The 72,089-nt window shown below is 37.4% G+C and overlaps 1 protein-coding gene, 1 long non-coding RNA gene and 2 pseudogenes across 2 annotated transcripts; 3 read left to right on the top strand and 1 right to left on the bottom strand.

Annotated features, from left to right (window-relative positions):
* The first annotated feature begins 14,148 nt into the window (after window positions 1-14,148).
* LOC111490183 lies at window positions 14,149-14,978 on the top strand (annotated as a pseudogene).
* Window positions 14,979-40,775: 25,797 nt separating this feature from the next.
* Window positions 40,776-65,559, top strand: LOC111490322. Its single transcript, XR_002719535.1, has 4 exons — window positions 40,776-40,788; window positions 44,539-44,834; window positions 62,703-62,709; window positions 65,549-65,559. It is a non-coding gene; the product is annotated as an uncharacterized LOC111490322 (long non-coding RNA).
* Window positions 41,863-44,225, bottom strand: LOC111490080 (40S ribosomal protein S4-3). The gene is made up of 5 exons (XM_023138553.1): window positions 44,110-44,225; window positions 43,455-43,532; window positions 43,170-43,350; window positions 42,776-42,873; window positions 41,863-42,463 (listed from the first exon to the last, which is right to left on the bottom strand). The coding sequence occupies exons 1-5, from the start codon at window positions 44,110-44,112 to the stop codon at window positions 42,029-42,031; spliced, it is 795 nt and encodes a 264-aa protein (XP_022994321.1). The 5' UTR covers window positions 44,113-44,225; the 3' UTR covers window positions 41,863-42,028.
* Window positions 57,249-57,367, top strand: LOC111494294 (annotated as a pseudogene).
* Window positions 65,560-72,089: the final 6,530 nt, after the last annotated feature.

Here is a 72,089-nt window from a genome sequence, read left to right as displayed (position 1 = left end):
GTAAGACTAATTTGATCAAAATATTGCACTAAGAAATGAAGGGGAGAATTGAGAAACAAAATTTTAAAGTTGCTGAAAGACTTAACAAAGGACGGAGGGAAATTATTTTTCAACCTAGTGACTCAATTTGGACACATTTTCGAAAGGAGCGATCTATCTCAAAGGAAGACAAAGTTACATCCAAGAGGAATGACCCTTATCAATTTTGAGAGAATTAATAACAATGCCTATAAAAACGCTGATTTGAGTTCTTTTGATGTAGGTGATGACTGATTTGAGGACACATTCTTTTGAAGGGGTGGAAGAGATAAGAATTCATTTCATGTGTTATAAGCTTATTCGATTGAGGAAAGACCATTTGGAGCTTCAGACATATTTGCTCAAAGACCATTTGGAGCTTCAGACATATTTGCACTTTTGAAGTAGCGGATGAAGTTGCAAGTATCATTTCATGGGTTGTTAGAAAACTCTATTTATTATTTTTTAATTTCATAAAATTTGTAATGGTCAAATTCACTCCATTTTTTTTTGTGGATATTTGAGCAATCAAAATTAAATCACGACCACTAACTTTTTCTCTGGTAGACTATAAATACCACAAATTATTAGGTAAAAATCATATATGTCATTAATGAAATTGATATCTCGTTGAGACGTTCTCCTTAGAAACTGATTGCATCTTAGCGATTCAATCAAGTCCTGATAAAGTTCAATGGTGGAATGACTCACTTCTAAATCTTCGATCTTACGAGTAATCTAATTCTAGTCTTATCTTTCGGTTGATCAAAATTTTGTATAATGAGGGATTAATTTCTTTGATTCAAGGTTCTTGCTTCAACAAAAGTTTGATTCTAGGTTCTTGCTTCAACAAAAGTTTGATTCTAGGTTCTTGCTTCAACAAAAGTTTGATTCAAAGTTCTTGCTTCAACAAAAGTTTGGATCGTTGAGCTGAGTATTAGGATGGTGTATCACCGAAGAGATGAATGGAGTGCTTTATCAAAATTTAGAGATTAGGGTTTAAAAAGGAAATTTTAAGTTAAAAATGGCAAAATAGTCATTTTATTTTTATTTTTTTACCAAATTTCTTCTATTTTTAATTAATTAAAGAGAAAAAAAATCTCAACATCTACGCTTAATATTTTGACATCTAACCATTGGATCATTCCCAAATTTTAATAGGACTCTCACAAAAACCTAAGTTGATGTTGGTAAAGTCATATATTCTTCCTGGTTTGAATTTATTCTCTAAAACCCAATTAATTATTAATTTTTAATAATAATTTTCATTATTTTTATTACATTTTAATAGGAAAAATCCAAGATTATTAGTATAATATATAACAATAAGTTGTAAGCCTATTGTGTCGATGTCTGCCCTTTAGAAATAAGAATCTTCAATCAAATCATAATCAACATTAATGAGAATTTACCTTTCTAAATATCTATCTTTGTGCACGAAAGTTGTTGGCCAGCAGCGCTCAACTGTTCTTAACATACAAGAGGATCATGTTCAAGTAATAACCTAATGGGTCTATAGTACATGGATAAGGTTGGGTGTCTTATTTTTGGTAACACTATTGATATGTCTCACTTGTAATTGTTACAGACGATTTGGTCTAAATCGTTTAGGTAGACATGTGAATGGAGGTATACTAAAAAATGGGTTTGTGTAAGAATTCACCTTATAAATCAATTAATTGAGAAGATTAATATTTCACAAGATCACCATATGCGACTCGATCTTAATATTGAGTGAGTTATGAACTTTTTCTTGTGAGGGTTTGTCCTATGATTTGTATGATTTGTATGGGTGATAATGAGTTTTATAGCTGATTGAATATGTCTATCAATTTGGGGACTTGACCAAAAACATAATTTTACGAGATTGAACTCACTACTTTAGATATAGGAAAAGTAGATGAGTAATTCTCTTAAATGTTGACTTCAAGATTTTAATAGTAAAGCTCACCATCTCATTGGCTCGAAGGGGACTTTACTAGAGTACAATAGACTTTTGATCTAACTATAATTATTAACAACTCATGAATGATTGACTTGCTTGTAATGATTATATCAATGGACACAACTTATTCTACCATGTATAATAGTTTACTATAAATCCACAGTGGAGCGTGTGGTTAATGAATGAAAATTGGTTAATTAAAAAGCTTAATTAATTAACTTTGTATAACTAAAGCTTATAATCTATAGGTTCACATATTAACACTAAAAATAATCGATTTGAGAGAAAAGTTGGTTCAAATTAATATTTAATAGGTTAGATATATTAAATATAAAAATAAAAAAATATATTTAATTTAAAGAGTTTAAATTAATTTTTAATATTTAAATATATCCCACCTAACTCAGAAAAATAGAAAAATATATTGATGGCATTTGATACCTTAAATATTAAAATAATCAATATATATTAAATATATTAAATAAAAATATATATTTGAAATTTGAATGAAATTCTAATTAATTAAATAGAGATTAAGAATATGATATTATATTCTAAATATATTTGATATTCAAATATATTATTTGATGAAGCTTCTCTAAAAATCTCTTTAAAAAATACTATTAAGTTCAAATAGAGAAGGAATCTCACCATTTCTCCTACTTTCTCTAAAATTTTATTTCTCCAATTCTTTTGAATTATTTATTTATTTATTTATTTATTTATTAAGAGATTGTCAAGCAAGAAAATTCAACTAGACTTTATGTAACCTCGGGCCTAATAGATACGCAAAGCTCAAGATAGCCCCAAAATCTTGGAAAAAAAAATAAAATAAAATAAAGTAAAAAATTAAAAAGAAAGTAGGTCAAAGTAAACCGGATCAAAATGGTCCCTTAGGGTTTGAAGAAAAAATAAGAAGACAAAAAAAGGAGAATGTTTCAATCGAATGTTCACAACAATTCTTCCTCGGACTTGGAAGGTTACTTGTAGGCTGTTGAATCGGTCATTTGCATCCAGAACCAAGGACGAGCATTATGGGTCTTCGGTCACTTTTTTTCCTTAAACCCGAGAGTAATCTTGAGAGTTGGAGTTTAATTTTTTGTTATTTTTCTCGGAGAAGGATTTCTAAGAAGTTCAGAGAAGAAACTCGGTAAATAAGTACTCATATGAATCAAGAGACATCAATCATACAATATATTTCAATGAATATGCGAAGAAAATGCGGTTGAAATTATCAAAAGATATTTCAATTCATGCCACATTGAATAATTTCAATTCATGCCACATGGAAGAAAAATGAAGTTTATCGTTATAAATTTTGGGTGGATTACAATTTAAGAGTTATTGTATTTCATTAATGTATTTTAAGACATTTTATTTACTTTAGATTACATTTACATCATGGTTAATTATGGTCATAAAGTATGAATGTTACAACTCTTGGAATGTCTTTAATAGTTTCATTCGGAAGCTAAATGAAGGCATGTATGTTGTATTTGTAAGTAAACTTGAAAATATAGTAAAATGAGCATTTGTACTTTTTTTAGCCAATGACTAAGTTTCTTTGCAATTCTATGTAGTTTAGATTGTATGTAGAATCATTCAAGCTCGACATGATCAATCTTGCTTGTGGAGTGATTCAAATCTCAAGTGTTCTTGCATTGAGATATTTGATAAAAAAGAATCATTCAAGCTAGACATGATCGATCTTGCTTGTGGAGTGATTTGAATCTCAAACAATGTTCTTGCCTTGAGATATTTCGATCAACAAGGTAATCTGAATCTTACTCCCCTTGTAGTGATTTCCACATATCAAGTGTTGTTATCGTCGTTGGTCTTTCCACTGTTCGTGACGTTTGGCTCACATTGAAGACTATGTTTAGCCATCATTCGAAACCTGTGAACTAAGACTCAAGGATGACTAAATTATGAAACCTAACTTGTTGTTGAATATGTCCATACCTTCAAAACAATACGTGACAAGCTTCATGTCATTGGCAGACTTGTTGAGAACATTGATAAAGTGCATTGGATACTTTTATGGACTCGACATTGATTTTTGAACTTTTTCTACTGCTCAGATGGCTCTCACCCCTCTCACATGTTTTGTAGATTTAGTCTCTAAAACTAAAATTTTTGAGTTAATTCAACTCTCCGTTAAGCATTTTGACTCCATTTCTGCGACATTCACAACCACTAATTGTAGTCACACCCATGGAAGTCACCCTACTTCTCGTAGCAACCAGCGAGATTGTTCTCATTCCCAAGATAACAACTTTTCCAATTGAGGATGAACCCACTCGGGTCAGGGTCGTCGATTATCTTGCTGCCAAAATATTGCACTGAGGGCCATTATGTTGACCGTTTCAACCAACGATATGCTCGGACTGACTCTGCTCATGCTCACCTTGTCGAAGCTTGAAGCACATCATATTCTATTGGTGGATTCGAGATTACTAATTGGTTTTTGGACATTGGGGCTTTGGCCCATATGAAGACCGATCCATCTATTTTGGATCAGTCCAAAAATTACACGGGTAAGGACTTTGTGATCATAGGAAATGATGTCTCTCTATTCATTACTCACACTGGTAATCTTTCTCATATTCCAAATATCCATTTATTAGATGTATTGGTTGTCACTCATCTTATTAAAAGTATTTTTTTTTTAGTTACATTTACTAAAAAAAAAATTTCCTGCCTAGAATCGTCAAAAAGGGAGAGTGTTGAAAACCGGTAGGGGATGAACGACTTTATGCACTGAAGTGCAACAACTCTGCCTTTATTTCTATTCTTAAAAATAAATCTCTTTGCTTAGTATGATTTATGGCATGCTTACTTGGGTCAATCAGGATTATTATGTCATTCTTTTTAAATAAAAAAAAACATTTCTCTTACGTCTTTATTGTCTTATTCCCACAACGAACATAGGTCGTCTCATGTGTTAAATCTTATTAATTGTGATCTTTAGGGTTCTTCCCCTTCAAATCCAACTCGAGTTTTTTTTACTATGTTATTTTTATTCATGATTATTCCCAATTCATTTGGATAAACTCTTAAAAATTTAAATAATTTTTTTGATATTTTACTTCAATTTCAAAAATTTGTGGAAAACCAACATTCTGCTTGTGTTAAGGTTTTTGAAAGCGCCGGAGGTGCTTCAAATCAACCCACTTTCTGAATGTGGGGTCAACAAGCACTTCTTCTCACAACATTCCTGACATTTGATTAAAACCCTCATTTTCATCCCTTTGGTTGTAGTGTTTATTCTTGTTTGCGTGTTATATATATGTGCCTAACAAACTTTCTTGTAGCACTCCTTGCATTTTCTTGAGTTATAGTCCCTATCATAAAGGGTTTCGTTATCTTGATCCCACCACTACTAGGCTGTACATCACCCGACACTCTGAATTTGATGGAACTTACTTTCCTGATATCCCTAGCTCCCAAGCCTAACCTCTTTCCTCTCTTCGTATTTTAAATTTCTTGGAACTACGTCTTTATCATATTGATTCATCCTCCTACCCCTTCTTTACCGAAAATTCCTTGATCCAGCTTCTCTACTGAACTTGTTGTTGATTCCTCTTCTTCTTTGGGCTATCATCCTATGACATAGCTAAAGCTGATAGTTTCAAGACTCGTCATCCAAAAAATATTGAGGTTGTGAGTTCATCTAGATTTCTTTCTGCTCTTTCTACATCCACCGAGTAAAGAGGATTCAAATTTGTTGATAGGAATTCTTCTTGACTTGCTGCTATAGATGAAGAAATTTGAGATTTACAACAAAATGACACTTGGATTTTGTTTCCTCGCCCGACCAACACCAATATCTTGGGCTCTAAATGGGTATTTCGCACTAAATATTTGCTTAATGGATTCTTCAAGCATTTCAAGCCTAACTTTATCTATTTTCTTATTTACGTTGATAACATTATTATTATTATTATTATTGGCAACAACTCATCTCTTCGTGAGAGTTTTACTCACAAGTTTCATTCTGAGTTTACTACCAAGAATTTGGGTTCTCCAAGTTACTTTTTTGTTCTTGAAGCTCACCCATTCTTGATGGTCTCTTTATTAGTCAGTTAAAATATATTTGAGATATTCTTATTCGTGCTCAATTGCTCGATAGCAAATTAGTCCACACCCCATGATTATTTCTTAATACCTGACTGCTAATGGTTCTCCTTTCTATGATGTTACTCCCTATCGATCTCTTGTTGGCACCCTTCAAGACTTGACTATTACGCGCCCATATGTCACCATCTTGTTGTCAAGCGTATTCTTCACAATGTTAAAGGCACACTTTACTCTAGCCTATGTTTCGCCCATCCATTTTTCCTAGTTCACTAGTGGCTTATTCAAATCTTACCACCCTTTTATATGCGGTGGTTTTAGCAGGTCCGCTTTCTAAAAATATTATTTTCAAATATGCACAACATTATAATAATGCTTTCTGCACACTCTTCCAAAAGCAAGACGTGAACTTGGTGTTTCAGTTCGTAGTATCGAATAATTAGAGTTGGACCACTTGTCTACTGAGTACTTTGTCTTATTTGGGATGAAATAGGCAGACTTGATTAACTTCTCGAAGATGACCATATAACGGTGAAGCCTCTCGTAGTCTTTGGCAACCCTGAAATAAATTCTATAGTAATGTCTTCCCATTTCCCATGGGAAACACTTAGTGGTTGCAAGAATCCTAATGGGTGTTGCCTTCGTACCTTAATCTTTTTTATAGGTCAAACATCGACTTACGTATTCATTCAGTTATATCATGTTTCATTCATTACCACCTGTAACAAGACGTCAAATCATAGTACATCTTGGTACTTCCTAGGCTGAGTAAATGGTGAGTCATGGGCCTCCATGAGCAGCCTTTCAATAATTCTTATTTCAAGACCTTATTAACCTTATTGACCGTTATTCATTAAATGCTATCTTCAGTTAATTTGTTTGTAGATTTTAAATTTAAAAGTCATTGGTAAAGGAGAAGACTAAATTGTTGAAAATGAAAGACTAAGATTTATTTTAGGAAACTATTAGATACATCATTTCTTTCTATTGCAAAGGAGAGAAGAGAAAAAAGAAAAAATAGAGAGAAGTAATAGAAGATGGGTTTTTTCAAATAAACAAAGTGTTCTTTATCTTCTTCAATCGTTAGTATGTGTGAGATTTATTTCATAAATTAGTGAGTTTTCTTTAACAAATTGGTATCAGAGTCAATGGCGTATATGACGGATCAAATGCCTCTACCACGACTAACGAAGACAAACTACAAGAATTAGAGCATTCAAATGAAAGCTCTTCTCGACTCTCAAGATGCATGGGAGGTGATCGAAGAAGGTTTTGAAGAACCAAAAAATACCACAGGTTATACGGCGACACAAAACAAAGCGTTAAAAGAGGTGCGATCAAAGGATAAGGCGACATTAAACATGTTGTTCCGAGTCGTTGACGAGTCAGACTTTGAGAAGATTGTCAGTGCAATACTTCAAAATAAACGTGAGACACTTTAGGAAAAGTGTTCAAAGGAATCGACCGAGTCAAGCAAGTGTGTCTCCAAACTCTTCGTGGCGAGTTGGAGAGCATGAAGATGAAGGAGTCAGAAAGTGTATCTGACTACATCATGCGTGTACAGACCGTGGTAAACCAACTCAACCGAAACGGAGAAGTGTTAGCCGAGATGCGGGTTGTGGAGAACATTTTGAGGCCATTAACCAACTTTGAGAATGTTGTATGTGCGATAGAAGAGTAAAAGGACCTAGCAACGTTCACAGTCGATGAGCTCACTGGTTCTCTAGAGGCACACGAGCAACGTAAGAAAAAGAAGGAGGAAACACTCGATCAAGCACTTCAAACCAAGGCGTCAATAAAAGATGAAAAGGTACTCTACTCTCAAAATTTTCAAGGTAGAAGGGACAGTCACGAAGGATACTATAAGGAGAAGGGACAGTCGAGCCAAGTAAATTGATGTGGCAGAGAACGCAATCAAGGAAGAGGCGGCCGATCAACTTATTCCAACATTCACTACTACAAATGTCACAAATATGGTCACTATGCAAATTATTGTAACTCCGACAAATGTTACAATTGTGGCAGAGTGGGGCATTTTGCAAAAGATTGTCGAGCCGATAAAAAGGTGGAAGAAACAATCAACCTAGCCTTGGATGACGCAACAAACGAAGGTCTTCTCTTGATGGCTTAAAATGAAGATCTGAAAGCGAAAGAACATGGCGGTGCGGAAGACGATGGCGGTGGTCATGAGATGGTGGAAGCCATTGGAAATGAGGGGGATACACAACGAATTTGGCGAAATCGCGATATTAGAGACGAGAAAATCGAAGAAAGATTCTGGATTGAATAGGCGATTAGGAACGGTGCCGATGCGAGTTTTGGAATTAAGGGACATGGCAGCAAAGAGCAAAGAGGGAAGGAGAGAGAGAGCATTCAGAAAGGAGAAAAACGAAGGTGAAAGAGAAGAAAAGATGAACACATAGCTGAAGAAGGAGAAACTAATGAACGAAAAGGAAGAACAATTGGATAACAGAGAACTTGAGCTTGAAGAGAGAGAGCTTCAATGGCGGTAAAGGAAATTTGAGGAAGAAAAAAGAAAGAGGTTATTGGATGAATCTGGTAGGGTTATTGAAGATTTGGAGAGAAAAGTCGAAAATGAAGGAGAAAGTAGAGATTGAAAAGGAAAAGAAAGCTTTACAAATGGAATTGAAAAATTAGAGAAAGAAGTGGCTAAGCTGAGTGAGAGTTTTTCTATCTCAAACACGAGAAGGAAGAGAATGGGAAGGTAATTTCTGAGCTTGTGAAGAGAATTGAAGAAGGTGTGGAGAAAGAGAACGACCTATTAATTGAGGTTGATGGTTTAGTGGAAGAGTTAGCGAGGGAGGAGAAAGATGTATAGATGTTAACTCAACAAAGAGATTCACTTGATGTGAATCTGAATCGAGTCCAGGAGGCAGTGAGTTTATGAGGCATGATTAAGATAATCACTTGTGATAAAGCTTAAATGGAGGAGGCAAAAGTGGAAGTGGAAAATGTCGTTGTGGACTTAGGGAGGGAATTGAGTAAATTGAAAGAAGTTATAACGTCTTTGACTAAGTCAAATGAGGTTGAGAACGGGAGAAATTAGGAGTTTTGTCTCAAATAGGCTGTCTTCGAGAAGCTCTAAATGGAGTTTCTTTAGAGAGGGATAAGCTTAGTTTGTTGCTCGAGTACAAGGAGAGGAAATTGAAGAAGCATATCTGAGCTAGAGAAAACGAAAACCGCGCAGGTGGAATCGTTGAATGTAGCATTACATTAAATGCTATTTTTAGTTAATTTGTTAGTAGATTTTAAATTTAAAATTAAGTCCGAAAATAAAAAGGCCAAATTGTTACCATCAAAGACCAATATTTATTTTAGGAAATGGTTGGTTTTATGGATAAGGAAATAGTGTCAGTCTTATGGATCTAATTAATTTTATGAGAGAACTAAATACTTATAAATACATCATTTCTTTTGAAAAATAGTAATAGAAGATGGGGTTTTTAAGATAAACAAAGTGTTTTTTTGTCTCTTTTATCTTTAGTATGTGTGAGATTTATTTCACAAATTAGTGAGTTTTTTTTTACACAAACATGAGTTCTTTCCTTGAGCCTCTATTATACGCCTTCTTCGTGGATATTGGACTATAAACCGTGCCAACTTTGCCATTATGTCTTTGATTATGTCTTTCTTCTTAAGGCAATATCTATTATGTTAGCTTTTCGTGGATGGTAAAGGATCTCTATGTCATAATCCTTTACTTACTCCAACCATCTCCTTTGGTTGTTGATTTTGGCCCTTGATTGAAATACACTAAAACGATTATTTGAAGCAAAAAGAACTCTGAGAGTTTTTTTTGAATTGAAGAACCTTTAAACACTATGATTTTTAATTCTTTTTGTTTTTATGAACAAAGTGTGCATTCGAAGACTATTTATAGAGGAGAAAACACTATAGATTTCTTAAGATTTCTCAACTTCTAATAATTCTCCCTAACAAAAGAGTACCAATTTTCCTAAACTTACTCAAGTTAATAACTACTAACAATTATCCTAACAACTTATTTGGGTAAGTCAAGCTAATTAAACTCACATTCTTTTTTTTTAAAATAGATATTTGATATTCTTATGGTTAATATATACCGATAGTTTCTCACCATACAAGTAATACACCATATCTGAGAGTAAACACTACCGTCTCCTAGTCATGTGTTTGGTAGTTTGCACTTATAGTTCTTAAGTTGGTGGGAGGCATATGCTACGACCTTTCCATTTTTCATCTGTATGCATCCTATGCCTTTTCCTAAAGCATCGCTATATATGACAAAGTTTCTTGATTTTTCTAACAGTACGAGCACCAGAGGAGTGAATAACTTGTCCTTCAGCTCCATGTATATTTTCTCGCATGCCAGCGTCCAAGTAAACGCCTTCCCCTTTTAGTTTGTTGGGTTAGGGTGAAAATATCTCGGAAAAGTCCTTTATGAACCTTCTATAGTAACTTTTCAACCCTAAGAAGTGACTATGGTTGGCCAAGACAACTTCACGATTGCTTCAACTTTGACCGGATCTACATAAATACTTTCTCTTGACACAACTTGTCGAAGGAAGGCAACCTCTTAGAGAATTTGCATATAGCTTATGGGTCCAGTCTGGTTAATATCTTTATGAGGTTGTCTTCGTGATCCTTCTCAGTCTTGGAGTAGATAAGGATGTCATCAATGAAGACGATTACGAATGTGTCGAAAAAATTATTGAATAGTTGATTCATTAAGTCCGTGAAGGATGCAAGGACATTGGTCAGGCCAAAGGACATAACCATGAACTCATAATGTCCATATTGACTCCTAAAAGCTAACTTTGGTATGTCCTATTTCTTCATTCTTAATGGATGGTATCCGAAATATTGATGCCCCTTGCAGTTGATCAACGAGATCGTTTTCTCTTTATTGTTACATTGTTAAGCTTCCAACAGTTTATGTATAGTAACATAGATCTGTTCCTCTTTTTGATGAACAACACCAAGGCTCCCCAAAGTGATACGGTTGCTCTTATAAATCCCTTGTCCAATAGCTCGTTGCTCCTTGAGTTTCTTAAGCTCGATGGGAGCCATTCTATAGGGGGATTTGGAGAACAACTAGGTCTCTGGTTTTAGCTCAATCTCAAATTATATTTCTCTGAATGGGTTAGGCCTGGTAGTTCCTCTAGAAAGATACCCTCAAAATCTCTTACTACTAGTACGAAGGACAAGTCAATGTCTTCTTGTTGATTGCGGTGATACTAGCTAGGAACGTCCATGGTCTGTGTATGATCAACTTCTTAGTTTTCATGACCGAGATTACCATTGGGGTGTCTCTTGCATACTCTCCCTTGTACTTGAAACTCTTTCAAGGTGGGGTCTGAACATTACCTTTAGTGCTTGGTAGTCTATATAGGCATGGTCCATACCAAGGATGACATTGAAGTCATTCATGTCTATAACTAACTTAGCTTTAGTCCTAACTTAGCTTGCCTAGTGAACGCTTCTAATATAAAAAAGTGGGTAGAGCTTTGAGTCAAATTGATAATCGAAGTAGCCAAGGATGGGAAGGATACTTGGGAGTATTGTGTCAGGGTCGTCGACCCTCTTGGTAATAGTAACATGTGCAACAATCTAACTTGTTTGTGACTCAATTTTCTTCCTTATAAAAGTTGGTAACTTCTCTAGGGTAAATGTGATAGTGGGTTATCTTCGGGGCGTAGTGTGACTTGGTGTAGGCCTCTGTTGTCTCTGCATTTCTAAAATTTGGACTCGAGATTGGGTCATTCCTACTTCTAGTGCCTTTTTTGTAAAGTTTTTAGAAGCCATCCTTTGCCTTCTAGGTCTCGTGGTTGTCCTTCTCTTAGGAAACATACTTCTGTAAGAATAATTAGGTTACTTATTATGTAAGACACTTAGTGTTGTCTTAACTTTCATCCTAAATAGTAACCCTATAACATTTCGATTGCCTTGAGTATTCTTGAGTAACCCTGGACCTAACCTATAGCTTGGCTTGATTCATGACATGTGGTCAACTTGTTAACTACTTCTTAAGTGACCCTAAATTACTCCCTATGGAAGACTGATGTCACAAAGTTGAAAACACATGGTCATGACATGATGCAGGACTATCTCTTTAGGTGAGAAAACATGAGACTCCATCATGACATCATGCTCATAAGACATAGTGCAAGGCATCCCTCCTAGAAGAGGAATTAAGGGTCTCATTACACACTGTTTGATGGGAGGTCGTTACACACTACTTGATTTGTTTCATAAGTACTTGTAGTATCATGTAAGGAGGTCTTTAAGGATAGTATGACCAAAAGAAATATTTGAATTATGAAAATCAAGTCTTAGTTAATAATACAAGATTTTTGCCTTAACCAGAAATAGAAGTAGCACGTGACTTGATTATTTTAAGAAATACTTAATAAGTGACCCCACTGTTGACGTTAGATGCAAACACATGTAATCATGAGTGAGATCTATCATACCAGTTTATATTTCTTAGACGGCTATCCTAAATGGGTTAATTAAATGTGTATTTATAGTTATACACACAATTAACGCGTGTGACTATAGATCCACCAGTAATTTTGCACACCTCCTCGGCTCCTTTCATAGTCAAGTGAGCATTCTCTAGGAGCTGCTAAGTCGGACACCCTAGTGACCGTCGCAATATTATAATAATTATAATGATCGTTTCCCTGCCATGTAGTGTACTCGTCCGTACCATCATAAGAGGGGTATTTATCCAATGCATGAATGCATAATGATGCATGAGGTCCCAACATTTTTATTTATTATCATGTAAGACAACTCCTTCCATTTTCCTTCCTATCATATCATTTTCATCATAGGTTTCCATGCATAAATTAGAGTTGTGTATCATATCGAAACATCTTATCTTATATCATTCATATCATGCATCTTGTCATATCATGTCATATCATGTCATATCAATCATACATATCTCATATCATCCAAATATCTTGTAACATTATATACTATAGTTAAACGTGTTACAACGTAACATTTATCATATCATTAGTACATCACATCATAACATGTGTCATAACATTCACGTATCATCTCATAGCCGCATCATATCATGGACACATCATGGATTTATCCTTTCATATTATTTCATAAATATATCAGTCATATCATTTCATAAACATATCACACATATCAATCATATGACACGTGCAGAACCTCCGGGTACATGTCTTCATACAAAACATCAATTTCTAACTATACCAATAGTCAGATCACTTGCTTGGTTGACTTAGGCCGAAGCTACTACGACCCCTTAACGCTAGCTTAATGTTGATCTCTAAAATTTAATTTTGCCTAAAGAGTCCAACATTCGTAAATTAGAATTCTACTATGAGAATTGGCTCACTTAGTTTTACATAAAATAATTTAAACTCACTCCTAATAATTTAAACTAGTTAAGCTCAATTATGCTCAAATACTCTAAACTTAGACTCCAAAAATTTAAACTAGCTAAAATGTAGTCATACTAACCTTAAAGCTTTCGAAAAATTGCATAATTATGTGTAAATAATTTAAACTTGACTTAAAATATTTAAACTTGGTAATGCTTCCAAAAAATTGAAAACCGAAACGCTGGCCAGCCATCAAAAAGTGTCTTCTCCGACTAGCTCTAACCATTCAAGTGGATGATAAAAGGAAGTTAGGGACCTCCCTTTTATACTAAAGGTCGAACTCTCCACTTCTCAATTTAGGTCGACATTGGATAATTTTCTTTTTCTTTTTCTTTTTTTTTTTTTAATTTTTGGGCTATTATAGAGTCCATATCCAATATTTTTAGTAAGGCTTTTAATTGTTTGTTCCTTTATTATTATTTTTTATATATAGTGTTTACTACTAGATTTATGCTGTAATTAAAAAAAAACATAAACTAAATTTAAAGCAGAGTCAAACTATACCAAATATTTCTAGAGTCTCCAAAGATCACAACAATATCTCCTCAACTTTTTTTGATCGATAAATAAGAGCCTTCCAACCATCCTTTTTCTCACCAAATCAAAGGCTTCTTCTTTCCCTCTTTTCCTCTTCCCTTGTTCACGTTGCTGCTTCTTTGTTTAGCATGCAACGCCCAACTTTCGTCTACCTCTTACGACCAAACTTGTCCCAATGCACTCACTACAATTCAAACTGTTATTAGGCGAGAAATTTCTCATGAACGTCGAATGGCAGCATATCTCATTCGCCTTCATTTTCATGATTGCTTCGTTCAAGGGTGTAATGCATCAATATTACTTGATGATACTCTATCTATGATTGGTGAAAAGAATGCAGCGGCAAACAAAAATTCCATTAGAGGTTATGAGGTGATTCACAAGGCCCAGAGTGAAGTTGAGAAGACTTGTCCTGGCGTTGTATCTTGTGCCGATATTCTTGCTATGGCTGCAAGAGATGCTTCGTTTGCTGTGAGTATTTCTTCATTTGTATGCATGGTTTGTGCTCAAATATTGAGTTATTGTACTAATATTGCAAACAAAGGTCATAGTAGAAGAGATATGGTTGCATTATCAGGTAAATTTAAACTTTTTGAGTACCCCTACAAAATATATACGCATCGACCTTTATTAAACATTTTCACGTTAACTTTATTGCAGGCTCTCATACTATAGGACAAGCCCGATGCTTCTTTTTCAAGAATAGAATATACAATCAAAGTAACATTGATGCAGGATTTGCTAAAATTCGCCGTACGAAATGTCCATCATCATATGGAAATACCAATTCCTTTGACAATAACTATTTCAAAAACTTTATACAAACCCTTGAAACCGATCAAATCCTTTTTAGTGGAGGATAACCGATAATATTGTTATAGAATACAGTAGAGATCCAACCGCATTCAAATCTGACTTTGCCACTACAATGATCAAAACATTCAGCTCCTATTAAGCCTCTAATAGGAATGGAAGGGCAAGTAAGAAATATATGCTGCGGTCAACTAAATTTATTTCACCCCGAAGGGTTATTATGTGATAAAAAAGATGAATGTAATGCTTAAAATGGTATAAGATCTTAAATAAATTAAAAAAAGGCATATTCAAGGGTAAAATGGTCTTCGTCTGGGATGTCAAACACTATTGATACGATCCACTTTGTAATTGTTACAGACAATTTGGTCTAAATCGTTCGTGTAGAGACATGTGAATGGAGGTATCCTAAAAAATGAGGTTGTATAAGAATTGACTATGAAATATTTAATCTCTCTTTATAAATCCATTAATTGAGAAGATTAATATTTCATAAGATCAACATATGCGACTCCATCTTAATATTGAGTGAGTTATGAACTTTTGCTTGTGAAGGTTTGTCCTGCGATGATAATGAGTTTTATAGTGACCTACCATTTTGGGGACTTGACCAAATAGGGAGCTGAAAACATAATTTTACGAGATTGAACTCACTACTTTCGATTAGGAAAAGTAGATGAACAATTCTCTTAAATGTTGACTTCAAGACTTAAATGGTAGAATCTCACCATCTCATTAGCTCAGAGGGACTAAGTTGTTTGTTGGACAAATAAAGATGGTTTGTTAGAGAACTAATGGTACTTGGAGTGAAAGATACAGGCTTTTAGCCTAATTATAATTATTAACAATTCGGGAAGGATAGAGTTGCTTATAAGGATTATATCAAATCATCCCTTCAGGGGTCTGTCAGCTGTCCTAGATAGAAAAGAGAAAAGGAAAGGGAAAATAGGAAGGGAGATTAGGGTTCAAAGAAAGAATAGGAAGACCAAAAAGGAGAATGTTTCAATCGAATGTTGGAGAACTGGGCGGAATCTCTTCGCAAGAATTCTTTCTTGGACTTGGGAGGTAAGTTATAGGCGGTTGGATCGACCATTTCTGTCCAGTACCAAGGAAGAACATTAAGTAAAGTTTATGGAGTAATATTTAGAGTTGGAGTTTAATTTTTTTTGTTATTTTTCCCTCCGAAGGATTCCTCAGAAGTTCCGTGAAGAAACTCGGTAAAGACTCGAGCCGAAAATGAGAGTCTTCTGAAGTCATAAGATTCAATAAGCGTTTGACTATAAATATGTTAGCCTGTGATGGATTTCAAACTATAAGAAAAATGCCTTGATGGAGATGGATAGAAACTCTCTAACACTTTAGAAAAGAATGCAACAACATTCAAATAAATGTAAAGAAAATGGTTTAAATCAGAAAATCACGGGACTCTAGGTTCTAACACGTAGAGTAAAGGAACAATGTTAAGGCAGAGAGCGTGTCCAAGTACGCCACTAATACATCTCGCAAGTCGAGCAGGGGCAGTGCGTCGGCATACCAGTGGTACACGTGTCGCAAGATAAGCCATCCATCTGTCCTGTACCCTTGTAACCGACTCGAAACCACAACCCACATCCACCTAGTTGACCCGACCCAGTTTCGCACGTGGTACGCGCATGTCAAAATACATGTAGAGCTCCCTACCGTGTGTGGGCGTGCATGTGAAGCCTTTGTGCAATTCGCTTCTGATATCGATAAAGCTACCCAGAATCAATTGAGGTCAACGATTATGTGAGTTAAAAAAAAATCCCAATCAACCGCTCTCACGGTAGAAGAAGATAGAAATTCTAAAACTTTTGGAGACTTTTCTGGAAAGTAATTGAACTTGGGAAGACTTGCGATAACCATGTAAGTAGCTACACAAACTTTAGGCAATTAATACTGGTAAGGATCATTTAGATTTGCTTGCATGCTAGTAAAATGAGCCCTAAGTGAATAGTTTCCGTATGAGTGGAACTTAGAGTGATCAGTTAGTTTTTGTGAATAGTCACATTTGATGTAAGAATTCCATAAATGTTCCTTGATTATTGTTATGGACTATGTACCACTACAAAGTACGTAAATATCCTGGTAAGGAGGATGGAATTTTGTGATATGCGTTCCAAGCGTTTAATGGATGTTACCCTGTTGAGCATGTGTGATTGTTTGAATGATTAGTACATTAGCTCTAGGTGGTTAAATGTGTGATCTCCTTATAGAGTGTAAGTAGATGTAACAAAATAAGACTAGGACATTAAACACAGACTGACTAGACGATAACCTAGGATGGAACATCTCCAGTAGTCTGAGCACCTTAGGCTCGTAAGCAACAATCGGTGGGTTTAGTCCCTAGTGCTTCTCGACCAAGCTAGGCTCAAGGAGTCAAAATAGAGAAACTTTGAGATGTGAATTCATGTCAAAGTTGCCAAGTCGCCCTAGGGACCTAGAGGACAACCACGACAACCTAAAAAAACAAAGGTAGCCTCCTAGGTCAATAGTAGTTGGTACGATGTCTATAGAGCTTCCACATTCCTTTCCGCTCTGGTTTCAGTACCTCTAGCCTAGCTGAAGGTGTTAATATATAACACATGCGGAAGCAATTTGGATCTTAGACACTTTTAGAACATCAATTATAGTAAATAACTAGCATGTTCATAAGTATTAAAACTTAATGAGTTTGAATACTAATATTTTGTAGTTCAAATTCCTTTTTCCTTATGAACCGGTTTTGAACCACCACTAATGTTTTCTCCACTATCCTCCGGCCTTAGAACGGAATTGTGGAATCCGGTGAGTGACTAAACTTGGGAGGGATTTTGTATATATGAAGAGTGTTTGTGAGAGGTTTTTCTCAAGGTTTTTCCCCAACAAGAACCGCCTTCCATGTACCATGATCACTCTATTTATAGAGTCATGTTTGCATGTTCATGCAAATTTGAGATCACCAAATTTTGACACTCAAAATTCCACTCAAATGTTTGGGATTATGTGGCAAGCATGCATGTTTGAGTTAACCAAATTTTGACACTCAAAATTCCACTTAAACTTGTGGGGTTTATTTGGCAAACATGCAAGTTTGATTAAACTAAATTTTGACACCTCAAATGGATTTTTCCATTAAATGAAGTCAACATTTTGACTTTCTTCATTTTAATTCAACAATTAATTTGAATAATTAATTTCAAATTAAAGTAACATTAAATGATTAATTAAACTATTTAATTAATATTTAATATTAATTCAAATGTCAATCCCAATCAATTCCGACACATAATTGATTAAGATATTTAAATCTTATTTAAATATCTCAAATTCTCTCTTTTTGTTTAATTCGTAAATAAAACAAAAATGCAGTTAAATATATCGTATATATGTAGCGCATATTCCCTAATTTGAATTCGAACACTTCGAACTCACTCGTCACACTGTTCTATGGTTTAGTCCGATATGAGCTAGGAGAGGGACCTAATGGACCTATAGATCATGGGCTCCAACGATCCAAGATTAATTGGTTAAACTCATTACCTTGTTAACCAACATCGTTAACTACTAGGACACTCCACTATAGCCTAGTAGTTGCACTCCCCTCACTATAGATATATTTCTATCCATTTGATATAACCATGATTAGTAAGTCGATTTTTCATAGGTTGTTCGTAACTAGAGCTGGGTCAATTAGCCGTTTTACCCCTGAAGTTACTTCTTGTTCCTTATGTCCCACTGATCCTCTTATGAACAATTGGTTTGTGGTCCAACTAGTAAACTAAATCTCTCTCAGGCCAATGAGTGGGTGGGACCCTTTGTTCAAGACCTAGAGTCAGTACTTAAGGGAGCTGCCTCTCTTCCATCCCTAAAAGTGGGTAGGAGCGAATTCCATCTTGCACCCCATGTCCCCAACTATTCACCCAGTATTACCCCTGAAATGGGAGGCCTATTAAGTCGGCGAACTCGAGCCACTCTCACGCATGCAAATCTAAGGATAATTCCGAATGAACAGGAATTCATGGTTAGCTCAGGATTAAGATCGAGTTACCTAGGTCATCGAATGAAAAGAAAATCAGTCTCAACAGTAAACGACATTATAAAGAGAGAGTGATTTTCTTCATGGTTCGATCTTATGCAATACTCATTGCATAGGACGGCCCAACTCACATGTCTCCACATGTACAATTTTAGTGATCACATTGTTTATATCATATACAAAAGTGGGCCGCATCCATAGTGTCCCCAGAATAAGGTACTCAGCCTTATCCTTATACTATAGATCATTTTGACTATATACTTGAACTTGATTAACTCTTATGTCTCTACACATAGTTTAAGTAATCATACTATAGCCAAAGTGTTCTTAATTTATTGGATTTAGATTAATGATCGTAAAGTTCACTTTATTCAATAACAATCTTTACTGAATAAACATCAATAATAACTTTATTGAAAATAGAATATGTTTTTGTTTACAAACTATGAGTTTTAGGACATAAAACCCAACAAACTCTCACTTGGACTAAAACTCCAGTGGGGTTTTATAACGTTGAGTAGAGAGAGACATAAATACAATAAACTAGGTAATCATATACTCATGCCTTTCCTCCCATTTGCCCTAGATTACATAACTTGTAGTCCTAGACTCACTAGGTGCCCTTCAAACACTTTAGCTGTGAGGGGCTTTGTAAATGGATCAGCAATGTTGTGCTCCGAAGCTATCTGTGTGACGATCACATCTCCTCGTTGCACAATCTCCCTTATGAGATGATATTTGCTCTCAATATGTTTTCCTCGTTTATGGCTCCTTGGTTCTTTCGAATTTGCAACTGCTCCACTGTTATCACAATAAAGAGTGACGGGAAGATGCATATTTGGAACGACTTCCAAATCAGTTAAGAACTTCCTAAGCCATACAGATTCTTTCGCTGCTTCACAAGCAGCAACATACTCAGCCTCCATGGTGGAATCAGCAATGCAACCTTGCTTTATGCTTCTCCATATTATTGCTCCTCCGTTCTAAGTGAAGACAGATCCTGATGTCGATTTTCTCGAATATACATCGGTCTGAAAATCTGAGTCAGTGTACCTTGTAAGGATCAGATCCTTAGCACCGTACATTAGCATATAGTCCCTCGTTCTCCTAAGATACTTGAGGATATTCTTAACGGCAGTCCAATGAGCACGTCCCGGATTGGCCTGATATCTGCTGACAATCCTCACAACATAGCCTATGTCAGGTCGGGTACATAGCATGGCATACATCAGACTACCAACTGCTGATGCATAAGGAATGTGTCTCATATCCTCAATTTCTTGAGGTGTCTTAGGACTTTGTTCCTTCGACAAATGAATTCCATGCCTGAAAGGTAATAATCCTTTCATGGAGTCCTTCATCTTATATCGAATCATATACGATGCCTGAGACAATGTTATTGTTTTGTTCTTGCGATTCCGAACAATTTGGATTCCAAGAACAAACTGAGCCTCTCCCAAATCTTTCATTTGGAATTGTGTCGCTAACCAATGCTTAATGTCAGTCAGAAATCCCACATCATTCCCAATGAGTAGAATATCGTCAACGTACAATACTAGGAAAGCTACTGTAGAGTTGACTATCCTTTTATAAACACAAGGTTCGTCAACATTCTGTTTAAAGCCATAAGATTTGATCGCGGTATCAAACTTTATATTCCAGGATCAAGATGCTTGCTTCAACCCATAAATGGATCTTTTAAACTTGCAAACCCTATGCTTGTGATCCTGTTCAATGAACCCCTCTGGTTGAGCCATATAGATACTCTCTTCAAGATTGCCGTTTAGAAAGGTTGTCTTAACATCCATTTGCCAAATTTCATAATCATAAAATGTGGCAATAGACAAGAGTATTCTAATCGATTTAAGCATAGTAACAAGAGAGAAGGTTTCTTCATAGTCCACCCCCCTCACTTTGGGTATAACCCTTTGCTACAAGTTGAGATTTAAAGGTTTGTACCTTACCGGCTTGATCTCGTTTCCTCTTATAGATCCATTTGCAACTAATAGGTTTTACCCCATCTGGTTGATCTACAAGTTTCTCGTTTCCTCTTATAGATCCATTTGCAACTAATAGGTTTTACCCCATCTGGTTGATCTACAAGTTCCCAGACTGAATTGAAGTACATTGACTCCATTTCAAGATTCATGGCTTTGATCCACTGATTTCTATCTTCATCATTCACTGCCACTTTGGGTATAACCCTTTGCTACAAGTTGAGCTTTAAAGGTTTGTACCTTACCGGTTTGATCTCGTTTCCTCTTATAGATCCATTTGCAACCAATAGGTTTTACCCCATCTGGTTGATCTACAAGTTTCTCGTTTCCTCTTATAGATCCATTTGCAACCAATAGGTTTTACCCCATCTGGTTGATCTACAAGTTCCCAGACTGAATTGAAGTACATTGACTCCATTTCAAGATTCATGGCTTTGATCCACTGATTTCTATCTTCATCATTCACTGCCTGTTTATAGGTCAATGGATCCTTAACGCCATCATCAGGTATGATGACTTAAGTTTTTGCGAAACCCAAGTAACGATCGGGTTGAGTTATAACCCTCCCACTATGTCGAGGCATTCTCAACTCTTGAGAAGGATGAGATTGATCAGAAGTGTTAGCTCCATCAACAATTCTTGTTGAAGGACCAGCTTGATCAACAACTCTTGTTGTATTATCAGTAGCTTCTTTAGAAATCTCACTTAATACTAGTTTGCTGCGAGATTGATGATTTCTTATGTGGTTTTCCTCTAAGAATGTAGCGTTTGTTGATACAAACACTTTATTTTCTTGAGGGTCATAAAAAAACCACCTTTCGTCTCTTTGGGGTATCCTACGAATAGAGATAATTTTGAACGACGTTCTAATTTCTTGGGGTTTTGCAACAACACATGTGCTGTACATCCCCAAATTCTGAAGTGACGTAAACTACCTTTACGCCCTTTCCATAACTCATAAGGTGTTTCTGAAACACTCTTAGTAGGAACCATGTTCAAAATGTATGTGGCAGTCTCCACTGCATATCCCTAAAACGGATTGGGTAATTGAGTGAAACTCATCATAGACCGAACCATGTCTAACAGAGTTCTATTTCTCCTTTCTGATACTCCATTTTGTTGAGGCATACCAGGGGCTGAGAGTTGGGACTTTATTCCATGTTCTATCATATAGTCCTGAAATCTTAAGTCCATGTACTCTCCTCCTCGATCTGATCGAAGTGTTTTAATAGTTTTACCTAATTGATTCTCAACCTCAGTCTTATACTCTCTGAATTTTTTAAGAGTTTCGAAAATGAGACGCATTAGGTAAAGATAGTCATACCTTGAATAATCATCAATAAAACTGGTGAAATATTCATACCTTCCTCGTGCTTTGACATTTATTGGACCGCAGAGATCTGTATGCACGAGTTCTAAGGTTTCTTTGGCTCTATAACCTTTTTTCGGAAAACGATCGTTTAGTCATTTTACCCTCAAGACTCACATGGAGGTAAAGAGTTGTCTTCTAACTCATTTAGAAGTCCTCTTTTAACCAGTCTCTCAATTCTATTGAGATTAATGTGGCCTAGTCTTAAGTGCGAAAGGTAGATATTAGGAGAAATCTTTTGTCGTTTATTTTGAGTTTCAACTGTTTTAAACATCTCAGTATTTAAAATAGCTTTTGTTTTGCTCGGTTTTAACATATATAAGTTGTTTTCTAGTTTTGCAGAACAAATATGAATACCTCTTTTGCAAATGAACACTTCATTGATTTCAAAAGATACTTTATACAATTGTTCTAATAAACAAGAGATAGATATTAGATTTCTTTTCATTCATGGAAAAAAAAGTACATTATCTAATATAATGAATCTATCTCCAAAAAACAACTTTAATTTTCTACTGATTTTGCTGAGACAACCTCTCCTGTTCCAACCCTGAGTGTTATCTCGCCGTCCGCAAGCATTCTCCAGGAGCTAGTTTCCTGGTAAAAAGAACAAATATGATTAGTGGTCCCTGAATCTAGTATCCAAGTTGAGTTATCATACTCTACTAAACATATTTCTACAACGAGTAAAATATATTTACCTTGTTGTGTCTTTTCAGATTTCTTCTCTGCAAGGTATTTTGGGCAGTTTCTCTTCCAGTGCTCATTTTCGTTGCAATGGAAACATTTTCCTTTATCTGCCTTTTGAGCCTTGTGTTTGCGGTTAGTAGGAATCTTATTTTTCCCTTTACCCTTCTTCTTCATCAAAACACTTTTAGAAGTTGAAGGTTCAGACTTATTTTTGGAGGACGATCCTCGTTGTAATTTCTTGGAGATAGCAACATTTGCTTCTCCTGTACGTCCCTTGTTCGTTAAGAGGGACTCATAAGTCTGTAGCTCATTGAGAAGAATAGTCAAGTTATATTCTATTTTGTTCATCACCTCATTTGTGCGGAACTGGAAGAAGCTCTTCGGAAGAGACTCCATGATAAAACTGACTTGACTCTTCTCATCAATGACACCTTCATTTCTTCTGCCACATTGAAATGAACCATCATGTCTAGGACATGTTCTCTAACTAAGGTCCCTTCTTTCATACGGCAGTTGTAAATGTATTTTATGGCTTCATGTTGAAAGGAGAAGGACGGTTGTCCAAACATCCCTTTTAGAGATTCCATAATCTCTTTAGCAGTACCCATAACATCGTGTTTCTTTACCAAAACATCAGATATGCTGGCTAGAATGTACACTCAGGCTTTGTCATTTGCCTTTATCCATCTGTCATACGCATCCCGAACTGTTCGGTTTGCATTTGAGCTGGGGTTTGGAGGACATTCCTCAGTTAAAACAAACCTTAAATCATCAATTACCAGTATTGTGTTTATGTTTGATTTCCAAGTTGCGTAATTGTCGCCGTTTAATTCTCAGAAGCGAGTAATTGTACTATTGAGTTTGTCATGTTGTGATATAAAGAAAATTCTATTAGTGATTTGACTTAATCCTATTTAATCCAATCAGTTTTAGCAAATGTAATAATGTACCCAAAAAATTATTAATTTGCAACGATACTTTAGTGAGTTAGAGCAACTGCTACCGAGGGGCAGTCAATCACTCATTCACTAAACCAAGACATTCTTGACTTAAACACTAATCCCATAATAACTCTTGTTTCTGTAGTGTTTTAGTTATCGCTATTTTGGTCAAGAATATACTAACTCTTAGTAATTCTTCGTAAGTGTGACCCACCAATTTCAGACTTCATAGATCGGTCCCAACAATGCTATCGAATGAAAAAGCCAAAGTTGGGAATGGACCTAAGAAATCCTATCCATTTCTGAAGTTTGCGTTGTTTCGACTCCCATGTTACGACCCTTCGAATGGGTAGTTGCTCTAGGGCAACATGCAGGCGGAACATGAGAATCTCACGGTGCAACCTAGTGGTGGAGACCATAGGACGTGTTGATATACTTCCTTCTTCCACTTACTATAAATACTTTCTCTATTCACCTTGTTATTGACTCATGCAAATACCTTCCGAATGGAGGACGCTCCCAGGGCGACACGAGGCCGAGCATGAATTTCAAGGTGTGAATTTTTCAGAGAGCGTGAAAAGAAAAACGATGTATCTCATATACCTTTTTCCTCCCACTAAGTATTTTAGACGGTTGGGTATACTCAATACTTAGGTATATTTCGGCTAATTAAATATAACCTAAGTCTAGGTGATTTTTCCAAAACTTACTCAAGCATGCTCATAAAACTGGGCTAACTAAGCTCAAGTACTGGTCCGATCTCCAGGTAGTAGGTGTTTCGTAAACCGTCAACTTAAGTACCTCCAACCTTAGTCAAGATCGTGCCAGGTGAGCTTTTTCGTAAGCACAATTTTACATGACATCGACCTATTTTAACCATTAAAATTGATCGTGCTTGGTTCTTAACCTTAAGTGAGCATGCACTTATCTTCATTATAGATTTTAACATCTATCTTGTTTTATGACGTTGAAAATAACCTATAACATGCATCTAACATGCTTTATATAACAATTATATAATCATCCATTCCATGCAATAATATAACAATTTATATCTATCCCTCATGGAACCCTAAACATGCATACTATACATTATAACATTTATAACATACTTGGAATGCATGAAAGAGGCTTAGCCTATGGTGGGATTTTAAATCTATATGACATACTTTATGCATATACATTTTCTATTTAATTAAAATATACATTCATAATGCATAATTAATTAAACACACTAAAGTGGGTTGGTTTTGACATTTTAAAGCAAGCAATTAACTAAATTATTACATTAATAATAAAAAATAACTTGAACCGCTCCCGAGGATCATGAACTGGGCGAATCAACCCTTAAAACTGTTGAACCGGACTCCAAAGGCAGAAAAAACACCCGAGCTGCCTCTTCCATCTTCTTCTTCGGTTCAGCTTGCAATCTCTTCCATTTTCTATCAATTACAACCTAAAATGAACTCTAATGACTCCATAAAAATTACAGACCTTTCTTCATTCATTAAAGCCCATACACATTAGGCTTATTACAATAATCGTACCAAATGGAAGCATAAAAAAAGTGCCAAAACCAAAACCATCCACAAAATTTCATTCATTAAATGGTACCCATCATGATCAAATTAATGTAAATAAAGTGCCTAAAACTTGCTCTGATACCAATTGAAGGCGTTAATATAACACATGAGGAAGCAATTTGAATCTTAGGCACTTTTAGAACATCAATTATAGTAATAACTAGCATGTTCATAAGTATTAAAATTTAATGAGTTTGAATACTAACCTTTTGTAGTTCAAATTCCTTTTTCCTCACGAACCGGTTTCGAACCACCACTAGTGTCTTCTCCACTATCCTCCGACCTTAGAACGGGATTGTGGAATCCGGTGAGTGACTAAACTTGGGAGGGATTTTGGGTCGGCGAACTTGAGCCACTCTCACCCATGCAAATATAAGGATAATTCTGAATAAATAGGAGTTCATGGTTAGTTTAGGATTAAGATCGAGTTACCTAGGTCATCGAATGAAAAGAAAATTAGTCTCAACAGTAAATGACATTATAAAGAGAGAGTGATTTTCTTCATGGTTCGATCTTATGCAATACTCATTGCATAGGACGCCCCAACTCACATGTCTCCACATGTACAATTTTAGTGATCACATTGTTTATATCATATACAAAAGTGGACCGCATCCATAGTGTCCCCAGAATAAGGTACTCAGCCTTATCCTTATACTATAGATCATTTTGACTATATACTTGAACTTGATTAACTCTTATGTCTCTACACATAGTTCAAGTAATCATACTATAGCTAGAGTGTTCTTAGTTTATTGGATTTAGATTAATGATCGTAAAGTTCACTTTATTCAATAACAATCTTTACTGAATAAACATCAATAATAACTTTATTGAAAATAGAATATGTTTTTGTTTACAAACTATGAGTTTTAGGACATAAAACCCAACACTAGCATGGTTTAGTTATGGATGTGTAACCTAACAGGTTAGTTGGGTTGTCTTGCACAATAGATCCGTCTTATTGGGGGACGTAGGATAATGCAAGTAGTCATAGAAGTTGGCATGCAAAGGAGGTCGCTCCCCCAACTTTGAGTGACTATATGGTCTTGTGTGAAGAGTTTGCTAGCTAACCTTCCATAAATGATGAGTGAACTAGCATACACCTTACTATCTTCACCAGAGAGAGTTCTATGAGTTAGTGCCTCAACGAAGGACACTAGTTAGCTATTGCATATGTTAAGTTAGCTACCAAGTCTGTGAGTAACAAAAGTTGTACACTTGAAACCTAGAGAAAAAAAAGCCTGTAATCACTTGCTAGGTCAAGAATGTAATGAGAGCCTATATATTGGTTGTTTAATGAATATAATTTTATACTCACTCCTTCTTGTATTTGTTTTTCAAGGGAATGACATGTTAGGATTTATGCCGTAAAGCCTTGTAATTCATTATTTAGTTTCTAACAATAATTTTTATTATTTTGTTTGTAATTTAATTTTTATCCATTGTATGAAAATCCAAGGTTATTAAAATCTTGAACAGTATGTGGTTGACATACAAGAGGATCATGTTCAAGTAATAATCTAAAGGGTCTATTGTATATGGATAAGGTTGGGTGCCTTATCCTGGTAACACTATTGATACGACCCACTTTTTAATCCTTACAAATGATTTGATCCAAATCGTTCATGTGGAGACATGTAAATGGGGGTATCCTATGCAATGAGTTTTTATAATACTAGACCAAGAAATATTTAATCACTCTTTATAATTCCGTTAATAGAGAAGATTAATACTTCACGTGATGATCATATGCGACTCATCTTAATCTTGAGTGAATTTTGAACTCCTACCTGTGAGGGTTTGTCCTTTAATTTACATGAGTGAGAATTACTCTTTTAGCCAATTCAATATGCCTACCATTTTGGGGACTTGATAGAGTTTGGGAACATAATATCTTGAGATGGAATTCACTCATTTCCATATAAGGAAGTAGATGAATTATTCTCTTAATACTAATTTCGAGACTTAAACAATGGGGTCTCACCCTCTCATTGGTTTGAGAGGGACTTGGTTTATGATTGGATCATAAAAAAAATATATTTCATTAGATGATTAGAGGTACTTAAGGTGAAAGATGTAATTACAGGAGTAAAAGAGATTTTGACCTAGCTGTAATTATGAACAACTCGTGAAGGATAGACTTGTTATGATTATATCAATGGACATAGCTTGTCCTACAATGCATAAGAGTGAAACTCTAGGTCTGTAGCGGACCTATCGTTAATGAATGGAAATTGATTAACTAAAGAGTTTAATTAATTACTTTTATATTATTGGACCTTATAATCTATAGGTTCATCACGTCCCCTTGTTAGTTCATAGCAACTCTAAAATGTTCAATTTAATTGATTTTTTTTTTTGAAGTGTTTAAATTAATATTTAATATATTATATATTAAATTAAAGGAGAAAATAGATTTAATTTGAAATGCTCAAATTAATATTTAATATATTAGATATGTTAAATAAATAAAGAAAAGATATTTAATTTGAAGTGTTGAAATTGATATTTAATATAATAGATATGTTAAATATAAACCGAGAAAAATATATTAATTTGATGGGTTCAAATTAATATTTAATATTATTAGATATATTAAACAAATATATATATTTATTGCATTTGATACCATTGATGTATTTTGATACCTACCATATAAATATATTTAAAATTTGAATGAGATTCAAATTAATTAAATATATATTAGGATATTTTATAATATTGAAATATGATTTGTATAAGATATTATATTTAATATATTAGATATGCAAATATATTATTTGACAAAAACTCTACAAGAATCTCTATTAAGACGTTCAGGTTGAGCAAAAAACATACGAATCTCTCCCACTTTCTCTGTATAAGAAAATTAAATAATTTTTGAAACTCTTTCTCCAATCTCTTTGGGATTTTCTTACAAGTGGCTCCACAAGCCTTGGCTTTGTGTTCGAGTCATAGCGAGGAAGAACTCGTGGAATATGAAGAACTTTTGCATGGTTGGAATACTTCAAGAAGTCTTGCAAGCTATGGTTTCTACAAGGGTAGAGTTCTTGCTCTCGTATTTATTGCTTTTGTTTTAATTCTTAATAAAATTAAAACAAAACGATTCCCAATGCTTATGCTACGTAGATGAAGAGTTCATTCCCTTCATGACACTTTTAGTCGTGGTGATGGGATGCTTGGGAGCTTTGTGTCACAATTGCGCTCTTGATGGCAATGGACTTGCGATTTTGCGGCACTCACTTTCCAACAACAAGTGAGCTAAGCCAATTCGTTCTTACGTCGCCTACTGCCAAGCGACATATGCTCGAGCCTCTAGCCTCGATTTAAGAAAGAGAGTAACAACAATGACTCACAGTATATAACTATTGGTAGGGAGAAATTGACAACTAGTCATATCCCCTTATAGTACATTATGAGGCATTTCATTTCTGGCAGGTCTAGACATGATTTTTTCGAAACGTCATACTTCCTAGAAATACAAAAGTAAAACACTAGAACATGGAAAGACATAAAGGGATTGCCTTGTCATGGGTATGCGGCCATGGGCAACATGCCTTGGACGAGCATGACCGTGACATCCTCCCCCACCTAATTGGTTGACGTCTCTGTCAACCGACTACTTTCAAACCTGGCGATGTGGGTGGCGGCGGAGTCCAAATCTTCAGCGCGTTCCTAGCTAGTTTCCTCTATAGGGAGAATCTTCCATTTGACAAGGAATTCGTGAATCTTCCGTACAAGTCTACCTATCTTCCTAACCCTATTGGCTAGTATCTCCTCTATTTCTTTGGTGTCTCTTTGTTTCAGATCGATACTCGATCTAGTGATTACATTTCGCTAGTCGTCGTCTGGGTTAGGGTGATAGGGCTTCCAGTTGCTCACATGAACTACTAGGCGGATTTTTCTCCATGTGGGTAGCGCAACTCTGTAGGAAGTAGCCTCAATCTTTTTAAGGACTTCAATCGGGCCTTCATATTTTCGAACTAGCCTCGATTTGTTCTGGTTTCAACTTGATGAGAACTTGGTCTCCTGCTCGAAATTGGAGAAGGTAACGCTTCTTGTCCGCCTGCTTCTTCATATGCTTGGAAGCTTACTCCAAATATGCCCAGGTTATATCTGTTGTCTGCTTCCATTCTTTGGTGAAGTTTTGAGCTTGAGAGTTTTTTCCTGCAGAAGGATGATCCACTTACAATTTCGAAGGGGCTCTTTCCCGTAGATGAACTCATTTGACAATTGAAACAGAATTGAGCGACATCTAGCAGTTGTATCATGTTCTTCTAGCAAGTGTTGACGAAGTGATGTAAGTATTTTTCGAGCAAGAAGTTGAACCGTTCCATCTATCCATCGGTTTGAGGATGATAGCACGAGGAGATGTTTAAAGTCGTTCCCAAGAAGGCGAATAACTCGGTCCAAAATGTGATAATGAATCTACCATCCCTATCGCTGATGATGCTCGACGGAATGCCCCATAACTTTACAATTTGTTTGAAAAATAGCTAGGCTGTTAGTTTAGCCAAGCATAATTTGGTGGTGGGAACGAACGTCGCGTATTTCGAGAATCGGTCTACGATAACCAAGATGGCATCATATTCCCCGACTTTTGGGAGGTGTTTTATGAAGTCTAGAGACACTTTCCCAAGGCCTTGTTGGCATGGGTAGAGGTTCTAAGAATCCCAAGACTTTGGCTTTCTTGACTTTGTCCGGTTGGCAGATGAGGCATGTCTTGATGTACTGCATGATGTCTTCCAGCATATTTGGTCAGAAGTACCCTTTTTTGATTAAGGCATATGTTCGTTGCCACCTAGGGAGTCCGGCCCATAAAGTATCATGACATTCATGAATGAGCTTCTTCCTCAGTTCTTCTGTTCTTGGAACGTATCATTTATTTCTCTTTGTCATTAGAAGGTCTCCCTCGACCCAAAATTGTCGTGTCTTCCCAACTTTGGCTAGTTCAACGACGGTTTTGGCCGATGGGTCTTTATGTAAATGTTCTTTGATGATGTCGTGCAGCGATCCATCGACCTTACTTGAGTGAATATGGGCTAAAATGCACAGGGCCACATGTTCTCCCTTCCGACTCAACGCGTTGGCTGTTTGGTTACTCTTTCCTGCCTTGTGTTCAAATTTAAAGTCGAATTCAGCCACCGACTCCTACCACTAGGCTTGTTTTTCCATCAATTTCGGTTGATCGAAGAAGTGAAAAATGGCACTGTTGTCCATCTTCACTATGAATTGTGATCCCAAGAGGTACTGTCTCCAGACTCGTAGGCAATGGACCACAACCAACATTTCTTTTTCGGAGACAGTGTACCTCCTTCAGCATCATTGAGCTTTAAACTTTCATAAGTGATGGGTGGCCTTCTTGAATAAGGACACCGCCTAGGGAAAAGTTGGAAGCATCCGTCTCTATTTCAAATGGTTTAGTAACATCTACTAATCCGAGGACAGGACCCCTCGTCATGGTTGCTTTCAGATCTTCCAAGGTCATTTGACATTCATTTGACCACTATCAAGGGTGGTCTTTCTTCAGGAGTTCTGTTAATGGGGAGACTCGTCGTGAAAACCCTTCGACAAACTACCTATAGTAGTTTGCCAATCCTAAGAAGGATCGCACATCGGATACGGAAGTAGGGATTTTCCACTCTTGGATAGCTCTTATCTTATCGCTATCCATACCGATCTGTCCACAACTGATGACATGTCCAAGGAAGTTGATACATGTTTGTGCGAAGGCACATTTTTCTTTCTTGTAGTACAACTAATTCTATCGCAGTTTGTCAAACACTAGCTTCAGGTGCACCTTGTGTTCCTCTAGGGTTGTGTTGTATATAACTATGTCGTCGAGGTATACTACGTCAAACTGATCCAAGTATTTGTGGAAAATCTGGTTCATTAACGTGCAAAACGTAGCTGAGGCGTTTGTCAAGCCAAAGAGCATTACCAGGAACTCAAAGGCCCCCATATCTTGTTAACACTTCGTTTTGGGCTCGTCCCCTTCGGCGATATGTACTTGGTAGTACCCAGATCGTAAGTCCAACTTCGTGAAGTATTTGACTCCGTGAAGCTGGTCAAACAAGTCGGATACTATCGGCAGTGGGTATTTGTTGTGTACCGTCACCTTGTTTAAGGCTCTATATTCTATGCAGACGCAACGTCCCATCCTTCTTTTTCAGAAATAGTATGGGGGCTCCATAAGGTGCCTTTGCTGGGCGGATGAATCCTGCCGCCAACAACTCATCTAGTTGTTTCCTCAATTCAGCTACTCAGATGGAGCCATCCGGTATGCATTCTTCGCTGGGGGTTTAACCTCGAGAGGAGTTCAATTTCGTGATCAATGCCTCGATGGGGTGGTAATGTTTGTGGTAAGCTCTCTAACATTATGTCAGCATAATTGTCTAGTACATCCTTGATTTCGCTTGGAATAGTTTCCTCAGTGGTCATTTCTTCCATCAAGGGTATAGCCATAAATGTAGGTTTCTCTCGTTCGAGTCTTCTCTTCAATTGTATGGCCGATATCATTATAAGATTAAATGGTTGCTTAATGCTTGCAGGTATTACACTGGGGTTGTGGTCGGTGATCACCAAGCATTTCGCCAGTGGCATTGGGATAACTTTGTTTTTTAGGAGGAAGTCCATGTCAAGTACCATGTCGAAGTCGTCCATGCGAACCACAACAAGGCCTGTCTCTCTGGTCCAGGCCCCTAATTTGAAGGGGACTCTTTTGCAGACTCCCACAATAGGCAAGGCCTCGAAGTTGACAACTTTCATTTTTTCAGGGTCTTGTGAGTCCCAATCTTCGTGTTTCTTGGTCGGCGATGAAGTTGTGGGTTGCACCTGAGTCTATCAAGGTGCTCTTGCTTGGTCGGGAGTTTATTGTTGCATCTACGAACATGAGCCCTTTCTCTATTATCTCCTTTGGGTCAACCTTCCGTTGGAGGGCTGACAAGAATTTAAGCGCACCCATTCGGGGGCTGTCTTGATCTTCCCTCCTGTCTGGCGTAGTCTCGACTCCTGTGTCGTTGCTCTCTTGAATGGACACTTGGACTGCATTGAGAGAGGCCCGGTGAGAACAGTAGGACAGTCTATGGGGGCCTTTACACAACAGGCATTGTAAAGGTGTCATCGGAAAGTTCTTTTAAGGGTAAGGTCCTCGAGATATCCCGCTTGGTTATTCTGAGGAGGTCTATCTATCCACCCACTTGGTCTGTCATTACTTCCGTTTGACCTATTGGGGCCTTCATTTCGATGACCTGGGGCTTATATGTTTTGCCCCCAATGTTTGGGGCTTGTGTTGTTCTTTGGAAACTTGCTTCGTTCCCAAAGTCTAGGAGTCTTTCGGCGCTGGCGATTGCGGTAGCTAGGTCTTGAACCTTTTTTTCATGTATTTTTGTTTTGGCCCACGATTGTAACCCATTTATAAAGAAAAATACCTTGTCTTTCTCTGACGTGCCCCTAATATCTAGCATCAGGGTCGAGAACTATTTTACATAGTCCCTTATGCTCCTAGTTTGTTTGAGGGTTATTAGTTTTTCCCTTGCTATATGTTCTACATTTTTTTGGGAAGAATTGGTCCCTCAACTCTCTCTTAAGGTCTTCCCACGAGTCGATGGTGCACAATCCATTCTCGATATCTTGCACCTTCATACGCCACCAAAGTTTTGCATCGTCTATGAGATGCATTGAGGCTACTGTCACTTTTATGTCGTTGGTACAAGTCGTTGTGACTTTGAAGTACCATTCGACATCAAAGATGAAGTTCCCCAACTCTTCGGCATCCCGGTTCCCTTTGAAGGGTGTGGGAACTTCAGTTTGTTGGATCCTGTATGCGTTTGCTCAGCCGTGACGTTCTCCACGGCTTTCATTGTCACCCAATTCGGGTGTTCATGTCGGCCATCTTTTCTTGGATGGCATCAATTGTTGTTCTGAATTCATCAGCTAATCCATTAAACAAACTCATCATGATATTTTGTAGCACGTTGAACTCTTCGTCACGTACCTCCTTGTGTGCGACAAAGCTATCGGGGCTACCAGTAGGTCTTGAGCTACTCATAGGAGAAACTCTTTCTTCGAGCAAAGCCACTCAAAACATTAGTTCTATGATTGGCAGTCCATCCATATGGTTGTTCATTGCATCGATTTCTACGACTTTTCCATTCAACTCCGTCACCCGTGCTTCCAGGGAGCAGATGGTGTCAGGGACTTCTTTGAGGAACAACATTTCCTCCTCTATTAAAGTAAGCCGATCAGCTTGGTAGGGAGAAGTTGACAACTAGTCATATCCACCTATAGTACATTCTGAGTCATTTCATTTGTGGCAGGTGTAGACATGATTTTTCCGAAACGTCATACTTCCTAAAAATACAAAAATAAAATACTAGAACATGTAAAGACATAAAGAGGTTGGCTTGTCATGGACAACACACCTTAGACGAGCATGACCATGACACTCTGCAGCCACTAAGGGATGTTTACAGACATGTCCGCATCTTCACAGACATGTCTATTTCACCGAGCCTCTCTCCGAGACAGTGCGGAGTTTATTATATATGCATTCCATAGGGTGTCATATATATATATATATATATATATATATATATATATGTATATATATATATTTTTTTTTATTTGTTTGTTTTTTTTTGTATCCCAACCGCTTCCTTCTTTGTAAAAAACTTAATACATATGTACTTGTTTTACAATTGTTTTAGTGTGTGGTTAACTAATTTTATATTGCACAAATTTTAATCGTATTTCTTGTTAGACTTCGTTCATACATGTTTTTGTTACATAGTATGTTAGTCTCGATCTAATTTTTGAATCCTTTAAAATTTAGGTCGTGATAGATTGGCATAAGGTCAGTCAAATTTTAGGTCCTCTAGACATTTAAGGCAAAGAGTCGTAAACCTCTATGGCTCAGTTAGTTGTCATTCACCGCCGAAGCTATGTACGTTATCGAAACTTGAATTATAGAATAAACTTTTAAGAGTTTAGGCCTTCGTGAGCCTAATAAGTTTATTTGGGTTACTTTTACACTTTCATTATTTGAATAACATTTCAAAGAGGTAATATGGTTGCCATGAGAAGAGGGATCACTATCGGACATGCACCTAAGAGGGTAGGAGAAGGTTATAGATGACATTTCACTGTCAACACCTGAGGTGGAGTAGCCCTCCTTCATTCGAACAGTGGAATTATTGATTCAGTTGCAGCAGGTGTTTGGTTGGAGGTTGTCGAAACAGCCTTTCGTTATATGAACTGCCTTGCTAAGTACCAGGTGCATTATGTCCCCAATATTTTAAAAGGTGAAGCGCACTTTGGTGAAAGAGAGCCCATAAAAAGCATAGTCCTAAAGAGGGTCCTGTTGCATGGTGTCAGTTCAAGGAGGTGTTTCTTTCAGAAGTACTATCCCATTGTTTGCATTGAGAATTAGATAGCCTTTTAGGAGTTGAAACCAGGAGACAAATTGGTCAAAGAGTATGACCTCAAGTTTAACATATTGGGAAAAATTTCACCTGAGCTTGTTAGCACCGAGAAGATGAAAACTAATCACTTCATAGTGGGTCTCATGGATGAGAGCCAAGGTGGTGTTGTGCTCCATGCCTCTTTTGACTATCCAACGACTTTGCGTATTGCTATTCTCATGGATATGCACCGTCAAAAGAGCAAATAGTTAATGATTCCTCCATCCGCCTACACCTCGTTAGGGAAAAAGATGAAACAGGATAGATAAACAGATTTGAGGGTGTTTTGGATGTGGTGGATGAAGGGAATGAACTCTTCATACAAGGCGGAAGCATTCGAAACTGTTTTGATTTTTATTAATAATTAAAACAAAGCAATAGATAGAAACTCTACCTCTTTGTAGAAACCCTAACCTGCAAGACTCCTCGGAATATTCCAACCATGCAGAAGTTTTTCAATATTCCATAAGATTCTTTACTATGACTCGAACACAAGGTCAAGACTGGTGAGAATCTCTTGAAAGAAAATCCCCAAGGGATTGGAGAAGGAGAGTTTCGAGAATTCTATGAAGATGTAATTTCGTCTAGAGAGAGATAAATATATTTTGGCTCAACAACAATTCTATTTCGAGGGACTCTTGAAAAATATTTGTCAAATAATATATTTATCTATTTAATATTAGGATATGATATCTTATATAAATTATATTTATATATTATGACATATCCTAATATATATTTAATTAATTTAAATCTCATTCTAATTTTAAATATATTTTTATTTAAGGTATCAAATACATTAATTAATTTAATATTTAATTGTATCAAATATAATAAATATATTTTTCCTTTTTAATATATTTTATAGGCTAAATATTAATTTAAACCCTTCAAATTAATATATTTTCTCCCTTTATATTTAACCTATCTAATATATTAAATATTAATTTGAACCCTTCAATTAAATGTATTTTCTTTATTTATTTAATATATCTAATATATCAAATATTAATTTGACATTTTAAATTAAATTTATTTTCTCCTTTATATTTAAATATGAATTTGAACACCTCAAATTTTCTTTCAAATAAATTGAACCTTTTAGCATTACTATGAGCTAGTAAGGGGACCTTATGAACCTACAGATTATAATCTCCAATCATACAAAATTAATTAATTAAACTCTTTAATTAATCAATTTTCATTCATTAATTATAGGCCACTCCACTATAGACCTAGAGTTGCACTCTTATGCACTATCGGACAAGTTATGTTCATTGATATAATCATTATAAGCAAATCGATCTTTCACGAGTTGTTCATAATTATAATTGGGTCAAAAGTCCATTTTACCCCTATAATTACATTTTTCACCTATCACTTATTCTTTAATGAAGAATTTGTCTATGATCCAATCATAAACCAAGTCCCTCTTGTGCCAATGAGAGGGTGAGACCCATTGTTCAAGTCCCGAAATCATTACTTAAGAGAACAACTCATCTACTTTCCTTATATGGAAAGGAGTGAATTCTTAGATGATATTATGTTTCCAACTCCCTATTTGGTCAAGCTTACAAAATAGTAGGCATATTGAATCAACTAAAAAATTCATTCTCACTCATGTAAATTAAAGGATAAGCCCTCACAGGTAAGAGTTCATAACTCACTCACGATTAAGATCGAGTCGCATATATCATCATGTGAAATATTAATTTTCTCAATTAACGGATTTATAAAAAGAGATTAAATATTTCTTGGTCCAGTGTCATACAAATTCATTATATAGGATACTCCCACTTACATGTCTCCACATAAACGATTTGGATCAAATCATTTGTAACGTTACAAAGTGGATCGTATCAATAGTGTTATCAGGATAAGGCACCCAACCTTATCTATGTACTATAGACTCTTTAGGTTATTACTTGCACACGATTCTCTTTTATGTCAACCACATACTGTTCAAGATTACGTTAATAACCTTAGATTTTCATCCAATGGATAACAATTAAATTACAAATAAAATAATAAAAATTATTGTTAAAACTAAATAATTAATTATGAGGCTTTAAGCATAAATATCAACGGTGGATAGCTGAGTGCAACTATAACCATGAGAGAGAGTTATGTGGGACAACAACGGGAGAAAGAGTCGAAGGCTAACCAACCCGAATGTTGCAAGTCTGGCTACTGTGTAGCTGACTGTCCACATAAGAAGGAGCCGAAGGCTAACCAACCCACAGGGCAGAATTAGGGAGGTCGAGGAGGTCAACAGCAACAGAAGCGCGTTGTAGCCCATGTGATCATGACCAAGAGGATCGACGAGAAGAAAACAATTGTGACAAGACACCTTCCATCTTTGGTCAGTTAGCTTTTACAGTATTTGACTCTAATTCCATAACTCCATCTCTGAGAGGATTTTTTGAGCACACACTTAGATCTAAAACAATATAGAACACCCTTACAATATCCAAACCTGAGGACAAGTTATTGGTGGCTACCCACACAGTTAAGGCAGGTAATGTGACAGTGTCAGATGAGTTATGGATGATACTTTAATTGTTCTATACATGCAAAACTTTGATGTCATTTTAGGGATGGATAGTCTAGGTGAGAACCATGCCCTAATAGATTGTGAAGTCGGCTTCGTGAACTTCAAACTCTTCTTAAGTAAAACCCTAGTGTATAAGGAGGTTGCTTCCCAGGACACCCCAAGAGTAATTACAGCATTGAAAGACAAGCTAATAGACCTCAATCAGAGAAGTCAACTTTGGGAGTCGACCTAGAACAACGAATTGTGTCGGTCTCCAAAACACCTTATAGAATGCCACCCACAAAACTAAAGGAATTGAAGGATCAATTACCAGAGCTTTTGGATAAGGCTTCATTCGACCTATTGTTCCGCCATGGAGAGCTCTTGTGTTGTTCATAAATAAAAAAGATGGATCCCTACGGTTGTGTATAGATTACATGGAGTTGAATAAGGTTACTATCCAGAATAAGTATCCCTCTTTCGGCTAGATGATCTGTTTGACCATTTGTAGGGTGCAACGGTGTTCTCTAAGATCAATTTGAGGTTAGGTTAGGATCAGAGAGGAGAAAATACCCAAGATGGGCTTCAGGAGCCGCTATGGACTCTCTGAATTCATAGTCATGTTACCAATGTCTACGCAATATTCATGGAACTATTGAGCATAATGTTTTTAGTGGGCATTTTCAGGGTTGGATGTTTCTTTTGTGGGGAGGAGTTTTGGACACTTTCGTTATCATGTTTATCGATGTCATCTTAGTTACTCTAGGATAGAGGCATAGCATGAGAAACACCTAAGGAATGTTGTTATGCCAGTTTTGAGAGTTCATCAACTGTAGGCCAAATTTTCTAAGTGCAAGTTCTAGTTGCGTGAAGTGGCTTTTCTAAGTCACGTGTTATCTAGTAAAGGAATCAATGTAGATATAGCTAAGATAGAAGTAATAATGAAATGACCAAGGCTATCCAGAGTATTTGAAGTGCGAAGTTTTCTGGAGTTGGTTATTACTGAAGGTTCATTCAGGAGTTCTTTGTCTAGATTCCAGCATGTGAGCAGAGTTTTCAAGAGCTAAAAGAACGGTTTGTGGTGACACTAGTCCTCTAAGTACCGAATGAAACATACAATCTCGTGGTATACAATGACGCCTCGAGAAAGGGACTGGGTACGTACTTATGCAAAAACGTAAAGTAATAGCCTATGCCTTCAGACAACTTAAGGAGTCCAACTCCAACTGTCCCACACAAAATCTTGAGCTTGAAGACATGGTGTTTGTGTTGAAGACATGACGACATAACCTATATGGAGAAAAGGTACAGGTGTACATTGATCCCAAGAGCCTCAAGTATCTATTCACATATAAGAAGTTGAATATGACACAGAGAAGGTGGTTGGAGCTAGTGAAAGACTATCACATCGAGATCATCTACTACCCTTCAAAAGCTAATGTTGTGGTAGATGAAGTAAGCAGAAAATGGCTCACACTTCAATACTGATCACCAAGCAGAGAGAATTAGAGGAGTAGAATCGAGGTTGTGGTAAGAGACATCACCACATGGTTAGCACAATTAACAATCCAACCCACCCTCCGTAAGTGTATTGTCGATGCTTAGAAAGTAGATACGTACCTCAACAAGGTCTGAGAATAGCATGAGCCTAAGGCACCATTTGGATTTTCCATTTTCATGAAATGGTGAGTTAATGGGGCAAGACTATTTGTGTGTGCCAAAGAATGAGGAGATACTGAAGGAAATCTTGATTGAAGCCCACGATACATTTTATACCTTCCACCTTAGAAGTACAAAAATGTACCAAAACTTGAAGGGCAATTATGGTTGGCAGAGAATAAAGAAGAGTACATGAGTCGATATTTGATCTATCAGCAGATGAAAGCCTCAAACCAATGATTTGTAGAGTGTTACAACCACTAAACATACCTTAATAGAAGTGAGAGAAAATAAGGATGAATTTATCACATATTTGTCAAGGACCAAAAAGGGCTTTAACATTATCTAGGTTGTTGTGGATAGGCTTACCAATATAGCTCACTTTATTCCTAGTAAGGCCACATATCGTGTAGATAAGTAGGCTCATCATATATTAGAGAGATAGTTTGTCTTCACGATGAGTCAATTTTCATTGTGTTAGACTGAGATACAAGGTTGACCTAGCATTCCTGGAAGGGTCTACAAAAAGTGTTGGGTATGCAATTCTGGTTTAGTATGGCTTTCCATCCCCAGATAGATGGAAAAGCCAAAAGGTTGAATCAAATCCTAGATGACATGTTGAAGGTTTGTGTAATGGATTTCGCATGTTGTTGCTATGAGAACTTGTCTCTTATGGAGTTTGCCAATAATAACAACTACCAAACGACTATCTAGATGCCACCGTTTGAGGTTTTATATAGGCATAAGTGTTAGACACCAATATTCAGGCGTACACAACAACTTATAGAGTCGAAATTAGTACAAACTACTAATGTGAATAAAACGAAAACAACCCGTAAAAGATTGACTTGTTTGTAATGATTATATCAATGAATATAACTTTTCATGTCGTGTATAAGAGTAGAACTTTAGGTTTATAGTGGAGTAACCTATCATGAATGAAAATGGATTAATTAGTTAATTTTGTATCGTTGAAACTTATAATTTGTAGGTTCGTCTCCTTGTTAGCTCATAGTAATACTAAACAAAAAAATATTTAAAGGGTTCAAATTAATATTGAGTCTCCTTGCTAGCTTATAGTAAACCTGAAAAATATTTTTTTTTTCTTTTTAAAGTAAAAACTTTTAGAATTTTATTGACCATCAAGAGTTTTGAGATGATAATAGAAGAAAAAAAACGATTAGAAATATTCCAAATCTACCCGAAGGGTAAATTGGTCCTTTTGACCCACCATTTCTAATTAGGGATTTGGCTAATAATTATAATGAGGAAGGAAAGAAAGAATGAAAAGAAAAAAGGGGAAAGAACAAGAGGTTTTAGGGTTTTTAAGAGAAGAAAGAAAGTAGAAATATGTAGTTTGGATTCATAATTTTGCCAAAGTTCCTTTACAAGAGCGCTCATTGTCCTCGAGAGAACTCTTCTATATTTATAAATCACTATAGCCATCCTCGACGACCCTATAGCCATCTTCGATGCGTTTTGTGACCTTCCTAAACGAATCGTCGTCGAAAAAAGTGATTGAAAGTCCGAGCCTTTGAGAACCTTGTAGATCTATCATCTTAGGCACTTACAAGCCACCAAACTTCGTGGAAGAGGAGTAGGAGGTCTAACCGAGGGATTGAGGAGGAGAACGTCGAAAATAGTCGTGGGAAGGAGAGAGAAAACAGAATCATGTGACGTCTATGAATTATATGATGTATGGTGTATGAGTTGTGACGTATGATGTCGTACGTGAATTATGTGATGATGCATGAACTATGATGTATAATGAAGTGTGATGACGTACGTGAGTTATATGATGATGTATGATGTACTTGATGTACTTGATGCATTGGATGAAATTACGATGATTATGATGTTTATGATGCATGACGTTTACCTTAATATGATGATGAATAATGAGAATGTATTATTAAATGTAATATAGAGATGAGACTATGGTTGTGTCATAAGGATGTTTTAAAATGAGAAATAAAGGGATTTCATGCATGTTGTGTGTACATAAGCATCATGATACTTCCCATTTATGATGATGAGTGTGGACACGCACGTTATGATGATGACGATGATCATGTTGATCATGACACACAGGGATCTGCTGACCTCTGAACGTCGTTGCAGACAGCTAGCTCGACGATGATGGATCCAGGGGGGTGCGAACTGCTTGGAGATTCCCACTCGCACGTGTAGGTCATGTATAGGAAAGTATTGCACATCCATAGTTAGTCCGGACTAGAGGCCACCCTTGTAGTAAATACAGATAGGTCCCTAGAGCATGATTGCATGGGTTTGCATTTTAGCATGACCCCCTATAGTGGGTCACTTACTGAGTATTCTCAGGTCGTGGCATCACAAGCAAATACCATGACACGTATATAGGATAGATGCTTAGTATAGAATAAGTTGTCTCATTTCATATGTTTTAATTATTTCATATTTGTTTTTAGTTTAAATTTCAGTATTTTGTATGAAACACATAAGACCAAACACATAAGACCATGACTATATTTCCAGAAGTTGCTTTAAATTTTTTGAAATTTATGCTATTTACAATGTCATTTTTAAAAGTATATTCCCATATGAGCTAAGGTTAGTAGAGAATACCTAGTAATCCTTGATGGAGACGAGTGAACAAACATAGAGGAAGAGGAAGCTAGGCGTAACAACCTATGATCAATAATGGTCGATATGTAAAATTTAAAACTTAAATCTTATAAAATTTAACAGCTTTGGTCAAATGTTAATTATAGATTCCTAATAGATGCTAATATTTCCATCTCCATATTCAAAAAAAAAAAATGGAGTCATTGGAACAGTGTTGTATCAAAAAATTATAGAAGCAACAGAAATAGTCTCAACATCTAATTTATCATCATATTAGAACACCAAATATTAAACAAAAATGGTCTTAGAATCATGACTACAATACTCAACTCTTAAACCGTAACGGCTGCTTGGTTGGCAAGCCTCTTCCTGGCTTCTTCAATGATGGATAGTTTTATACCCTTGCCCTTGGGAAGGGACACCCATGGCTTTGTCCCCTTCCCAATCGTAAACACATTGCCCAGCCGAGTTGCAAATTCATGCCCGGTAGCATCCTGAATGTGAATTGTCTCAAAGCTTCCCTTGTGCTTCTCCCTGTTTTTAATTACTCCAACTCGTCCTCTATTTCTTCCACCAGTCACCATCACAACGTTTCCCACATCGAACTTGATGAAATCAGCAATCTTGTTCGAGTCGAGGTCTAGCTTGATGGTGTCGTTTGCCTTGATCAGGGGGTCGGGATATCGGATTGTTCGTCCATCGTAAGTGTTCAGATAAGGAATTCCCTTCTGCCCAAACTGCACTGATCGGATTTTGCACAGCTTAAACTGCAAAATCAATCGGTCATCACGAATCATCCCATTCCATATATCATGGACAACAGACAAACTTATTACTTCAGAGGATTCGGAAATTAATTTGCCTTCATGAACCTCACATGATAATAATCAAGGTGAAAAACAGCATCTAAAAAATGCACAATGGTTTTAAAAATATGATATTTTCTGTCTGGACAAGTTGTAAGACCTCTGATTGCAATTGCATCTAATTTCCTCTGAATCCTGACAGTATACAATCTATACAACAGGAATTGTCGTAACAAACATATCAAACTTCGTCATGAAAGAACAAAAGCTAACCTTAGCCTCTTCATCCCTGACTGAGTGAAGACGGAATCGACCTTTTGTGTCGTAGAGAAGCCGGAAATTCTCATTTGTTTTGGGAATCGACACAACATCTAAAAAAACAAAAGCATCATGCTTGAAATGTACATAAAAAAAATAATGAATGGATTGCATATTAAGCAATTAAGAGACATTGGATGAAAGCACTACCATGGTTAAGAGAATGATTTAGATAAGAGCAGACAATCAAGTCATTGGAACACATTCTATTATCAGGGAACTGTTATGTATCTCGTTTGAATAGTAATTTGCCTAGAAAGATATGTGCATTTGTGGGACTTATGAAAAATGGTGAATAAGTATTGAAACTGAAATAATAGTATGCATGCGAAGTTTGAGATAAGCATACCCATGAACCCAGCAGGGTACGTCTTGTCTGTCCTCACCTTCCCATCAACTAAAACATGTCGTTGCATCAAAATTGAAATTACCTCACGGTATGTGAGAGCATATTTCAATCTGTTACGCAATATCAAAATCAGTGGGAGACATTCCCTTGATTTGTGAGGTCCAGATGAAGGTTTGGGGGCCTACAAAGGAATTAAAAAGGTAGAACTAAATGTCATCAATAAGTTTGTCCCCAAAAAAAAAAAAAAAAATGTAAACTGAAATGGAAACTTGAAATTTCACTCACAAATGCACCACCGAGTTTGTCGAGCATCCAATGCTTTGGAGCATTGAGCCTCTTCAAATGCTTCTTCAATCCTCTTGCCTATCAAAGCCGACATTAATTTCATGGCGAAGTTATCAATTTTGAATAAGAAAATGATGTAAACAAAAATATGTGGATGAACATCTTGCAGAAACTATTATGCTGTGCATATTTCTGGGATTGTAGGACGACCAAACTAATAGTAATTTTTTTATACTAAACAGCTTCCATGCCTTTTTTCAGTCACAGCCTTTGACACAACACGATTAAATTTTATGATGGACGGCTCCAGAACCAAACTCAAAACACTCTCTAGGACACATAATTCCGATATGAAAAAGAAATCAGACCCAAAAGAAGTTGAGTGGAGGATTGGTGTATCATGGATGAATTAGCCGAGGCCTTTGCTGTGGCCATTTCACAGGGTATACCTCACAGTAAGCATCACTCTTATAACGATACACTTCACAAATCCAGAACGAACAAATGAGTGGGCTCACAAATCTCATATTACAGAAGGAAAAAAAAAAAAAAAAATCCAAATGAAGTTGGAAACAACAATATAGAACATCTTAAAGGACAATGAAGACATCAACCAAAGGAGAAAAGAGAAGAGTTGATAAAGAGATCCACTGACCATATCCTCAAAACGAAGTTGGAAAGAGCTAGAGATTCTGCAGAGGCGAACAAGAGATTGTTGAAATGGCGGTAAGACGTTATTTGAAAGCCCGAGTAGGAGAATAATATTGGTAATTCGAGGGAGAGGAAGGGTACTGAATTTAGGGCAAAGTTTCTGGGCCATTAAACTGGGCTGGCAAGGAAAAATTGGGCTAAGGCATTGTTGATAAACTGGATGGACATGTTTTGGGCTATAGGCTTACGGCAGGACCCGGTGAATTGTAGAAGGAAAGAGTTTAAAGAAAATACAGAATTTACCATACATACCATTTTATTTTATTGAGTCATTTTCAATTCTACTCCACGATGTTTAATTATGGAGGAGGAGCTCACCAACTCTCGGAGACCAACCGTTGGAAGAACTCGTTGCAAGTCCACATCGCCCGAGGAGTTTGGCAAATTTTGGAACCCTCCATAGACGTAAATCTGAACAAAAAGTGTCACGCTTTCCAGGTAAGTGGAACCTCGGAACCTTGAATTTAGCTATGCTCATAGTATGCATGAAAGTGTGATATGAGAAGTATGTTTTAGAAGTTTGAGCATAGAATGTGTTAGAGATGACACATGTTGAATGTGTTTATGTATGTTTACTGAAACGCGTACGCACTACCTTATGAATCGAGATTCATGACTAGCTTTCTCATGATTAGATCATTATGTTATGCCTCCGTCACATATGTTACAGTATTAACGGTTATTCGGGGACGATTAGGGGTTTGCCAACTAACCCTTAATCGTTAACCTAACTCGATTGTCAGGGGTCTGCACAACTATACAATTGATCATTTTATTGTTGATGGTACCTTGTGGGGACTTATACGAAGTTTGTTAATTTTCTATTAGTGAACCTGTCACGAGTGACAGGGGTCCATGTTGGTATATTAGAGTTGGTCGAGATTTATTGCTCTTGCATATGAAGTAGCAGTTATCCAGGGATGATTAGGGGTTCGCCAACTAACCCCTAATCACAAACTTGACTCGATTGTCATAGGTTTGCGTAACTATAGAACTGACCATTTTATTGTTGATGGTTACCTTGTGGGAACTTACAGGAAGTTTGCCAATTAATTTTCTATTAGTGAACCTATCACGAGTGATAGGGGTCCACGTTGGTACATTAGAGTTAGTTGAGATTTATTGTTCATGCATATGAGTTAGCAGTTATCCGGGAACGATAGGGGTTCACCAACTAACCTCTAATCGTAAACCTGACTCGATTATCAGGTGTTCGCATAACTATAGAACTGACAATTTTATTGTTGATGGTACTTTGCTGGACTTATAGGAAGTTTGCTAGTTAGTTTTCTTTAAGTGAACATGTCACGAGTGGCTGGGGTCTACAGTAGTACACTTGAGAGTTGGTCGATTCCTAGAATGCATGAACCCTGAGTACTGAGGTCGCGCCTTGAGGGCTTTGAGATATGATGATGGTGATGAGAGACTAGTAGAAATCACTAACCAGGAGACCTAGAGAACTCAAGAATATTCCGAGAGCTAGAGGTCCAGATAGGACCAAGAACCAAGAGAAAGTAGAAAGAGAAAACCTAAGGCCTAGAAAGAGCCTACACGAGGAGAACAAATTCCCAAAAGAGAATAAGATACCGAACGATGAACAAGACCAATAAAATATAACAACGAAATATGAACTACCAGCAAGCTACTTATTGAGTATATTTAATATACTCATTCCTACTACTTCAACTTTCTTTTCAGGTGAAGTTTGACGTAGCGGTCGAGATGGAGACGCACATGGGTGGTTGGCTATAGAGAGTCCCACCACATTTGAGTCTGTAGTCCTCTTTGTACTTTACCTTTAAATCCTACATTTCATGTATTCTAAATCGTTTCATTTCGTATTGATATATTTTAGTGATCTCTTCTTGCCTCTCTATAAAAGTAAAATTTTCATTACTATTTTAATTAAATTTCAAATTGCATGCATGTGTTTAAATGTTTTAAATTTTATGTATTTTTATTGTTTTTTTCACGTCACTGCGTAATGGTCTGTTGCTTGAGAAAATACCTCAAGTAACTCTTACCGAAGAACCCAGACTCTTCTAGAATTGTCTAAAGAATATATTATGACTTCATGGCATTTTGAATGACTCAGGCATGTTACTAAGTTATGTAGAGCTTAAGAATGCATGATACAACTTATGCTTCAAAAAAATTACTAACCTTAGAAATTATAAAGTGTTTAAGGTTGAGAACCAAGAAAAATACTAAACAAGCTCTATAACTTTCAAGATAAACAGAATGCTAAGTACCACTCAAGAATAAAGGACCAAGGTCCTCAAACTTTGAAACTTAAGAAAGTTCTAAGACCTCTCACAGTACAGCATGTTCAGTACTTAGACTACATCGTTTGGAACGTAAAAAAACTTTGGAAGCTTGTTTTAGATTACACTGCTTGGAACATATGAAGCCTTGAGCGTAGGCCTTCCGAATATGTCACTTGGAACTGTAAAGTCTTGGGCATATGTAGCCAGACTGTATCGCAGGGAACACATGAAATCTGGGATGCAGGATCATTCTATATCACTTGAAATGTAAGAAGCTTTAGATGTAGGTTTTCAGATTACGCTGCTTGGAGCGTAAGAAGCCTTGAGCTTAGGTATTCAGACTATGCCACTTAGAACGCATGAAGGCTTGAGCATAGGTTTTTAGACTGTGTCACAAGGAACGCATGAAGCCCTAGATGTGAGTTGAGACTATGTCGCTAATCTGTCGTTGATGTATATAATAAAATGATGTAAAATTAAAAAAAAAAAAAATAACAAGTACAAGTATACACTATCACAAGTAATAAATAAATTTTTGATTCCACATCAAACCTATCCTTTTAGTTACTTCTATGGTTGGAAATTAATTGAGTTTTTGGGTATTATTTAAATGGGTGTTTATGATGGTAAACTAATTAAACAAAATTCGAAAAATAGAAAATAACGAGAAATCAACACAAACATACATAGTGATTAATTTCATAATCTTTTTTAATTTCTATTAACAAGACTCTCGTAAAATAATTATTTCTAACCTTTCTATCCTTGCAATGGAACTAGAGTATTTAAAGAGAATTTCATTACTACCTTTCTTCTTTCGAATAAGAGAAGAAAGAAACATGTAAATCATTAACAACAACTCTTTAATAAACTAAAATCACACCAACAACATACTTAAAGTTTAGGTCTCCCTACCAATATTAAACGGATAGAATAAGAAAAGAAAGTAAGGAACTAGAGATTTATCCAGCTTTGTTGTTGTTATTCCATGGAAGTTCTCTTACATTGAGCTCTCACGTCCACCTCTTCGCCCTAATCTATCATTCTTGGTCTTCTTTTCCTTCTGCGGTCAACAACAACTAGATTAGGGTTCTTCTCCTTCTTCCTCTATGGTTTCACAGCAGTAGAGTCCTCTAATGCCTATTTCAATTTTTCTTCCCAAATGTGCTCTCCCCTCTTTTTAGGTCACCTTTTCCTTTTATCGTGTGTGTTTCTTCCCATGGGCTGAGAAAGGATAATTTGTTCTCCTAGGATGCTCTTAATTAGGTAGTGAATGATCCACTTGGATTGCTGATGTGGATTAAAATTTTCAGTATCATGTTCAAAATAAATGTTTTAGAATTTTATCAAATAGCTCAAGTAAATGTACAATTAGGCTCGATTCATGCAAATTGATATTTTTTTCATGTTGAACCATAATAAACTATTTCATGCTTACTATTTCTATCTTTTATTTTAAAACACCCCAAAGCCCACCTATGGCCGATGTCATGTGTTAGATTTGATTAGTCCGTGATGTTAACTCTCAAAATTATGTTTAGTTTATTTTGATTTGAGTGATTAGAAGGTTGAAATCATATGAAATCTTCAAAACACAAAAACTATTATTAATTAATAACAAAATTATTATAAAAAAAGTAAAACTAAATTAAGATGGATTAGCATTGAGTAGTATATAGTTGTCCAATAAAATATTTATTTTATCAATTAACGAATTTTAAAAAAGTGAACAAAGTCGTAGTTCATTCTTATACAAATTCATGACATAGGGTACTCTCATTTGTATATCTCCAAATAAATAATTTAAAAATATTAACATAAGATATCTAATCATCCTATTTAGCAAGTTTGTAGAGCATATGATTGTAGTATATATATCTACGGGAGAGAGGAAAGCTGCAAATTCTATTTCTGCATCTATGGAAGAACAGGAGCTGCCTTGGTATGTATGCATATCATCCTAAATGGAAAGCTTCAAAATTATATCAAAAATGGAGTTTTAAAGACAGATCATTTGTCAAAATTAATCACTACTCAAGTTCATATATGTAATGATTAAGAGTATGTTGAAATAGTAATGACAGTAATGGTGGATATATTTAACCTTAAAATGGAGGATCATTGTTGTAGAGTGTTATATAATTACATCTAATTCAAAAAGATATATGCAAGCACACGCAAGTAGGACACTAAGGTGATTGCTAGCTAGCCTACATATCATCTATGGATGATGGATGATTTGCTAGCGAACCTTTTCACAAAACCATAAAGTCACCCTAGTTTGGGGGTGTGACACTCGGCCAGCTAGCTCAACCTGTGTGTTTCCACCCCCTCTCAAGGCAAGTTTACTACTTTGTCACTTCCACAAGGTTGGGTGAAGTCACCTTGTGCACTATCCTAACCGGTCTAGGCCTAGCTCGATAGTATTAGTATAAGAGTGAAAATTGTATCGGAGATTCTGATGGCACCATTAGACATCTAACACCGTGGAGATCTATTAGCAAAGGGTCTGATGACACCGTACATCCTGCTAATGACTAAGAGAGCTACCTTTGTCCTTCTTGGATGTCGTAGAGGTCTACTAGGTCCTTAAGGGCATCTAGACGATTTAAATTCGTCTCTTGTTTCATTGGATGTTTAGGGCCAATTCCTCGCACTAATCCATTTTCTGGGTGCACACAGGTGTAGATCCTTGATCGTTGCTCACGATCTTGGGGTGCAATGTCTACTAGAAACGTACTAACCTAGGTCTACATGTAAATTGCTCGAGCTGCAGGACCCTAAGCCTAACTTGGTTGGCTCATGCATGCTTGTTAAGGAGATATTCCTATCGATTACCTAAAGCACGAGACATAAAAATTTTAATCATCACCTTAGTCATCTCTTAGTAACGAGGAGGTCTATTGGATTCCAAAGGTGGGTGGGTGGCTTAACGCAAACTTTGGACTCTAAGGTACCTGAATTTGACTCCTCGAGTCTTTCTTAGTCTAGGAGTACTAGGGTTTAGACCCTTTGGCCGCTACTTACAATCCTAAAGTGCTCAATCTATTGGAGGTGTCCTAACCTAGGTCATTGTCTAGCCAACCTAACTCTAGAGCCCTAGTTCTAGCTCTGTGCAGATAAACACACTCTATAGGAAGAACACACAATCGATCACCTGAAGCTAAACATACAAGCTCAATGAGGAGATAACATCATCAATCACTCAAAGCACAAATAACAATAACCATCCTGCATTATAGCTCCACAATGAGCACATAAAATAACATATGACTCAAAATCTCGACTTATGGGCATTTTAGTAATTATCCACATCATGCATAACTTACTCGACCAAATTTTTCTACTTCACTTATAAATATGCATATTCCCTACCTAGCTCGGTGATAGCATAAAAATAATCATGCATCTCATAGTCTTATCCTTAGGGCATTTCGGTAATTTTCTATAAATATATTGCTTACTCATTAAAAAAAAAAAGTCCTTTTGAGGTCCTAAAAATGCATAATTTAATAACTTAAGGTGATAAATGCCTGCACGCTAGCACATTTGTATAAGTGTTATTTAAGGAAAGTCCAAACGACTACTTATTTGGATGTCGCATCCTTTTCGAGCTAGCTTTTCTGTGGGTTATGGATTTTAAAATTTTCAAAATTTGTGGTAGGTCTATATCAAGTTGTAATAGGGTTAGTATAAAAAATGGGATTAAAAATAATTGAATGGTGATTAAATGGGGAGCTCACCATGTGCTTCCACGTGCTTGGGAGGGAGTCCCCCGCGCCCGTACAAAGACAGTTAAAGGAGGAGCATAAGTTCTCATAGTGTGACACAAGGTGCATGTTGAAGGGAGATATGTGTCGAGTTGGGTTGGTTTCTTGGATTAGATGCACGATTCCCAAGTCACGCAGGGTACAATCGATCCGTCGAGTCAGATCTGACCTTGCAATGCATGTCTCTACTCATCGTTAGACACGTTGCTCCACTCTCCGATCGACACATGTCAACACTCAGCCGAACGTGCTCCCGACCCCCGTTGCGTAATGCGTGTCTTCTTCAATGGATGATATGCATCTCCTCTCCCCTCGTGTGACACTCAAACACCAGCAGTTCGTCTTCTTAACGTTTTTTTAAAATTATCGTCAGATTTTGCAAGTTTTACTAATTTGTTCTTTTGTTTATATTTTTTTATATATAATTTGAATCAACATAATTCCTTCAACTCTCTATTCAAAGATATTTTTTTCGGTAATTTTTAATCAACCATAGAAGGAAACAAACAAACTCAAACTATCTATGGCACACTCTTTTCTTCATTTCTTTACGTCAACCACCTCCTCTCGTACCCTCATGTCCATCGCATTTCTTCTCCTCGACGTGTCCGTGTGGAACATGTCGGCTACTACAAGCACGTGCGTGCACCCATCGCCAACTGAATCATGACTCTCCACATGCGTTAAATGCAATTTGAGCACATTCCATATTGGGTGCAATCATACCAACACTAATGCACTTGAACCCATTAAAACTCCGCAATTAAGCATATTTGAGGGAGAATAGTACAAAGTCGGGTGACCACTTAGAAAGTCCTCGTGTTGTATCCCTTTTTTTTTTTTATTTTAATACTCGTTATTTCAATTTATCCCCGTTCTTTTCTTCCTTTCTTTAGAAATGGCAAAAGCACCCACTTGCACGCTCACGCTCATTGCGTTTCTTCTCTTTGACGTGTCTATGTGCGCCCCACCAACCGTTCCAAGCAGTGTGTGGCCTAGAAAATGCCGCCCCTCATGTGTTAAATACAATTTGTACGCACTGTAAGTCAGGTGTGATCATATCCGCACTAATGAAATGAATTTCATTACAATTCTACAGTTAAGCGTGGTCAGGCGAGAGTAATATTGAGTTGGGTGACCACTTGGGAAGTCCTCGTGTTGCATTCCTTTTTTTTTTCCTTCTTTCTTTTGCTCGTTATTTCAGTTTCTCCCCGTTCTTTTCTTCCTTTCTTTACAAATGGCAACCTCACCCCGCTCACAAGCTCACGTCCATCACGTTTCTTCTCCTAGACGTGTTCGTGCGGGCCCCATCAACCATTTTGAGCACGTTCGTGCACCCACCGTCACCTCGATCATACCGCCCCGCATGCGTTAAATGCAATTTGTGCACATTGCATGTCAGGTGCGATGATACCAGCACTAATGCACTAGATCCCATTAGAACTCTGCAGCTAAGTGTGCTCGGGCGAGAGTAGTTGATAAGATAAGAAACCACTACAAGGGGAGTAAGATTCGGATTACCTTGTTGATCGAATATCTCAAGGCAAGAACATTGTTTGAGATTCGAATCACTCCACAAGTAAGATCGATCATGTCTAGCTTGAATGATTCTTGTTGATCAAATATCTCAAACACTTGTTTGAGATTCGAATCACTCCACAAGCAAGATTGATCATGTCGAGCTTGAATGATTCTACATGCAACCTAAACTACATAGAATTGCAAATAAACTTAGCCATTGGCTAAAGAAAGCACAAATGCTTCTTTTACTATATATTTTCCAAGTCCCTTACAAATACAACATATATGGCTTTATATAGCCTCAAAATGAAACTACTAAAGGCATTCCAAGAGTGGTAACATTCATACTTAATGGCCTTAATTAACCATCATGTAATTGTAACCTAAAGTAAATTAAAAGTCTTAAAATACATGAATGAAATACAATAACTCTAAATTAATCTAAATTGTACTCCACCCAAAATTCAAAACATGAAACTTCATTTTTCTTCAATGTGGCATGAATTGAAATATCTTTTGATAATTTCAAGAATATTTTCTTCACATCTTCATTGAAGCATATTGTATGATTGATGTCTCTTGGTTCATATCAGTAATACTAAGTTGGGTGACCACTTGAGAAGTCCTCGTGTTGCACCCCTTTGTCGACGAAAAAGTCGACACCCAAATCACAAGCTGGCTGGCTTACTTTAATAGAGGAGGAAATGTTGTTCCTCAAAGAAGTCCCTGACACCATCTGCTTCCTGTAAGCACGGGTGATAGAACTGATAGGAAAAGTTGTAGAAATCGACGCAATGGGCAACCGCCTGGATGGGTTGCCAATCGCAGAACTGATGATTTGAGTGACCTCGCTCGAAGAAAGAGTTGATCCTACGAGCAGGCCAAGATCGTCTGGTAGCCTCATTAGCTTTGTCGTGCACAAGGAGGGACGTGACGAAGAGTTCGACGCGCTACAAAATACTATGATGAGTTTGTTCAATGGATTAGCTGAAGAATTCAGAACAACGATCAATGACATCCAAGAAAAGATGGTCGTCATGAACACCCGAATTGAGGTGACCATGGAAGCTGTGGAGAACGTCACGACTGGGAAAACTAATATAGGATCCAGCAAACTGAAGTTCTCAGACCCTAGACTTTTCAAAGGGAACCGGGATGCCAAAGAGTTGGAGAACTTCATCTTTAATGTCGAACAGTACTTCAAAGCCACAACGGCTTGGACCGACGGCATAAAGGTGACAGTAGCCTTGATGTATCTCATAGACGATGCCAAACTTTGGTGGCGTACGAAGGTGCAAGACATCGAGAATGGATTGTCCACCATCAACTCGTGGGAAGACCTCAAGAGAGAGTTGAGGGACCAATTCTTCCCCGAAAACGTAGAACATCTGGCAATGGAAAAACTAATAGCCCTAAAGCAAACTGGAAGCATAAGGGACTATGTCAGACAGTTCTCGACCCTGATGCTAGATATCAGGGCACATCAGAGAAGGACAAGGTATTCTTCTTTATAAATGGGTTACAACTGTGGGCCAAAACAAAAATACACGAGAAAAAGGTCCAAGACCTAGCTACTACAATTGCCAGCGCTAAAAGACTCCTAGACTATGGGAACGAAGCGGGTTACCAAAGAAAAACAACACAGGCCCCAAACACTGGGGACAAAACATATAAACCGCCAGGTCATTGAAATGGAAGCCCCAATAGACCAAATGGAAGTAACGACAGACCAAGCGGGTGGACAGATAGGCCTCCTCAGAACAACCAAGCAGGAACATCTCGAGGACCTTACCCCCAAAAGAATCACCCGACAACACCTTTACAATGCCTGTTGTGTAAAGGCCCCCACAAGCTGTCCTATTGTCCTCATCGGGCCTCTCTCAGTGCACTCCAAGTATCCATTCAAGAGAGCAACGACACAGGAGTCAGGACGATGCCAGACAAGAAGGAAGATACAGACAACCCCCGAATGGGCACGCTTAAATTCTTGTCAGCCCTCAAACGGAAGGTCGACCCAAAGAAGATAATAGAGAAAGGGCTCATGTTCGTAGATGCGACAATAAACTCTCGACCAAGCAAGAGCACCTTGATAGACTCAGGAGTGACCCACAACTTCATCGCTGAACAAGAAGCACGAAGATTAGGACTCACCATAGAAAAGGACCCCGAAAAAATGAAAGCTGTCAACTCCGAGGCCTTGCCTATTGTGGGAGTTTCCAAAAGAGTCCCCTTCAAATTAGGGGCTTGGATAGGAGAGTTGGACCTTGTTGTGGTTCGCATGGACGAATTCGACGTGGTACTTGGGATGGACTTCCTCCTAGAACACACAGTTATCCCAACGCCACTGGCGAAATGCTTGGTGATCACCGATCGCAACCCCACAATAATACCTGCAAGCATCACGCAACCAGGTAATCTTAGAATGATCTCGGCCATACAATTGAAAAGAGGACTCGCACGAGAGGAACCTACATTTATGGCTATACCACTGATGGAAGAAGTGACCACTGAGGAAAATATTCCAAGCGAAATCAAGGAGGTACTAGACAGTTACGCTGACATAATGCTAGAGAGCTCACCACAAACATTACCACCCGGTCGAGGTATTGATCACGAAATTGAACTCCTCCCCGGGGTTAAACCCCTAGAGAAGAACGCATACCGGATGGCTCCCCCTAAGCTAGTCAAATTGAGGAAACAACTAGATGAATTGTTGATGACAGGATTCATCCGCCCGACAAAGGCGCCTTACAGAGCCCCCGTACTATTTCAGAAAAAGAAGGATGGGACGTTGCGTCTGTGCATATATTATAGATCCTTAAACAAGGTGACAGTATGCAACAAATACCCACTACCGATAATATCTGACTTGTTTGACCAACTTCATGGGGCCAAATACTTCACGAAGTTGGACTTACGATTAGGGTACTACCAAGTACATATCGTCGAAGGGCAATGAGTCCAAGACGACGTGTGTAACAAGATATGGGGCCTTCGAGTTCCTGGTAATGCCCTTTAGCTTGACAAACGCCTTAGCTACGTTTTGCATGCTAATGAATCAGGTTTTTCACGACTACTTGGATCAATTTGTCATAGTATACCTTGACGACATAGTTGTATACAGCACAACCCTAGAGGAACACAAGATGCACCTGAAGCTAGTGTTTGACAAGCTGTGGCAGAATTAGTTGTACGTCAAGAAAGAAAAATGTGCCTTCGCACAAACATGTATCAACTTTCTTGGACATGTCATCAGTTGTGGACAGATCGGTATGGATAGCGATAAGATAAAAGCTATCCAAGAGTGTAAAATCCCTACTTCCGTATCTGATGTGCGATCCTTCCTAGGATTGGCAAACTACTATAGGCGGTTCGTCGAAGGGTTTTCACGATGAGTTGCCCCATTAACAGAGCTCCTGAAGAAAGACCACCCTTGGTCGTGATCAAATAAATGTCAAATGATCTTTGAAGATCTGAAGGCAACTATGATGAGGGGTTCTGTCCTCGGGTTAGTAGATGTTACAAAGCCATTTGAAATAGAGACAGATGCTTTCGACTTTGCCCTAGGCGGTGTCCTTATTCAAGAAGGCCACCCCATCGCTTATGAAAGTCGAAAGCTCAACGATGCTGAAAGGAGATACATTGTCTCCGAAAAAGAAATGCTGGCTGTGGTCCATTGCCTATGAGTATGGAGACAGTATCTCTTGGGATCACAGTTCGTAGTGAAGACAGATAACAACGCCATTTGCCACTTCTTCGATCAACCAAAATTGACGGCAAAACAAGCCCAGTGGAAGGAGTCATTGGCTGAATTCGACTTCAAATTCGAATACAAGGCTGGAAAGAGTAATCAAGTAGCCGACGCGCTGAGTCGGAAGAGAGAACATGCGGCCCTATGCATGTTTGCCCATATTGACTCAAGTAAGATTTATGGATTGATGCGCGACATCATCAAAAAACATTTACATAAAGAACCATCGGCCAAAACTGTCATCAAACTAGCTAACACTGGGAAGACACGACAGTTTTGGGTCGAGGGAGACCTTTTAATGACTAAAAGAAACAGATTATACGTCCCAAGAATGGGAGAACTGAGGAAAAAGCTCATTCAAGAATGTCACGATACTTTATGGGTCGGACACCCCGGGTGCAAAGACATATGCCCTAATAAAAAAAGGGTACTAATGCACTAATCAACCAGATCTCATCAAAACTCCGCAGCTAAGCGTGATTGGGCGAGAGTAGTACTAAGTTAGGTGACCACTTGGGAAGTCCTCGTGTTGCACCCCTTTTTTATTTCTTATTTCTTTTGCTCGTTATTTTGAATTTTTCCCGTTCTTTTTTTCCTTTCTTTACAGCAACCTACCCCCGTTCGCATGCTCACGCCCATGGCGTTTCTTTTTCCCGACGTGTCTGCGTGGGCCCCACCGGCCGTTCCAAGCACGTGCGTGCACCCACCGTCGCCTCGATCATGCCGCCCCGCATGCGTTAAATGTAATTTGTGTGCATTGCATGTTGGGTGCGATCATACCAGTACTAATGCATTGTTGGGTGACCACTTGGGAAGTCCTCGTGGTTGTACCCCTTTTTTATTTCTTATTCTTTTGCTCGTTATTTCAATTTCTCCTCATTCTTTTATTTCTTTCTTGGACATGTCATCAGTTGTGGACAGATCGGTATGGATAGCGATAAGATAAAAGCTATCCAAGAGTGAAAAATCCCTACTTTCGTATCTGATGTGCGATCCTTCCTAGGATTGGCAAACTACTATATGCGGTTCGTCGAAGGGTTTTCACGATGAGCCGCCCCATTAACAGAGCTCCTGAAGAAAGACCACCCTTGGTCGTGATCAAATAAATGTCAAATGATCTTTGAAGATCTGAAGGCAACCATGATGAGGGGTTCTGTCCTCGGGTTAGTAGATGTTACAAAGCCATTTGAAATAGAGACAGATGCTTCCGACTTTGCCCTAGGCGGTGTCCTTATTCAAGAAGGTCACCCCATCTTTATTTCTTATTCTTTTGCTCGTTATTTCAATTTCTCCTCGTTCTTTTATTTCTTTCTTTACAAATGACAACATCTCCCCGCTCGCACGCTCATGCCCATCGCGTTTCTTCTCCCCGACGTGTCCGCGCGGGCGCCGTCAGCCGTTCAGAGCACGTGCGTGCACCCACCGTCGCCTCGATCATGCCGCCCCGCATGCGTAAAATGCAATTTGTGCGCATAGCATGTTGGTTGCGATCATACCAGCACTAATGCACCGGATCCCATCAAAGCACCGCGATTAAGCGTGCTTTTTTATTTCTTATTCTTTTGCTTGTTATTTCAATTTCTCCTCGTTCTTTTATTTCTTTCTTTACAAATGACAACATCTCCCCATTCGCACGCTCACACCCATTGCGTTTCTTCTCCCCGACGTGTCCGTGCGGGCCCCGTCGGCCGTTTAGAGCACGTGCGTGCACCCATCGTCGCCTCGATCATGCCGCCCCGCATGCGTAAAATGCAATTTGTGCGCATTGCATGTTGGTTGCGATCATACCAGCACTAATGCACCGGATCCCATCAAAGCACCGCGATTAAGCGTGCTTGGGCGAGAGTAGTACTAAGTTGGGCGACCACTTGGGAAGTCCTCGTGTTGCACCTCTTTGTTATTTCTTATTTCTTTTGCTCGTTATTTCAATTTCAACCCGTTCTTTTCTTCCTTTCTTTACAAATGGCAACCTGACCCCGATCGCACGCTCAAGCCCATCGTGTTTCTTCTCTTCGACATATCCGCGCAGGCCCCACCGGTCGTTTCGAGCACGTGCGTGCACCCACCGTCGCCTCGATCATGCCACCCCGCATGCATTAAATGCAATTTGTGCGCATGGCATGTTGGGTGCGATCATACCAGCACTAATGCACCAGATCCCATCAGAACTTCTCGATCAAGCGTGCATAAGTTTAAGTATTCTCTTAGATTTTAAGGACTTTGGTTAAACTATTTTTGGGCTACTTGTTCAAGTTAGACCTTTGAAGTAAGACCTTTGATGACACTTGAGGTACCTACAAGTAACCCTAAATTTTCTTTCATATCGATCATGGTGTCAAGAAGAAGGGCACCACCTACTGGGATCATCAGAGTAAGAGGTAGAAGGTAAGCCTTTGAAAATTTCATTGAATTGTTTGTTAGGATCACACAACAACGCACACGCTCGATCTAGATGAACACAAAAAACAGGATAGAGAAAAGTGCAAGGAGAACTCTGGCTAAAAGAATTTTTTTTTTTATTGATGACTTCACATATGTACAGTAAGAGAGAATTACAGAGAATACATAAAGTACATATTCAAAGCTCTACCGAACGGGATATATATATAGTTCAATTTACTATATATAGCTTTACCATATTTAACCATCTACTATATAACTATTTACTATATATAGCTTTACCAGATTTAACCATCTACTATATATAGCTATTTAACATACATAGCTTTACCGAATATAGCTTTACCAAATATAGCTTTACCAAATATAGCTTTACCGGATATAACCGTTGACCAAGCTATAAATAAGCAGCAGGCTCCATAACCTAACAATTCTCCCACTTGGAGACTGATCTAGTCAACCAAGAATTTCATTCTCAAACGACCATGAGCATCTTCATGGCACCATATCAATTGAGGCTTTGCACAACCTCAATATTCCAACATCAACACATTTTGTCAACATGTTTGCTGGATTCTTTGCATCCTCTATCTTCTCCAAACACATCATCATTTTTCACTAACCTGCAAGTGAAATGGTATCGTCTTCTGTGTTTTCTCTTTAATGATAGATCGGGTTCCTTCGCCAACTGTATGACACTCTAACTATCTCTATAAAGAATATCTTCATGCTACTTCTTGCTCATTCTTCCAGATAGTCATTCATCCATATCGTCTTCTTTCCAGCTTCAGCTATTGTCACGTACTCAGTCTCAGTACAACGCATTTTTGAAGCCTAGACGTCCCATCATTCATGGCTTGCTCCCACTTGGTTGTATACTCCAACTGTAGGGCCTCCTCAAAGGGTTGTGGTCCCCTTTCATCAGCAACAGATAGTGTAATGAAGGTACATACATATCTGGTACTCTGATAGTACAAGATGATCTTCTCAACACCGGTTCAGGTGTCACTTGCTCTACTGCTGGTTCCTCTGCAACAACCTCAGGAGTTTGTTGAGTATCTGCTACAAGATCACTAGGTGATTTTTTCCGCAACTCAATCTCAACTCCCACTTGCTTTGTTGTCTTGGAACCTTGCTCCACATCTGGTTCCTCAGCAGTAGTCTCAGGAGTTTCTTGAGTATCTGCTACAACATCACTAGGTGAGTTTCCTTGCAACTCAAGCTCAACTTCCACTTGCTTCGTGGTCTTGGAAACTTGCTCCACATCTAGTTCCTCAGCAGTAGTCTCAGGAGTTTCATGAGTATCTGCTACAACATCACTAAGTGAGTTTTCCTACAACTCAAGCTCAACTCCCACTTGCTTCGTCGAACCTTGCTCCACATATGGTTCCATTCCCAACCGCACTTTCTTCAATTCTCTGGCGGTCCTTGTGAAGCTAACTCGTTTCTGCTTGCTCATAACGTAGTTCTCACAACGACCCACATCAACAGATTTTAGACCTTCTAAAACTCTTTTCGCAGCCAGCCTCTTCATTCCTTTCGTGCTCATATGTTCGAGTCTATTGTGCCGTAGACTTGAATTTGAAGCACTCTCAGCAACAGCATCTATGTTCATACACCCTGCAGTGGTGTATAAGGTTCCAAATTTTGAGCCACGTGCTTCCACCATAGCACCCTTCATAATCTTCCACGAACTCTTCCCTAACTTTGTTGCATAACCTGTGCTGTCCAACTGACCAATGAGATCAGGTTTCTTTTGAGATCAGGAATATATCTGACATCATTTAATGTCCACTGATTTCCTGCCGAAGTTTTTATGCAAACATCTCCTTTTCCTTTAATCTCCAAATCTTTGTTGTCTGCAAGATACACCATCTCGAAATTTTCAGACTTGAAATTCCTGAACAACTCTTTATTTGGAGACAAATGAAAAAAATGCACCTGAATCCAAAATCCAGGATTCAATCGAACTATCCACACTGAGGATTAGAGCATCCCCAATGTCTTCTGCTGAATTTATAGAATCATCATCATCTCCAAATTTGTGATTCTACTTCCTCTTTGGTCTTGTACAACCTGTCCGAAAGTGACCTTTTTCTCCACAATTCCAACATGTTACGTTTAGTCTATTTGAAGATTTTTCTCGATTCTTTGATTTTGATCGCCCTTTGTTTGGGCCCTTCGGTTTACTTCTTCCCCGTTGGTCAACACTGAGAGCACTACCAGATGAATTTCCAATTTCTCATTTGCGAGTACTTTCGCTGAGAACTATATCTCGAATTTCATCAAACTTCAGTTTATCAAATCCTCGCGAACTGTTGATTGCGGCAACAACAGTATCCCACGACTCGGGTAAAGATGACATCAAAATCAATGTTTTCATTTCATCCTCAAAATTAATTTCCACCGAACTCAGTTGACTTACAATCATATTGAATTCATTTATATGATCAACAACAGATCCACCTTTAGACATCTGTAGGTTGAACAATCTCCGCATCAAATACACCTTGTTCATAGCCGACGGTTTTTCGTACATATTCAACAGCGCTTTCATCAGATCTGACGTTGTCTTCTCCTTGATGATGTTAAAAGCCACGTTTCTGGATAGCGTCAACCGGATTATCCCTAAGGCTTTTCGATCCTTGAGCTTCCACTGCTCCGTGGTCATGGTATCCGGCTTCGCCCCCAACAGAGGTTCGTGAAGATCTTTCTAGTACAGATAATCTTCAATCTGCATCTTCTAGAAACCGAAATCGGATCCATCGAACTTCTCAATTCCAATCTTTGAACTTTCCATCATCACAGATCGTGGTGAATTTTGCCTAGCTCTGATACCAGTTGTTAGGATCGCACAACAACGCACACACTCAATCTAGATGAACACGAAGAACAAGATAGAGAAAAGTGCAAGGAGAACTCTGGCTAAAAGATTTTTTTTTATTTTTTATTGATGACTTCACGTATGTACAGTAAAGAATTACAGAGAATACAGAAAGTACATATTCAAAGCTCTACCCGACGGGATATATATTTAGTTCAATTTACTATATATAGCTTTACCAGATTTAACCATCTACTATATATAGCTATTTACTATATATAGTTTTACCAGATTTAACCATCTACTATATATAGCTATTTACCATATATAGCTTTACCGGATATAGCTTTACCGGATATAACCGTTGACCAAGCTATAAATAAGCAGCAGGCTCCATAACCTAACACGGTCACTCAAGGTAGAAATTCCCTCGGCCTAAGTACAAAACATAGAGACACAGACCCAGTAATTGCCTATTCCTAGTCAGGCTGCACCTCCCGTCTAGCCAACTATCACGTTCACTTTGGAGGCCTTGTAGTCCTTCATGAGGATAATATGGAAACTCAACAAGTAGGGTATTGCATGCTATCTGAGCTAGCCAAGTATCACATTCTCCCCGTGAGTTTCAAGGGACCATGAAAGAGTCATGATTCTTAAGAGACTTTAAGAAGTTCGATCAACCAACGTTTGATAGAGGCCAGGTAGATCTCGTGGTAGTGAGACATAGCTAGAAGCAATAGAAACAACCTTTCAATACATTTACGACATGAAAATCTACAAAGTTCACTATGCCACTTATAAGTTAAAGGGCATAGCACATTTATTTTTGTCATGCACCAAATCTAAGAGGAGTTCCTAAGCCTCAAACATGGAAGGAAGATATTGGAAGAGTATGCCTTTGTTGGGTTTTATGTCCTAAAACTCATAGTTTGTAAACAAAAACATATTATATTTTCAATAAAGTTATTATTATTGTTTATTTAGTAAAGATTTTTATTGAATAAACTGAACTTTATGATTATTAATCTAAATCCAATAAACTAAGAACACTCTGACTATAGTATGATTACTTGAACTATATGTAGAGACATAAGAGTGAATCAAGTTCAAGTATATAGTTAAAATGATCTATAGTATAGGGATAAGGCTGAGTACCTTAGTACCTTATCCTGGGGACATTATGGATGCGGCCCAGTTTTGTATATGACATAAACAATGTGATCACTAAATTGTACATGTGGAGACATGTGAGTGGGGGCGTCCTATGCAATGAGTATTGCATAAGATCAGACCATGAAGAAAATCACTCTCACTTTATAATGTCGCTTACTGCTGAGACTGATTTTCTTTTCATTCGATGACCTAGGTAACTCGATTTTAATCCTAAGCTAACCATGAACTCCTGTTTATTCGGAATTATCCTTAGATTTGATGGGTGAAAGTGGCTCAAGTTCGCAGACTCAATAGGCCTCCCATTTCAGGGGTAAGACTGGGTGCATGGCTGGGTACGTGGGGTGCAAGATGGAATTCACTCCTACCCACTTTTGGGGATAGAAGAGAGGTAGTTCCCTTAAGCACTGACTCCAAGTCTTGAACAAGGGGCCCCACCCTCTCATTGGTCTGAGAGAGTTTCGGTTTACTGGTTGAACCACAAACCAATTATTCATTAGAGGATCAATGAGACATAAGGAACAAGAAGTAACTTTAGGGGTAAAACGGTAAATTGACCCAACTATAGTTACGAACAACCTGTGAAGGATCGACTTACTAATCATGGTTATATCAAATAGACAGAAATATATTTATAGTGAGGGGAGTGCAACTACTAGGCTATAGTGGAGTGTCCTAGTAGTTAACGAATGGTTGTTAATGAGTTTAACCGATTAATCTTGGATCGTTGGAGCCCATGATCTATAGGTCCATTAGGTCTCTCTACTAGCTCATATCGAACTAAACCATAGAACAGGGTGACAAGTGAGTTCGAAGTGTTTGAATTCAAATTAGGAAGAATGTGCTACATATATATGATATATTTAACCGCATTTTTGTTTTATTTACGAATTAAACAAAAAGAGAGAATCTGAGATATTTAAATAAGATTTAAATATCTTAATCAAATATGTGTCGGAATTAATTGAGATTGACATTTGAATTAATATTAAATATTAACTAAATAGTTTAATTAATCATTTAATATTACTTTAATTTGAAATTAATAATTCAAATTGATTGTTGAATCAAAATGAAGAAAGTCAAAATGTTGCCTTCATTTAATGGAAAAATCCATGTTTGAGTTAGTAGAATTTTGAGGTGTCAAAATTTGGTTTAACCAAACTTGCATGCTTGCCAAATAAACCCTACAAATTTTAGTGGAATTTTGAGTGTCAAAATTTGGTAAACTCAAACTTGCATGCTTGCCACAATCCCAAACATTTAAGTGGAATTTTGGGTGTCAAAATTTGGTGATCTCAAATTTGCATGAACATGCAAACATGACTCTATAAATAGAGTGACTAAATCCCTCCCAAGTTGAGTCACTCACCGGATTTCACAATCCTGTTCTAAGGACGGAGAATAGTGGAGAAAACACTAGTGGTGGTTCGAAACCGGTTCGTGAGGAAAAAGAAACTTGAGCGACAAAAGGTTAGTATTCAAACTCATTTAATCCTTTTGAACATGCTAAATAATTTACTATAATTGATGTACTTAGAGTGCCTAAGATCCAAATTGCTTACGCATGTGTTATATTAACACCATCAATTGGTATTCACTTGGTTATGCAAGTTTACGTTAGAACTAATTGATACAACAAAAGAAGAAGATCTTTCATTTTATTACGAGTTTAAGGGAGGATATCTAAGGGCCTATGACGGTTCGTACATCTGGTTTAAGGGAGGACATGCAAGTATCCACTATCACAAGTAGCAAGTAATAAGTAAATTATCGATTGCATAGAGAACCTATTTTGTTTAGTTACTTTGTTGCTAAAAACTAAGTGATTTTTTAGTATCATTCAAATGTGTGTCAATTACGGTGGAAAAACAAATAGTAATGAGAAAATCAATAATAATGAGGAAGGTTCAGCTATGAGAGTTTAAATAGATAAGTTGTTGAAATTTATGGTGGATTTTATCTTCTTTTGATAAATTCTCAAACCCTTTTTTGAGGGTCATGCGTGGTGATTACTTTCATAATTGTTTTGTAATTTCTATTAACAAGAATTATTTCAAACCCTTCAATTACCTTCACATATCCATGCAATGAAACTAGAGTACTAAAGAGAATTTTCTTGCTCTCTTCTTTTGAATAAGAGAAGAATCATGCATCTAAAGTGGCCAACTAGACAAATTTGTAAATCACTAATAGCAACTTTTTAACAAACTAAAAATTACACCGTTAACATACTTAAACTACATAAAACTCTCCCGCTTCCCTTATAAAGTTTAGCTCTCCATATAAACTTATTTAAACAGATGAATCATCATTTTAATCATGTAAAATTCATAGAATAAGAAAAGAGAGTAAATGATTAGAGAGTTATCAAACTTTGTTGTTGTTCTTCACTTAAATTCCCCTCCTTTGAGCTCTCTCATCCACCTCTTTGTTGTTTTTGTCCAAGTGGAAGTGTGTTGGGTTTTATGTCCTAAAACTCATAGTTTGTAAACAAAAACATATTCTGTTTTCAATAAAGTTATTATTGATGTTTATTCAGTAAAGATTGTTATTGAATAAAGTGAATGTTACGATCATTAATGTAAATCCAATAAACTAAGAACACTATGGCTATAGTATGATTACTTGAACTATATGTAGAGACATAAGAGTGGATCAAGTTCAAGTATATAGTTAAAATGATCTATTGTACAGGGATAAGGCTGAGTACCTTATCTTGGGGACACTATGGATGCGGCCCACTTTTGTATATGATATAAACAATGTGATCACGAAGTTGCATGTGGAGACATGTGAGTGGGGGCGTCCTATGCAATGAGTATTGCATAATATCGGACCATGAAGAAAACCACTCTCACTTTATAATGCCGTTTACTGTTGAGACGGATTTTTTCATTCGATGACCGAGGTAGCTCGATCTTAATCTTGAGCTAACTATGAACTTCTGTTTATTTGGAATTATCCTTAGATTTTCATGGGTGAGAGTGGCCCGAGTTCGCCGATTTAATGAGCCTCCCATTTCATGGGTAAAACTAGTGAATAGCTGGGGACATAGGGTGTAGGATGAAATTCACTCCTATCCGGTTTTAGGGATTGTAGAGAGATTGTTCCCTTAAGTACTGACTCCAAGTCTTGAACAAAGGGCCCCACCCTCTCATTGGCCCGAGAGGGATTCGGTTTGGTGGTTGGACCACAAACCAATTGTTCATTAGAGGACCAGTGGGACTTAAGGAACAAGAAGTAACTTTAGGGGTAAAACGGTAAATTGACTTAGCTGTAGTTACGAACAACCTGTGAAGGATCGACTTACTAATCATGGTTATCTCAAAAGAACAGAAATATATCTATAGAGGGGAGTGCAACTACTAGCCTATAGTGGAGTGTCCTAGTAGTTAACGAATGTTGGTTAACAAGGTTAATGAGTTTAGCCGATTAATCTCGGATCGATGGATCCCATGATTTGTAGGTCCATTAGGTCCCTCTGCTAGCTCATAGCGGACTAAACCTTAGAATAGTGTGACGAGTGAGTTCGAAGTGTTCGAATTCAAATTAGGTAATACACGCTAAATATATATAATATATTTAACCGCATTTTGTTTTAATCATGAATTAAAAAAAAAAAGAAAGAAAGAATTAGAGATATTTAAATAAGATTTAAATATTTTAATTATGAAAAGTGATTCATAATCAATATGTGCGGAATTGATTGTGATTAGCATTTTGTCTAATGTTAAATATTAATTAAATTGTTTAATTAGTCATTTAGTATTATTTTGATTTGAAATTAATTATTAAAATTAATTGTTGAATTAAAATAAAAGAAAGTCAAAATGTTGACTTCACCTAGTGGAAAAATCCATGTTTGAGTTAGTGGAATATTGAGTGTCAATATATGATTTAACCAAACTTGCATGTTTGTCCCATAATCCCACAAATTTGAGTTGAATTTTGAATGTCAAAATTTGGTTTAACCAAACTTGCATGTTTGCCAAATAAACCACACAAATTTGAGTGTCCAAATTTGGTTAACTCAAACTTGCATGCTTATCACATAATCCTAAAAATTTGAGTGGAATTTTGAGTGTCCAAATTTGGTAATCTCAAATTTGCATGAACATGCAAATATGTCTAGACTCTATAAAGAGAGTGATCAAGGTACATGAAAATTCTTTTTGAAAAAAGCTTGAGATTAACTCTCACAAACTCTCCCTTCATATACTAAATCCCTCCCAAGTTTAGTCATTCACTGGATTCCACAATCCCATTCTAAGGCCAGAGAATAGTGAAGAAGACACTAGTGGTGGTTCGAAACCAATTCGTGAGGAAAAAAGAATTTGAACTACAAAAGGTTAGTACTCAAACTCCTTGAGTTTTAATGCTTATGAACATACTAGTTAATTTACTACAATTGATGTACTTAGAGTGCCTTTGCTTCCGCACGTGTTATAGTAACACCATCAGAGACGTTATTCCATGTTCTATCATATAGTCCTAGAATCTTAAGTCCATATACTCTCTACCTCGATCTGATCGAAGTGTTTTAATAGTTTTTCCTAATAGATTCTCAACCTCAGTCTTATACTATCTGAACTTTTCCAGAGCTTCGAACTTGTGATGCATTAGGTAAAGATAGTCATACCTTGAATAATCATCAATAAAACTGATGAAATATTCAAACCCTCCTCATGCTTTGACATTCATTGGACTACAAAGTATGCACGAGTTCTAAGGTTTCTTTGGCTCTATAACCTTTTTCAAAAGAAGGTCGTTTAGTCATTTTACCCTCAAGACAAGACTCACATGGAGGTAAAGAGTGGTCTTCTAACTCATTTAAAAGTCCTCTTTTAACCAATCTCCCAATTCTATTGAGATTAATGTGGCCTAGTCTTAAGTGCCAAAGATAGGTATTATGAGAAATCTTTTGTCGTTTATTTTGAGTTTCAGCTTTTTTAAACATCTCGGTATTTAAAATAGATTTTGTTTTGCTCGATTTTAACATATATAAGTTGTTTTCTCGTTTTGTAGAACAAATATGAATACCTCTTTTGAAAATGAACACTTCATTGATTTCGAAAGATACTTTATACAATTGTTCTAATAAACAAGAGATAGATATTAGATTTCTTTTCATTCTAGGAACAAAATGTACATTATCTAATATAATCAATCTATCTCCGAAAAACAACTTTAAATTTCCTACTGATCTTGTTGAGACAACTTCTCCTATTCCAACCCTGAGTGTTATCTCGTCTTCCGCAAGCATTCTCCAGGAACTAGTTTCCTGAAAAAAGAACAAATATGATTAGTGGCCCTTGAATCCAATATCCAAGTTGAGTGATCATACTCTACTAAACATATTTCTGCAACTAGTAAATCATATTTACCTTGTTGTGCTTTTTCGACTTTCTTCTCTGCAAGGTATTTTAGGCAGTAACTTTTCCCGTGTTCGTTTTTCATTGCAATGGAAACATTTTCCATTATCTGCATTTTGAACCTTGCGTTTGCGGTTAGTAGGAATCTTATCTTTCCCCTTCCCCTTTTTGTCATATGCATCCCAAATTGTTCGATTTGCATTTGAACCAAGGTTTAGGGGACATTCTTCAGTTAAAACAAACCTCAAATCATCATTTATAAATATCGTGTTTATGTTTGATTTCCTTGTTGTGTAATTGTCGCGTTTAATTTCTTAGAAGCAAGTAATTTTACTATTGAGCTTGACATGCTGAGATTTGAAACAAATTCTATTAGTGAATTGACTTAATCCTTTTAAATCCAATCATGTTTAGCAAATGTTAATGTACCAAAAAAATATTAATTTGCAACGGTACTTTAGGGAGTTAGAGCAACTGCTACCGAGAGGCAGTCAATCACTCCTTCACTAAACGAAGACATTCTTGACTTAAACACTAATCTCATAATAACTCTTATTCCTATAGTGTTTTAGTTATCACCACTTTGGTCAAGAACATACTAACTCTTAGTAATTCTTCGTAAGTGTGACCCACCATTTTCAGACCTCAGAATCGGCCCCAACAATGCTATCAAATGAATAAGCTAAAGTTGGGAATGGACCTAAAAAATCCTATTCATTTTTGGAGTTTGCGTTGTTTTGACTCCCATGTTACGATCCTCGGAATGAGTAGTTGCTCTAGTGCAACATGCAGGTGGAACATGGGAACTCACGGTACAACCTAGTAGTGGAGACCATAGGACGTGTTGATATACTTCCTTCTCCCACTTACTATAAATACTTTCTCTATTCACCTTGTTATTGACTCATGCAAATACCTTCCGAATGGAGGCCGCTCCTAGGGTGACACGAGGCCGAGCATGAATCTCACTGTGTGAATTTTTCAAAGAGCGTAAAAAGAAAACAATGTATCTCAGATACCTTTTTCCTCCCACTAAGTATTTTAGACGGTTGGGTATACTCGTTACTTAGGTATATTCCGGCTAATTAAATATAACCAACCCTTAAAAATGTTGAACCGGACTCCAACCAGAAGAAAAACACCCAAACTACCTGTTCCATCTTCTTCTTTAGTTCAGCTTGCTTTTGTTTCTATTATCGATCAATTACAACCTTGAATGGACTTTAATGACTCCATAAAATTACATACCTTTCTTCACTCATTAAAGCCCATACACATTAGGCCAATTACAATAATTGTATCACATGAGAGCATAAAAAAATTGCCAAAACCATAAACATCCACTTTAGCAACCACAGAATTTCATTTACAAATGGTACCCACCATGCTCAAATTAATGTAAATAAAGTGCCTAAAACTGGATCTGATACCAATTGATGGTGTTAATATAACACATACGGAAGTAATTTGGATCTTAGGCACTCTAAGTACATCAATTATAATAAATTAGCTAGCATGTTCAAAAGCATTAAAATTCAATGAGTTTTAATATTAATCTTTTGTAGTTTAAATTCTTTTTTCCTCACAAACCAGTTTCGAACCACCACTAGTGTCTTCCCTACTATAATTCGACCTTTGAACGGAATTGTGGAATCCTGTGAGTGACTAAATTTGAAAAGAATTTAGTATATGTAATGAGAGTTTAGAGAGAATTTCTCAAAGTTTTTCAAGAATACTCTCCATATACCTTAATCACTCTATTTATAGAGTGATATTTGCATGTTCCAAATTTGAGATTTCCAAATTTTGACGCTCAAAATTCCACTCAAATTTGTGAGATCATGTAGCAAACATGCAAGTTTTGTTAAACCATATATTGAGACTAAATATTCCACTAACTCAAACATGGATTTTTCCATTAAGTGAAGTCAACATTTTGACATTTTTTGTATTTAATTCAACCATTCATTTAAATAATTGATTTCAAATCAAAATAATATTAAATGATTAATTAAATAATTTAATTAATATTTAACATTAAATTAAATGTCAACTCGAATCAATTTCCGCACATATCTCCAATTCTCTCATTTTGTTTAATTCGTAATTAAATCAAAATGCAGTTAAATATATCGTATATATTTAGCACATATTCCCTAATTTGAGTTCGAACACCTCAAACTCACTCGTCACACTATTCTATGGTTTAGTCCTATATGAGCTAGCAAGGGGACCTAATAGACCTATAGATCATGGGCTCCAACGATCCGAGATTAACCGGCTTAACTCAATAACTTTTTAACCAACATTCGTTAACTACTAAGACACTCCATTATAGCCCAGTAGTTGCACTCCGTCACACTATTCTATGGTTTAGTTCTATATGAGCTAGCAAGGGGACCTAATAGACCTATAGATCATGGGCTCCAACGATCCGAGATTAACCGGCTTAACTCAATAACTTTTTAACCAACATTCGTTAACTACTAAGACACTCCATTATAGCCCAGTAGTTGCACTCCGTCACACTATTCTATGGTTTAGTTCTATATGAGCTAGCAAGGGGACCTAATAGACCTATAGATCATGGGCTCCAACGATCCGAGATTAACCGGCTTAACTCAATAACTTTTTAACCAACATTCGTTAACTACTAAGACACTCCATTATAGCCCAGTAGTTGCACTCCGTCACACTATTCTATGGTTTAGTTCTATATGAGCTAGCAAGGGGACCTAATAGACCTATAGATCATGGGCTCCAACGATCCGAGATTAACCGGCTTAACTCAATAACTTTTTAACCAACATTCGTTAACTACTAAGACACTCCATTATAGCCTAGTAGTTGCACTCCGATATATTTATGTCCATTTGATATAGCCATGATTAGTAAGTCGATCCTTCACAAGTTGTTCGTAATTAGAGCTGGGTCAATTTACCGTTTTTACCCTTAAAGTTACTTCTTGTTCCTTAAGTCCCACTGAAGCTCTAATGAACAATTGGTTTGTGGTCCAACCAAACCGAATCACTGTCAGGCCAATGAGAGGGTGGGGCTCCTTGTTCAAGACTTAGAGTTAGTACTTAAGGGAACAACCTCTCTACTATCCCTAAAAGCGGGTAGGAGTGAATTCTATCTTGCATCCTATGTCCCCAGCTATTCACCTAGTCTTACCCTTGAAATGGGAGGCTTATTGAGTCGATGAACTCGGGCCACAAATCTAAGGATAATTCTGAATAAGCAGGAGTTCATAGTTAGCTCAGAATTAAGATCGAGTTGCCTAGGTCATCGAGTGAAAAATCAGTCTCAACAGTAAACGGTATTATAAAGTGAGAGGGATTTTCTTCATGGTCCGATCTTATGCAATACTCATTGCATAGGACGTCCCCACTCACATGTCTCCACATGTACAACTTCGTGATCACGAACTTCCCAAATGGTCACCCAACTCAACATGCAATGCTTAACCGCGAAGTATTGATGGAATCTGGTGCATTAGTGCTGGTATGATCGCACCCGACATGCAATGCGCACAAATTGCATTTAACGCATGCGGGGCGGCATGATCGAGGCGACGTGGGTTCATGCACGGGCTAGGAACGGCCGACAGGGCCCGCGTGGACATGTCGGGGAGAAAGAAATGCGATAGGCGTGAGCGTGCGAGCGGGGACGGTTGCCATTTGTAAAAAAAGGAAGAAAAGAGCGGGGAGAAATTAAAATAACTAGTAAAAGAAATAAAAAAAAGGGGTGCAACACGTGGACTTCCTAAGTGGTCACCCAACTCAACATGCAATGCTTAACCGCGAAGTATTGATGGGATCGGGTGCATTAGTTCTGGTATGATCGCACCCGACATGCAATGCGCACAAATTGCATTTAACGCATGTGGGGCAGCATGATCGAGGCGACGTGGGTGCATGCACGTGCTAGGAACAGCCGACAGGGCCTGCGTGGACATGCCGGGGAGAAGAAATGCGATAGGCGTGAGCGTGCGAGCGGGGGCGGTTGCCATTTGTAAAAAAAGGAAGAAAAGAGCGGGGAGAAATTGAAATAACTAGTAAAAGAAATAAAAAAAAAGGGGGTGCAACACGTGGAACTTAGTACTACTCTGGCCTAAGCACGCTTAACTACAAGGTTTAAATGGGATCCGGTGCATTAGTGCTAATATGATCGCACCTAATATGCAATGTGCACAAATTGCATTTAACGCATGCGGGGCGGCATGATCGAAGCGATGGTGGGTGCACGCGCACGTGCTCTGAACGGCCGACGGGGCACGCTTAGACACGTCGGGGAGAAGAAACATGATGGGCGTTTGTGTGTGAGCGGGGGCGGTTGCATTTCGTAAAGATAAAAAAAAAAAAAAAGAGCGGAGAGAAATTGAAATAACGAGTAAAAGAAATAAAAAAGGGGTGCCAACACGAGGACTTCCCAAGGGAGGGTGCCAACACGAGGACTTCCCAAGGGGTTACCCAACTTAGTACTGATCTCGCACAAGCACGCTTAACTGCAAAGTTCTGATGGGATCCGGTGCGCACAAATTGCATTTAACGCATGCAGGGCGACATGATCGAGGTGCCATTTGTAAAGAGAGGAAGACGAGCAGGGAGAAATTGAAATAACAAGTAAAAGAAATAAAAAAAAAAAAAAGAAGGGTGCAACACGAGGACTTCCCAAGTGGTCTCCCAACTTAGTACTACTCATTCGGTGGGTGCAGGCACGTGCTCAGAGCGGCCGGCGGGGCTCGTACGGACACGTTAGGGAGAAGGAACGCGATGGGCGTGAGCGTGCGAGCAGGGGAGGTTGCCATTTGTAAAGAAATGAAGAAAAGAGACCGAAGAAATTG

The sequence above is a fragment of the Cucurbita maxima genome, unplaced genomic scaffold (assembly GCF_002738345.1).
Source record: "Cucurbita maxima cultivar Rimu unplaced genomic scaffold, Cmax_1.0 Cma_Scf00001, whole genome shotgun sequence".
Taxonomy (NCBI): domain Eukaryota; kingdom Viridiplantae; phylum Streptophyta; class Magnoliopsida; order Cucurbitales; family Cucurbitaceae; genus Cucurbita; species Cucurbita maxima.
The sequence above is the reverse complement of the archived record's forward strand: the minus strand, read 5'-3'. Positions and strand labels throughout refer to the sequence as shown.

Bases quoted from the DNA above. Each gene is read 5' to 3' on its own strand.
- LOC111490080 (XM_023138553.1), bottom strand. The intron at 43,351-43,454 runs GTGAGTGAAATT...ATTCCTTTGTAG, and splicing joins ACAAACTCGGTGGTGCATTT to GCCCCCAAACCTTCATCTGG. The intron at 42,464-42,775 runs GTTAGCTTTTGT...TTGATTTTGCAG, and splicing joins TCAGGGATGAAGAGGCTAAG to TTTAAGCTGTGCAAAATCCG.